At 45.9% G+C, this 66194-nt stretch overlaps 1 protein-coding gene across 1 annotated transcript; it reads left to right on the top strand.

The window, feature by feature from the left end:
• Nucleotides 1–7705: 7705 nt before the first annotated feature.
• LOC146170702 (tryptase-2-like) lies at nucleotides 7706–38020 on the top strand. Its single transcript, XM_084586839.1, has 6 exons — nucleotides 7706–7805; nucleotides 21330–21415; nucleotides 28071–28177; nucleotides 28859–29130; nucleotides 30761–30912; nucleotides 37698–38020. The coding sequence occupies exons 1-6, from the start codon at nucleotides 7706–7708 to the stop codon at nucleotides 37860–37862; spliced, it is 882 nt and encodes a 293-aa protein (XP_084442965.1). The 3' UTR covers nucleotides 37863–38020.
• Nucleotides 38021–66194: the final 28174 nt, after the last annotated feature.

The following is a 66194-nucleotide window of genomic DNA, read 5'->3' as shown; positions in this document are numbered from 1 at the left end:
TGCCAGTGGTGCGCCGCCACCTCTTTGTGCCACATAAAAGTTACACACTAATTGTAACCAGGCTTGTAGCCTCCAGCCGACCTGATCAGGAGCATAATTTTTTGTCATTTCTGACCGAATGGCTTCGCTGCTACTGAAAACGGTTTTTTCTTTCAGTTGGGTAATTTCAGAAAGAAAAATTTGCACGTGAAAGCTCCAAAATGCCGATTTCCGCTACTTGTCGCCTGTTCCACAGATGGGACCCCACATACCAGCATGGCGGTTGTTCACAACGCGGCCGCTAGATGGCGCTACATTCACAAAATGGCAGCGCCCATGTTAAAACGGTCTATAGGGGCGCCATTGAAAGCCGCATAGCGGCGGGCGTCGGAACCGGAGGCGGGCCTCATGCGGCAAGCGTAGCCGTGGTGCGCGCGTGCGACCTGCCGTTTGTGCGCGTCTCGCGGGCACTTCCGCGGTGACAGTGTGCGCAAGGGGATCGCACTTTATAATAATGGACATGTGTTCGATATCACGGCCGTCTGGAACTACAACGCCTCCATATGCGTCAAGTCTCTCCTGCAGACGAGTGTCAGCAAGGTTGCGTACGAAGTAAAGCTCATTTTGAGTGTCCCGCTTTCACTTCACTTTATTACCTTAAAGACCCCACATTGGGGGTATTACATAAGGGATGGGAGTGCAAACATTGATTGAATATGATTGCTTACATGATATTTATGAAGTGTATATTTAAACTGTTAACAAAACTTGATGGGCAGGTGATGGCATCAACATCGTAGGGAAGGCCATTCCAGTCTTTTGTAGTGCGCAGAAAGAATGATGCAGAAAAAGTGACGGTGTGCGCTGGCATGAAACTACTAGTGATGGCCGGTGCGATGAGATATGCTAGCTGGCGGCGTGATGTAGGGGGGTTGGCCGAGGGAGCTGTAAAAAAAAACAAACTTTGGAACAGATTAAGAGCAGCAATGCGACGACGATGGGCAAAAGTTGATAAACCTGATTGCCGTTTAAGTGACAATACACTGGTGTCATACGAATAAGCAGAATGAAGGAACCTCATGGCGTGATTTTGGACAGATTCTAGTGAACTGATGAGATATGCTTGTTGCAGGCTCCAGATAGCAGATGCGTATTCTAGTTTGAGTCGGATGAGCGATTGGTAGGCGAGAAGTTTAATACTTTGAGGGGCGTGCCGTAAATGGCGTTTCAAAAAAACCCATTGATCGGTTAGCTGATGAGATGATGTTCGTTACATGTGAGCGCCAGGAGAGATCCTGGTACAGGGTGACGCCTAAATACTTGTATGAGCATGCAGATTCTAGTGGAGTGTTAGCAATCGAGTAAGTGATTACACCGATGGTGAAAAGATACGAGTTTGCATTTATTAGGATTAAGCGGCATTAGCCAGTCATCGGACCAGGTATGCATTGCGTTAATGTCGTTTTGGAGCTGTGATTGGTCAGATTTGTTGGAAAGTGTGCAGTGAATAACGCAGTCATCTGCAAACAGACGAACATTGCAAACCAGGTTTGAGGGTAAGTCTTTTATATAGATAAGGAATAAGAGGGGAGCTAATAAAGAACCTTGGGGTACGCCTGCTGTTACTGCAAGAGGGTTAGAACTCTGTCCATTAACGAGAACATACTGGGAGCGGTTAGAAATGAATTCTTTGATCCATAATCAGACGTTAGGATGCAGGTTTAGCATGGTTAGTTTTAGCAGTAAACGCCTGTGGGGAAATTTATCAAATGCTTTAGCGAAGTCTAGAAAAATAGCGTCCGTTTGTAAATTTAGGTCGAGGTCGGAGTGGACGTCATTAAGAAAGATGGCCATTTGAATTTCACATGACAGACCCTTGAGAAACCCGTGCTATGAGGGATGAAAGAAGTTGTTACTGTCAAGAAAGTCCATGATTTGAGACTAGATGACGTGTTCCATGATTTTGCAAGATATGCTGGTTAATGATATCGGACGGTAATTTAAAGGAGTATCTTTATTGCCTGATTTATAGACGGGAATGACCTTCCCCACTTTCTAGTCATTCGGAATGCATCCTGTAGAAAGCCACTGTGAAAACAATAATAATAAGTACATTGCAGAAATGGTCTTAGTATTGCGAAGTATTTTGGAGTTAATTTCGTCGACGCCGGCCGATGATGAAGTTTTAAGGAGCGAGGAAATGCCAGCTTCAGAAAACACGACAGCAGGCATGTTGGACTGTATATTGATGGCGGAAGGCGCAGCTGGTGGGTGAATTTCAATAATGAATACAGATGAAAAGGCATTATTAAAAATGTCAGCGCATTCGTTGTCATCTGCTTCTTCGCCAGACTCTTTAGTAGGAGTGATGGTATATGCCGGGTGCTCACTATTACCTGTCAGAACTTTCTGGGATTGGAAGTCAACAATTTCGGGAGGTCGTTGTGAAGGAAAGAGTATTTCGCGTTGCGGATTGCGGATAGGTACGTGTGTTCGGCTGCACAGTATTTTTCCCACGCGAAACCGTCGTATTGCTTTAATTTTGCCGCTCGGAAAAGGCGTTTCTTTTTATTGTGGAGCCTTTTTATTGTTTTGGTATACCATGGTTTTTGGCGGTCCGAGTGGAAGCTTATTTTAGGGATGTATCTGTCGGTTAGTTCGATAATCTTGCTCTTAAAGAGGGACCAGTTACATTTACTGAGCGATCGTGAAAAGATACTTCAAATGTTGTGAGATATTGGCTTAATTCGAGATTAAAGGCTTCATAGTTTCCTTTGTCGTATAGCCGAATAGCTTTGGTTTGATTTGTACGGGATCACAGCTATCCGCTTGTTAGTAGGCGGCAGTGATTTACTATCTTCTTTTGAGCACAAGCGCTTAAGTAGGGTTTCGGCGACACTGATAATGAGATGTGTGGGATACCCCGCAGCTCGGAGACGAAGGATCTGTTCATTGAAGCTGGCAGCCATAAGTTCAGGACAAGATTTACTCAGGGAATTTCTTTAGCACAGTCCCGCAATACCCCTCTTTAGAAGTTTGGAATGCGCAGACCCAAATGGGAGCAGTGGCTTATTGGAGCGTGGTTCATACTTTCAGTAAATCTGTGCGTTACGGAATAAAAGCCTGATATCCAGAAATCTAACGCTGTCGTTTGCGCATCGCGTATAAGGTTACCACCACGCACCTTGCTGTGCGAGGGTATACTGTAATAACGGAGTAATTACTCATTGTTTGATGGCATGCCTTTGTGCTACAAGAGACACCGCATTTCGCATTCGTACAGATCTCGGAACTTGACTTCCACAGAAAGCACAGGTGCGGCGAGTAGTGCAGGAACGCACTTTAATCGGTATCCCTCGCGCTTGCTTGACCGCCTGTCTCGAGACTGTCGAGAAACGCTGGTGCCTCGCTACGCCCTGGTGACCGTCCCAGCCTCACAAAATTGGTCATCGCGGCCCTAACGACAACAAAGGTACTCTGTCGGCGCGCTCTAGACAAGGCTGCTCACCACTGTACTTTGCCATAAATGAACAGTTGGTAGTTAGCGCTCGCCAATCGTCTTATGTTTCCTTCTCTGTCCATTGTTGTTTATTTTTGCGCTAAATTCTTTGCGTAACACATACTAATTAAGTTATCTATTTCCGCTTTTGCCGTGAGAAAAAAATGTCGATTGATGAAACACGCTTTTTTGGCACAAAGTAATACTTTGCTACAGAACCTACCACACGAGTAGGAATAACTCCAGCTCACGGAACATTAGAGTAGGAAATGTTTCCTTGAAGCCTTGTAAACATAGTTACATGACTGGTAATTTTTTTACTGACCACATTTTGGTAATTATTGTCCAGTATTTTTGGAAATTTCTCAGCAATTAAGCAGGTTGATCTTTTAGCATGGCTGTTGACCCTTCTGGCCAACTGAGCAGAGCTGACCTTTCAAGTTGCGGCTCGAATATTATCTGAAGCACCTCAAGGATATTTGTCCGGAGAAACTGCTCAACAGCCTTTTCAAAGAATTGACAAGTATGTCGAAAGGAAGCAACAGCTCCGGTTTAGAATAATGAAGTCCACTTGTGTCTTGGCTCTCCAAAAGCTTGGAAGTTGGATCACTGGAATTACTAATCGTGACAAGCAGAGTGCAGGTGCGTTCAAGGCACGAGAGACATAGTATGCTCACATGTAGGCATCGCGTCCTCATTGTCCATAGTTTTGGACGCCCGCTGTAACAATCATTGGCTTTTGAAACTATTGTCGCTGGAGAGATGCGGGTCAAAGAAAACCAAATCCGTGACCACAAACTGCCCGCGCGATGAGTGCCCGAAAGCTTGAAAAATAAAACAGCGCTTGCTGCAGCCTCGCATCCGGCTGTAATTCAATGCGCTACTGACGCTACGCCGGCAGCGCGGAGGGCAGGCCCGTAGCGCCCTCGCACGGCGAGTGGAGGTGCGAGGCGCTTCGAAAAATTTCCCTAGGTCGTCGGCGTAATGCGGAGGCCGTAACAAAGCGCGAGCGACTGGATTTAGTCCGGCCGCTTCATCATGGAAACAGACACTTTTCGCCGCGTGGCGGCGCGTCATTCTGTTAAAAACGTGAATTCCGGGGAACGGAAGGCAGCAATGAAAGAAAGAGAAAGGTCGATTAATACATGGACAGAAAAAAGGTGGCTTCTCTCGGAACACTGCTCTATCGCGCCTGGCATCCGCGAGAGAGCAAAATCTAGCGTTATCTCTATGCCACGGGGAAGTGTCGTCTAAGGACAATTTTTCAACGCGAGTCGCGATAACCGTGTACCGAAGCCGTGATCTGACTGCTGGGCACATTCTCGACCTGTTATTGGGAAAGCACCTGTCTACGCCGCAGGAGCACGATCCAAGGAGACACCGCCGACTGTATGTGACGTCCCTACAGGGAACGCCTATGCCCTGTACGAAGAGGGTGGCGAAACTGCGGCAAATGACTGCTCGCGGTGAGCTTCATCATCGCCGATTTGTCCCCCGCAGCGGAATTTAACAGCTTTAATACGAAGATGCCCCCTCCCCCAGTGGTTGTCTTCAAGAAAACAGATTGTCGCTGCTTACGACGTCAAGAGCGCATTTAACACGTTTAGAGTCATTAATTTCTTTTCTCTTGTTTCCCTCCATGATCCGATTCAATTTTGAGGCAAAAAGCCGCGGCCTGAGTGGAGTCGTGGGTTTCCAGAGTGTAGGCCTTTGAAAACTTCATTGAAAGGATTCCATCTTTTCTTCTGCGCGCGCACGCGCACACACACACACACACACACACACACACACACACACACACACACACACACACACACACACACACACACACACACACACACACACACACACACACACACACACACACACACACACACACACACACACACACACACACACACACACACACACACACACACACACACACACATATATATATATATATAGTATCATCATCAGCCTGTCTATACCCAATGCAGGGTGAAGGCCTCTCCCATATTTCTCCACTTAACCCGGTTCTGTGCTAGCTGCATCCACTTGACCCCCGCGAACTTCTTAACCTCATCCGCCCACCTAACTTTCTGCCGCCCCCTGCTACGCTTTCCTTTTTTTGCTTTTGCTTTTGACTAATGGGCGAGGGAAATTCAAGAAGGATCTAAACAACTTTCCCGATTATCCTATTTTATTCCAATAACACTTTTCGGCCGGTGGACCGTCGGACCGTCCTTCTTCAGGGTAGAATTGAGAAACCTCTCCCTGAAGAAGGGTCGACCCCCGTGTGAAACTGTTGCTAGAATAAAATATGATAATCGGGAAAGTTGCGTGACATCCATTATATATATAGCGAAGAGGATTAACACTTCGTTTATTCTTCGTCGACGTTTCGACTGGACGAAGAATAAATGAAGTGCTAATAATCTTCGCTATTTATTTCCTCTGCAGCCAAGAACGTCTTTGTCGCAAGCACACACACACACACACACACACACACACACACACACACACACACACACACACACACACACACACACACACACACACACACACACACACACACACACACACACACACACACACACACACACACACACACACACACACACACACACACACACACACACACACACACACACACACACACACACACACACACACATATATATATATATATATATATATATATATATATATGTAAGGAGGGGGCTGAAGGTCGAATAGGGCCGGTAGGGCATAAACGTAAAGGAGATGACACACGGCAGAAAAACAGTAAACGTCAATCTGACATTTCGGCCGGGGTCCGGCCTTTGTCAAGGAATGTAGCAACCGCTACATTCCTTGATAAAGGCCGGACCCCGGCCGAAACGTCGGATTAAAGTTTACTGTTTTTCTACCGGGCGTCTTCTCCTCTCTCTCTCTCTCTCTCTCTCTCTCTCTCTCTCTCTCTATATATATATATATATATATATATATATATATATATATATATATATATATATATATATATATATATATATATATATATATATATATATATATATATATGTTCACAAGCGCCGGCTCCGCATTTCACGGGTGATCGCCACCCTTATCTTGTTTATAGCTTTCCGTACGGTAGTGGGTTTCGTGAACGACTTGCTGGTGCAATAAGCAAAGCACTTTCGGTGTACAATATATGTTGTTTATATTGCGAAATTTAGCGCCGGAGCCGCTCATCAATGCTTCTATGGGCCGAGAAAGCGTTTGCAACGTTAAACCAATAAGCCACTTTTTTGAGTCTGCGGGAAACCATGGGCTTCCAAAGTACATCTCCTCGCTTGACGTTTCCCATTGTAGTTCTCGCTACTGCGTTGACTTTAGCGACCACAAAAGAGTTGCGGTCACTGCGCAAAGACCAAACAAAACAGGAGAAATCATAGCGGAATGCAATCAAAGCTCGCCCGAATCTCGAAATACACGATTTCTGAAGTTTAGATTCCAGGAAAATTGTGACAGCTCTAACTGACACCCTCGTCAAAAACTGCACCGGTTCTTCCAAACGATGGTCAGCGATTCTTGCGAGACGAGCGCCCCGTGCCTTATACTTCGTCCTCTGAATCCTGCAACGCATCACGTGCCTGAGACTCAAGTGTACGTGCAATAATTCAAACCAGTTCAAATAAGCTTAGAGGAAGCGGCAGCGCTGCCAGTGCCTCTCCTAAACTGCGCCTTGGCTGCATTCCGCTGCCATTTTCGTGAGGACAATGCAGAAGCGACAGTTATGACCAAACTCGCTCGAGCCGGCTCAATCTCACTCTATGATCAACGGTCGCGGTCGACGACATCGCCCCAGACCGGACGTCAATTTTTCGCGTGGTGGTCCTGTGGACGTATGAAGATGCGTAAGGTATGCACAACACGTCCACGTAAGAGGAGGCGTAATTATGCGGGGACTCAATCGGCGATATCGGCGCTGCATTTATTTTCTCAACCGCGGAGGGCGAAAAGGGTGCAGAGGCGGTGTCATGGCGTCGGTCGACGACTTTGGCTCGTGGTCTGTACGTTTCCTGACTGCGCAGCTACCTTACGCGGTAACGAGGGGCATCCACGAATGAAAAAGAAAGTGGATGATAGGGAAACCATCCGGCAGCAGGCGAGCGCGAAGTGTCCATCCGGTTTTCCTGACCTCTCCCCGGGAGAGGATGGCAGCGCGTGAGTCGGTTGTTCTCCGCAGCTGACAGCAGCTCGGCGATGCGATCGGCTCAGCTCCTGTTGCTCCTTCTGACGCCGGCAGCGCTCGAGGTCTCGGACTCCTCCAGCAACCGGGGCATCGCCGTCGGCACCAACCACTGTGAGTTCCTCGACGGAATCGATCCTTGAGACTGGAAGAGCACTGAGGGAAACAGGAAAGCACCCTTTCTCCGAGATTGGCTACGGATATGGCTAGTTCGTAAACCGACGAGGTGTAAGTGGTGGTGGGAGAATTAGGAAAAGAGGCGGCTTGAATGTTTCAAGACGCCGTTGATCACCTCGCCTTTGTCTCTAAAGTGCCCCTTTGTTTATAATCAACACCTTTGCTTTCATGTCCATCACTTCAAGCTTGGAAGGGCTTTAAGTTTTTAAGGTGCTGTTGATCACCTCGCCTTTGCCTCTGAAATGCCTTTTTGTTTATAATCAACACCTTTGCTTTCATTTCCATCACTTAAAGCTTGGAAGGGAGAAAAGGCAATATTGTGTGATGCATAGCAAGCGGACATTGCATAGTGCGCAGTTCACATCCTTGGAGCTTCGGATGTTAAGCCCCACAAACCAAACCAAACATCCTTGGAGCGGGCTTCCAACGCACCCGATGCGTTGATGCTGGCCGAGAGAAACGACGTTTTTAAAGGCTTCAGTTTTTGCTAAAAAGAGGAATCTTACGTAAAGGCCCTGGTTTCAATAATCAAACACCGCTCCAGATATTTTCACTTCTAACACACACACACACACACACACACACACACACACACACACACACACACACACACACACACACACACACACACACACACACACACACACACACACACACACACACACACACACACACACACACACACACACACACACACACACACACACACACACACACACACACACACACACACACACACACACACACACACACACACACACACACACACACACAATGTTCTGGGCATGAAATTCGTGCGTGACATCAACTGTGCTGCGTCACTAATTATGTAAATACAGTGTACCTAAGTGCGCACACGCACGGCCCTGGCGAGCGTACGTTGCTTGGTGTGCCAGGCAGGAAAGTAGTGTTCGCCCGCAATGGAATGCCAAGCGCCATACAATCGGTACACAGCTGGGGGCACGCTTGAGGAGCGTCAGTGGAGGGCCGAGGCGATGCAAGCCGTGTATTCGCAGCGCAGTACGTGCCTGCGACCAACAATATGTTTATCATTTTTTTTTTCATAGTGCGACAAGTATTTTTTTTTTGTTTAGAACAGCTTCGTATCGATGATGTCCTCTTCGGCAGCTCAGGTGGCCATGAAATCATCGCTTGCCTTCTTCACCGCGATGACCGCATTTTTACGGAGACCAGGGTCGAAAGCAGAGGTTTGGTGAGGTTTTCTTCGAGATACATCCATCCCAGAATAGATAAAAGGAAAAATAAGAATAAGAGTAATGTTTATTTAACATCTTGAGGATGTTGGGTGCGCCGGCAAAAAGCCAGTAGAAAGGCTTGACGAGGCCGACGCACCCTACAGAGGCATTGCAGTGGTACATTGCATAACATCACTTTTAGAAACAAAACATAAAACAATCGATTTTTCATTATCTATACATTCGTTCAGACTGTTTATTTAATTCATGCGGGAGAGTGTAGCTCAGCATTTGGCAACCATAGTTTGTTCGGATCTTAGGTACAAGCCATTTGGGTGTCGTTCGTGTAGTGTATATTGACTCTTTGCGTTGCAATCCTGACAGCTCTATCACCAGGCAGTTGTTATTGTGAACATCGATTTCATACCGCCGCAAGAGCAAAGTTTCGTATAACTGTGGCAAGCGGATAATTCGAAGTTCATTGAAAATAAAAACAATATCCTACCAAAGCAAACATGTAAGCGAGAAGCACGTGTCGCTTTCTTTTCGGAGGAGTGTCTGTCATTGTTGCACCCAGAACGAGGTTCCTGTCATTGTTTTCGTGAGTTGGTGAGATCGACAACGGTGAGGCGCCTGAATAATAGGCCCTAATGGATGTGGGAGATGAAAAAAAAAAAAACGCGTTTTAAACTCTGGATCGCTTCTCCACCGTCATTTTGTTTCTTTCTCTTCCCGCCCGGAGTTGCCAGCGCCGTGTGGTTACAGTGTCTGTTCGGCTACTCGACAGCCGTGTCATTTGGCGGCGAACTAGACAGCCGAGCCTCAAGTGGAGACTCCGACCAGACGAGCGCGCCTCCCTGGGGGGCCCCACGACTCGGAATTGACCATTACCGACGCTAAGGCGCCATCCAGTACGTAACCCCGAGACCTCCGTGACTCCTCGATTAGGAAGACGACGTCGGCGGCGGCAATCGAGCCCCAAAGGACAAGGCCGGCTCGCTCTGGCGTTCAAGGCGAAGGTCGACGATCTCGACTGAGTGTCACTATTTTGTTCCCTCCGTTGTTTCTTTTTTACTTGATGCTGCTTTACAACTCTTGGCCGATAAACACGGCGTCCGGGATGGTTGCGAGCGCTTGTCCCGGTCCGATACCAAAGCGGCCGAATCACGCAATGCCAATGGCTGGGCGTACGACCTTGGCCGTGCTCACGCGCGCCGAAATGAAGAGTACAAGGGCGCACGATTGCGTTCCTCTTCACCGACTGCTGCGCAACGACCGCATTCCCGTCGCGCTTCCCTATACAAAATAGATAACATCGATGTCCGTGACGATAAGATGCGGGCCTACCGCCTATTGCGGTTTTCCTTTCTTTCGTCTAATTTCTTCTCCATTTGACGCTACTGCGGGCTCTGCAAAGAGCCGTGTGACTTTTATACGCGACATTCGTTAAGTACGTGTTTTACACGTAAGATTACATGCCTTGTGAAAGGTTTTCTCGGTCTCACATCGGTTGTACCGCCGCCGGGTTTGCCCTGAATCAAGTGTGCGATTAAATGGCATAATTAATTTTACTCGGCTAGTAATTTTTATAACACATAATGTGCGAATTGGCAATGTCGACAGAAAATGGTTGCAGGGCGAAATAAGAAGCATGAAGACAAAGATGAGTGGCGAACGCCCAACAATTTACTTTATTTATTTTTATTTATTACAAAATGGTTGGTCTCATTTTGAGGCCGTAACCCGATCGGGTTCACATACGTACGGAAAGGTACGGAATAAAATGAAAGCAACAGAGAATCAATTCTTTTATTATCACCAAATAAAGATGACAAGTCGCACGCGATGATAATGTTAATTGTTTTCAAAGTTGGTTGTAAACTACGACACAAATGTTTCAGCACACACCTGGTATTACAATTTCAGGAGGCCGCGTATTCCACTGACGAATAACATGCGGCAAAAACGAGTACTTGAAATGCCGCTATGGTAGTGGAATAGATGCTGTGCAAGTTTCGTTCTTGTGGCTCAAGTAGATATCCAGTCTAGTAGATATCATTTAAAATGAGGAACATAAGCCGCAGCTTTCTGGCTCGTGTGTGGATCGTAGAAAGGCCGGCGTTTCGCATAAGCAGTGTGGGTGATTAACGACGTTTGCATTTATTGAAAATAAAACGCTAGATTTTCTCTAATCTATCAGTATAACGCTTAGTGTGGGGAAGGCAGCTAACAATACTGTATTCTATCTTAGAACCGACAAGTGAAGTGTAAGCAAAACGTTTTGCTTCTGGAGAAGCAATGCGAAGGGATCCGAACGTCTTATGTACCAAGCAGAATGCACCTTTGTGGTAATGTGTGTCATCAGCCGCGGACTGTACCCACTGCAGGGCGAAGGCCTCTCCCATATTCCTTCAATTTACCCGGTCCTGCGCTAGCTGTTGCCCACTTAACCCCTGCGAACTTCTTAAATTCATCCGCCTATCTAATTTCCTCATGTTAGATATGTGTCACGTGGTTGCTATTTATTTATTACAAATAGCTACAGCGCCCGTTGGGCATTACCATAGGGAGGTTAATTAGAAGCACATAAGGTCAAAATGAAAATAGCACGAACTGCGGCAGCAAATCAGTTATGCGACTAAAGCAGAATAAGCTTGTATCCTAATCAAGGAGAATGACAACACATTCAGTACAAAGCGTGAATTATTATTTAGAAAATAAGTTACATACACGTGGATGTAACAGTAAAGCGAAATTATCGCGTAAGATTCATATAAGGTGCTCTATGATAGACAGAAAATTGGATGCACACATCATCTCTTCCCGGAGCAAAATTCATTTTGCAATAATTCCCGGAAAGAACGAAAACCTAAACACGACTTCGGTATGGCGTTACCTATTTGCAATCATCCCTTGTCGATTTCTGCGTTGTGATTGTTGGTAGGATGAAACAAGCAGCTGAATTGACGACAGAACACAAAGGTGGAAGAATCGATGAAGAGTATTTTCTAACATAACGCTTAGCTTTGTAGCTTCTCATTAGGAATGCTGCGGACCTCGTAGCAAACAAAAAGCGTCCTTCAAGTCAAGAAATAGTGTCTGAAGCCTTTCTTTGAAAGTTCTTACTATAGCATTCTTGACGTTAAGTAAGGCTGATTCCGTGGAATACTTTGTTTTATGTCCATAGAGTTTATCACTGGTTAATTATATTTACCTAAACACATCCTGACATTGATGGCTTTTTCAAAGAGCTTAGAGACGACCGACAAGACTGAAATAGGACGGTAATTAGTCAATGCAGCGCTGTTACCCCCTTTAAAAACTAGATGCTCCGCTTCCGATATTTAACCGATCTGGAAACACTCTGGTCTGAAACATACAATTCGTGGCATACGTCAAAGAAATTTACTTATTTTAGGAGGACAGATATGGTAGGCCAGTTGGTAAGACATTTGGAAACTGAAAACCGCAGCAGACACAGGGCGATACTTGCAACTGATATTTTATTCGAAACATTGAAAACTTTTATAACCAGGTGGCACAATGAGGTAAGAAAAGGTGATGAACCAAAAATAAAAAAAGACCTGCGGCAAACCAAAACAAAACCACGCGCACGTGGAAACCATCAAAAAGGCGCGTAATGTATGAATCAAGCTGTACATGACAAAATCACCAAGAAGTTGAAACTTGAAAGATAACGCCTCACGCGGAAACAATACGTTCAAACTACTGCAGGAAGCAAGTACCCAATAGCACGTGAAGAAAAAAAGGGGAAAAAAAAAGAATCCAGAAGTCACATCTGAAGAAAACCCAATTCTTTTTGGAGCTGAAGCATTCGTCCTGCAGCGCGCATATAATGGACGGCGCTTCTCTCTTTTACGCTGCCCCTTCCTCCTTTCGATTTTCTTGGTCTGACTGAATGCAACCTCGGCAACTGCGACAGTGAACAGAGCGAACCCCTCCATCTCCCCCAAGGTGCACTCCTCAACGATCATTTAGCACCTACCGTTTTGTCCAATATAAAAGCGGCCATAATTGTCTCTTCTGCTCCGCGTTTCATCATTAGTGGCTTTTTTCTTTAATGAGGCTCTGTGGAAATACTGTTAACCTTAGAAATGGATATTAGCTACTTTTTTATCTATGGACACTGCGGGCCCTTTCAGGCCCAAGCAGGAGGGCTTACAATGAAATTCCCAACATAAAATACATTTCATAGTCACTTGGAGAAACAGCTATGCAGGCAAGGGAACTCGAGGGCAATCTCTTCAGTGAATGAAGAAGAAAAGGGTGCAGCGATTAAATGACGAAAATGCGTATCACAAGGCTTCAGAAATCAAGATTTCTTTAAATCAGAAATCAAGACACATTGCAAAGGCGTCAGTGTAATGCAATTTACTGCTACGGCAGGGAAACGATTCCAAAGGGAGATAGCACTTGGGAACAATGAGTATGTGAATTTTTATGACTTATTACTATTTTAGGTATTGTTTTGGTATGATTAATTCATGCAGGAAGCATAAATGATTACTGAAGGTATGCGGACTGGGTTATTTTGAAGCGCCCCTCCTAAAGTTGAAATAGAATAGTCCTTTGTTGGGCCAGTTGGTGATTCATTAAAATGTAGTTGTAGCGCAGGCGCTGTGTTCGTCTTCCTCACTCTGTCCATATCTGTCTGCGCTACTACTGCATATTCATTGTAATAGAAATTCTGCGTTGTGACAAAGTTTGTAAACCGGCTCTTTCGCAAATCAGTGACGCTAGACTGAAGTGAATGCGATGAATTCTTGAAGTCGCTCTACCACATTTGTCAGGTGCTACTGATGGGGCGTCCAGATTACAACGGCATGTTCTAATGACGGCCGGACAAGCGTTCTATTAATTTGACTTTATTCCGAGGAAGCAAAGTTTTCCTTCTGCCTTTCAAGCTTAGGTCGACACCCAAATATTTGATTCGATTGCACTTTGCGCCTAACGGGTAGGAGAAATTTAACGTATTCTTCTTGCTGGTAAATATGATACTCGCGGTTTATGGCTGCATTATTTTCATGCCCAATTTTGAACATCACATTGAATCGATATTATCGATTCACTAAGCTTTATTTGGTCACCTAGTTTGCTTACGTTTGTATATTGGCCTCGGATGGATGAATGGATGGATGGATGGAATATAGGAGCGTCCCCTTTAAAACGGGGTGGTAGCAGTAGCTATCATACTCATTTTTCTTCCTATATTCCTCGAGCAGAGTCGCCACCTAGCGGCATAGCGGCGAACCCTACCCAGTGTGGATGCGTGTTCGCGTCGCATGGAAGCCCGCAGTGATTTGCGTGCGCGCGTGTGGTGTGTACAAGAGTGCTTTTTGATTGTTTAGCGGTTCGTGTGCGCTTTTGCTTACCTATCTGCCTCTTGTTAAAGAAATATGAACTGGCTATTATCCCACGCTCCATTAAAAAGAAAATACTTGTCCATATCGAGCATGTCACACTGGAAAGGACATCATAAGTCGCGGTCTTGGGCGCCTTTTTGACAAGCGGTGTCTTAAACGAAGCGTTGCTGTCGCTAGGTGCCGTTTCAAAGCAAAACAAGTTACTGCCGTCGATACGACTTAGTGCAAACGCTAAAAAATTGTAATTCCCGTTTCTGTTTGGAATACCGGAGCTGTTGAAACCTGCGACCGCAGACTGCTGCATAGAAAATCCAGTTTGAACAAGCCATTCTGTGCCTTCTGTATCCACGAGATAGTTGTCTGACTACATTTTTTTTTTGCTGTTAAACCTCTGTTCCGGTGTCTCCGTAGTAGGGCGCTCGACTGCTGATTTCGAGAATGGGGGGTTCGATCGATTACGGACATATCTAAAGGCGCTCTTCGGCTGTCGGATTTGCACGTTAAACATACTCACGTGGTCAACGACACGGAGGCCCTCACTACATCATCCGTCATGTAGCCGAGCTCGCATGGCGCGTTAAACCCATATATGCATTTCGTTCCGTCTTCTTTTTTTCAGTTGAAGGCTTCTGCGCATCCGTAACAGTGGTAATAAGCCCATTTCGCTTTAGAGAAATGTTCGAACGTTTGGGAAACAAATCTTTCTAACACCTGTTACACTAAATATTACATAATACACATAGATCATTGTACACTGGTAGCCCATTAGAATCTTTACAGCCCCTTTTCGTCTGTGCTGTATTTTGAGTAGACTGGTTGCTTCTGACAAGAAGAGCTTCATACGGGCTTGACCATCGATGTTTAGTTCGGGAATAAATACATATTTATAGTCACATGATAAGATGAACTGCAGTTCTTTCAGGATAGTTTTATATCCGGCCACTGTTTTGGAAGTAAACGACAGAACCGGCCCAAGTCACTGATCAACAATAATCATAATGATAAAGAAATCTTCAGCGTTCAAAATTCCTTGCCAGGACATGACAGCGACCAAGCGCTGTTTTTACGATGTCTTCGTAGCTAATGATTCGTAGCTTGCACTTTAACGTTAGTGAAAATTAATCGCTGATAGTACTAAATTTTGTTAATTGTGTAGAAGTTCTGTCACATGATGAAGTTCATTGTCATTGAAAAAATAATAATTACTCTACTAAGTTACCATTTATAAACATCACACACATCAGAAACTCTATTCTTCCCTCGGTTTCAGGAAATCATTTAGAGTCATTTCACTGTGCAACACTACCAGATTATCTGCCGCAAGAAGCATCTGCCTTGTTGTGAGCTCGGCTAGCTAATCCACTCACTGCTCTACACGTGAACAGTCAGCTTTCCTGTGCGACGAGGTTTCCTGTACAGTGTCGGCGTAATCTCATTTTTTAGGAATACTTGTGCCTGGTTGCCTATAGCCAGAGTTGATGTCCACTCAGTCAACGGCAACCCGCCGGGCTGTCAGGGCTACATTAACCAGCTTAATCCTCGAGCCAAGCACGATATAATGAGCGAGGCTGCCTCGATTTCTCGTATCTCCGTGGGCTTGACACTAAATTTGCCTGTCTCACTCGTATAAGACACGCGCACGCTGTTGAAAAGGCGATAAGATAGGTAATGTAATGTTCAGGTCCAAGTATCAGGTCTGTGGGCGCCGTATAACGCAAAAAGCGTACAAAGCGATGCCAGTAAATCTAAAAGATTGGTGGTTGCGTGCCTTGTTTTTCTAAAATCCGCGCATCTTTTTTTTTTGTTTTTTTTTTGTTTTTTTTTTTGCTGCATCGAAGAAATCCACAGATCTTCTTTCCTGAAATATTGGAACACTATAAACAGTAAATCTTTAATGCATTGCATAAGGCACGTTTCCATCGCCAACAAACCCGCCGTAAAATCGGAAGCAGACGTATGCCGCGTGCGTTTCTACGAGCGCCGCCACTATCGGAGAGACGGTGGCGCAACCTCTAGGTTGATCTCGCGGCGAATATTACACAATCATCTGCGAAGAGTCTGATGATAACTAGTAGATCGTCATAGGAAGATAAGTCATTGATGTAAATAAAGAACAGAATAGGAGAAAGCGCTGACCCCTGTGGCACACCTGGGAGTAGATCATTCGATACGCAACCATCCATGGAAAAACACTGCATCCGGCTAGTTAGACAGGAAGCAGTTCACGAAATGACGTTGCATTCAATATTTGCAGCAATTAGTTTTGTGATTTAGTTTGGTGTGGGACGATGTCAAGCGCTTCAGAGAAGTATAATACACTGCATCTATTTCGCCTCTTAAGTGCGCTACTCAAGCCGTAAGTTATTTCTGCCAACTGTCTAATTGTGGATATACCTGACCGAAATCCATACTGACTATTATGGATAATGTTAGTTTTTCCAGATGCGCAATGATGCGTTTAGATATAACATGCTCCAGAATTTTACTGCAGTGATACGGGCCTATAGTTATTAACCTGCAATTTGGACCTGGATTTATGATTACGAACTATTCTTGCATATTGACAGTCGCATTGTATCTCATTGGTATATATAGGCAACTGATTTATTTCTCTTATGTACTTCGCGAGCAACCCACTATACTCTTTAAACGTTATCGCATTTTAGTGTTTCGAGATTTTGAGAAAACTCTGCGCGCTTTCCTGTGCACGTTCATTAAATAGTTTTTTCTGTGTAATTCGGTTATCTGTACCCTCCTGTGTCTGTTTTATAGTGTAGTGCGTACATTTTTTCACAATGTACGACCAACTAGCAACCATCGCTGCTTTGCTTGCACATATTTTAGAGGTTTAGGGGAAATTACGTCATAGCCAGTGGCTTCATTATTCTTCAACTAATTGATGAATCGTGCGATTTCGGAAGGTGTAACGGCGGTTAATACGAGAGTGTTAACAAGGTCTATGGTCCTTGTAGAAGGAATGTGTACTGGGTGTACAAGTTTTATAGTGCCTATCGAAAAAGACACAAATAAGTGATTTTCCACAAGACAAAATGCCATCAAGGGCAGAATTACAGAGTGCTCTACAATTGAGGGCACTCTAAAACGCCCGCTCCTATTGGTCATCGCCTCTATTTTCAAAAGTAGCGCCAAGTGATATCGCTATTGCGTCGAGAAGGCGAAGAAACGAACGACATTCCACACCTAATTATTCCCATGGTTTTATACCATTTCTGTAGAGCGCAAACAGCCTGCCAATGACGAAGGGTGTGCGAGAATGCATTCTACTTGTCCGGCGAGTTGTTCCGAAGCCTATTTCGACTTGGAAATGCGAAATCGGGATGGTCGTGCAACTAATTTGCCGATGGATGAAGCTTGCCTGTTGACCGCTCTGCCGGTGCGGCAGTAAGCTCCCCGTGCGCTTCGATTTTCTTTTCTTTTTTTTTTTTGCCTCCGGAGGATTTCAAGGGATCGTAGGCAACCCAGGTCGGCCTCTCATAACCGACGGTGAGCGAGCGCGTGCGCCAAATGGCTAAGTAAAGTTGGCGCCCTAAGTTGCGCGTCGCAGTGTACCCAGAGGCTTACAGTACACACGAATGAAAACAAACGAGGCTGGTAGTTGCTTTTTCCTGTGCTGGTTCTAAGTGAATCATTTGTGTGTGAGACTTTCATGCGGCGAAAACCTTTGATGGCTCATGACTCCCAAGCGTGTCCTCGTGTTCGCGAGACGTTCCCGCGAGATTCCGCGGCCTACCGCTAGACTGATGTCATCACGACTTCGCATCAGGTCATGTCTAATAATAGGAACTGACGTCACTATGACGTCACATCCACTGACCCCGCCAAGCGTCCGTTCCAGGATTCTGTGCGGCGCCTTTCATTGGGAGCTTCTGTGGGGAAATGTCCTCGGACCTCTTCCACATGGTGTGGGCGTGCCTCTCAAACCCTGCCCTTGCACCTAACCCAAGCCCCACCCGGGAGTACTGGGAGGCGACCCTACTTACCTGCTCCAATCTGAAAGTCCAAAAGGCGTTGGCCAAACGAGCAATGGCGGCAGCTGAAGCCACTAGGGACTTAATCTGAAGTCCAACAGCGAAATAAGGTAGCAATAATACCTTATATCCACAAGATTTCTCATAATCTCAAGAAGATTGGTAAAAAGGCAAGTGTTCACGTGGTCTTTTCAGCCACGTCCCGCCTATCAAGACTTTGTCGCATGGTCAACAAAACGAAAAAGAGAGATAATGGCTGCACCACAAGGCACAAGAATCCCGCCGTAACATGCGCAGAAGGGGTTGTATACTCCATCCCTCCATCTTGTGGCAAGGCATACATCGGCCAAACCGGCCGATGTATTAATAAACGTTTAATGGAGCACAGCAATGATTTTTTAGGGTCATCGTCCAAAAACCTGCCAGTGCATTGTCGCACATGCGACCGAAATAGAAAATGCTCCCCTGTCTTTCAGAAAACGACTATTCTAAACCGATCCCTTAACAAGCTTACACGCGAAATAGTGGAAGCCGTTTTTATTGCTAAGCACAAGGATGAATGCGTCAGCACATCCTCAGTTTTCCTTTCGAACAAAGAAATTGCTTTTCTCTCTGATTGTGCTTGATTTTATCTTCGATTTTATTTGCACTCTTTACATGCCTTCGTTTTATACATTTTGAATTGCAGTCAGTCACATTGTTTAATTCATTGTTGGTTCTTTGTTTTGCAGTGTTAATTGGTTGGCTTTCAATTTTGTTTCAACATTTGCATGTGTCTCTCTTCTTTTTTCATGTTTAACTTACTTATTATTTATTGTCCATCTCATAATTTTCTGTGCGGTTTTTAAACCAGTTCTTATATAGAACATGTTTTCTGCGCATCCACCTTTTTTAGCCATTGTTGCTTGTTAAGGACTGGGAATATTTGTTTATTTTGCACGCACTTTCACTACGGCCACTATTATCATGTCAATCGTGTGTTAGGCATTTAGATGTATTGATTTTTTTATACTCGTGTTTGATTTTGAAGCACCGGTTTTCGCCACGTGTCTAGATTTCGTTCCTCTAGTGGGCGTTTCTCTGTGGTATATATATGACATGGCGTTAAACCAAAGGAAATACAGCGCTAAGTTTTAGACGAACCACACAGAAAGACGGACGGGACAGGCGCTATCCCGTCCGTCTTTCTGTGTGATTCGTCTAAAACTTAGCGCTGTATTTCCTTTGGTTTAACGCAATGTCACACCAACTAGCCCAGCAAGAGATACTGTTGATATATGACATGGTTGGCTGATTTTCAAAAATAAAGTTGCAGTTCAGCGCTTCTGCGTCCTACGTGTTCCTCCGTCTTCGTCCTTGTCCGGCTACGCGCTGCTATAACTATAAAAAGAGGTTTTTGCTCCTGGAGTCACCTGCATTCTTTTTACCCTTTTTAACCCATCTGTACCTGGGCCTCCACTGCACAATACCCTGTTCAAAGGCACTGGGAACATAATTTCCCACAATGCACAGTACAATTTGTTTTGTTTTACTGTTGACAAATAATCGCTTGAAGACCACGCTGAAAGAAACCGCACACTTGCTACGACTTCTCTATAAAAGCCCTTAATCCCTGAGGAAAAATCTTCGATTGAAACAATGTACTCCGGGAGCAGCCACCTCAGTCTGACTTGGCATAAAGAAAGGGTCAGTCGTGTCTCTAAAAAACAAAAAATGACTGACCACCTGTCGCAAAAACAGGTGGCCTAATCCTAGCCCACCGTCTTTACTCGTCTAAACAAGTGGTCCGGCTGGAGCGCTGCCATTCAGACTCCCATACAATTACGGCGAGAGTCATTTGCAGCTTCTGAATATTTAACCGTGAACAGTGCAACACCTGCATAGTATACCAGAGCTTGCTGATAAAGAACAAATTTTTCAAAGTGTGGCCCTGGCAAAAATATAGTTTTCATAAACTAGCGCGAAGACACGGGACGGAGCAGAAGAAAAAGTAACACAAGGCGCTGCTCCGTCCCGTGTCTTCGCGCTGGTTTATACAAACAATATGCATAACCAACTCGCCCAAACTGCCGTTATACTTTAGATAGGTTGGTCCCTCTCTACTTTTCAACTTCGTCCTTTATCTTTTTAGCCTGCCCTCTCCAATACTGTTCACTGTCATGGTAAGCCATGAGCGGAACTCCCAAGTACCTATACGGTATTTGTCGTCCAAGGCACACTGGAACACCGTTCAGGCGCAGATGGACACCTTCCATGCCAAAGTCGGAGGCATTTCGACCAGTTAACTCCACTACCGGGCACAAAATAGCCCTTGTCTGACTAATCATTCACGAAGCCTTGAAAGAAAAGGCTCTGCCTCCGTCATATGGATCGTCTCAAACTGTGCTCATTCCGAAGACTGAGCGACTATTCAGTGTCCCAATTTCTTTAGGTATTTATGCGTCGTATAACAGTAGCAGTGCTACCATCTCGCCTTCGAGCGGAATATCGCTCGCAGAGTTCTTGAAAAACCAAGCTCAAGCAGGCGCCATCTCTTAAAAAGTGAAAGGGCTGGCAGTCATTTGCAGTCAGGGAAGAGCGTTGCTGCCTTATTAAAACCTATATTTGTAATATTTTTGAGAACGAAATTATTTGTATTCCGAAATTTCTAATCAGAAAAAAATATGCTTTTTAAGCATATCTGCAACATTTATTTTTAGGTACACACAAAGTAACAAAATAAAATGCATTGAAATTGACTTTCTTGTGCAAGTACTGAAGATTGCGGTTTTTAGCGGGCTTTGGGGCTTCCTGTTGCGGGCTTTCTATTTTAAACATTGCAACACTGTTTCTAACTAGTGTAAGCTGCTGTGCTGCATGCACTCAGTGGCGGCCTCTTTGCTCATTCCGCAGCTTGCGGTGAAAGCAAGTTCCCAGATGACCCTGACTTCCGGATTGTGGGCGGCCGCGAAGCGAACAAGGACGAATGGCCCTGGCAGGTGAGTCATACCGGCGTGATGAACATCACTATAGTGCTTACAGTATATTCTAGATACTATAACATCGCTATTAACAGCGGCCTTCCGTCACCAGCGGCTGCGGAACACCTGTGAAGACCTGTGACGCAGCAGGGGGTGCTAAGAATTCCTGGCTCCGCTGGACAGGCCGCCATTGGAAACTGACCCTGGCAACGTTTAACGCTAGAACCCTAGCTAATGAAGCTAGTTTAGCAGTGCTGTTACAGCAACTAGAGGGTATGAAATGGGATGTCATAGGGCTTAGTGAGGTTAGGAGGCCGAATGAGGTATATATTGTCACGTAGAGGTGACAAGGCCGTTGACACCAAAAAAAGACACAGGCTTAATGGTACTGAAATTAACTCTTTATTGGGCTGACTTGCGCCCGCAAAAGAACTAAGCAACTCGGTGGTGGCGATAGCAACAAACGTGCTCGTTGATCGTCGGACAAAGAATGCCCATCAAACTCGTCAACGCTCAATTTAAAGGCTGCTCAGAACAATCTAGATAACGTCGCAAACAGCTTCCAGCGTAAGCCGGAACATTGTAGAAAGGCACACGAGTGGTCGAAATCTTCGAGACCGATCTCGGTGCATCTTACGCTACAACGAAAACTGATAAAGGTGCGACTCGCGACATCGAGCATTAACAAACAAAGAATGCAGAACTGATACGCGATCCAGAATCAGAGTGGTAAGGCCGTACGCCGGCGGCTGTTAAAAAACAATACAGTTTCGAACGTTTCGCGGCAATACAGTACTGAAGGATGGGCATGTACTGTGTTATCGAGGTTTACCGGAGAGGCGAGAACTAGGAGTATATTTCCTTGTCAATAAGTATATAGCGGGTAATATAGACGAATTCTGCAGTAATAATGAGAGGGTGGCAGGCATCGTAATTAGGCTTACTAAGCGGTATAAACTGAAGGTTGTACAGGCTTATGCACCTACATCTAGTTATGGTGACCAGGCGGTTGAAATTTTCTACGAAGATGTAGAATCGGCAATGCGAAAAGTAAAGACGCAGTGCAGTCGTGCCTCGTTAATATGGACCCTTTGGTTTCCGACCAAAACTGTCCATAAAGCGAGTCATCCATAATAACGAGTCATGAATAAAAACAAAAAGGATTTTATTGAGAAAAGAGAATTGTAATTAACGAATGCTTTTGTACATAACGGGGTGCACTGGACTCAAAATTCCACAGAACGCCGGCAATTTTGAGTGCATTATCCTTGTCATTGTTTTAGCAGTAAAATTTTAGTGCAGTCTGAAGCGACTCGCTTACCATGACACCCGTGATGTTGGGCTTTGTGTTGGTCGAACTTTCGAGCACGAACTCCCCACTGGGCGATGAATCAGCGTCTGATTCTCTACTCACCGCCACTTCCAAAATGGCCTCTTCACTGAGCAAAGTAGCCGCTAAGTAGCTGCTTGAGATTCTCCTGAGGCGAGAAAACAGCTGAGCTGTCGATACTAGTCCCTCGCAGCTTGGATTGACTGAGATGGCTTTTGCCGCTTGTATCCACAGATTTCTTCGCGTCTACGTTCAGCTCTGTTCTTTTGCGTTTAACTCCCGCCTTGCCAAAAGCCAGACTCAAGTTGGGGGCTACAGGCTCCTGATGCTGTGCACTTTTTTAACCTTTCTGCCTTTCCGTTCTGATTCTTTCTTTTTTTTTGCCTTGTACTGTTTCTGTAAGGAAGCAAGGGACTCAAGTTGGCAAGCTGTTATGCACAGGGCTATCGAACATCCCATCTTCTTGGCGCCGTTTTTATGTGTTCCCATAAAACAAACACTGCAAGCTGAAGTACAGTTTAGAACGACGGCTAGCCGACTACGACGGGCTCAGACCTTGTCAAGGCCGCATCGTTGACTCAAAGCGAAGCCGACATACGGACCGCCTAGTGTGCAAAGTTTGTCAGTTCGGCAGCGCAACGGGTACGGAAACCAGATGAGAGGGAAGCGCGTCCAGGACGGGACGCCCGGTCCCGGCTGCGTGTTCGTACGCCGCTTTTCTTTTGTCGCTCTACTTTGTGAGTGTGCCTTAACTCACCGAAAAGCGTTAACGGCTTCATGGAACACACATTGCGCTTTGGGAAAGAAAACTTCAGTTCCCACCGCCACTGTAGGCACTTGTCGTTCTTCCTGTCATTTCTTTCTTGCGCTTTTACCGGCCTCTCTGTTCACGTTCAGCAGAATTTATTGCAACCACATATTGCTGTTTTCCCGACTGCGGCGGCACTTCCGCTGCACCCAAAAATCTCCTGGTTCCCCCCTTTCGGGCTCTTTCTTACGCTGACCCCTCGGTTTTCTGTGTACGTTCCGCTCCGCTCTAGCCCCCCCCTCACCCCCCCCCCCCCCCCTTAGTACGGCGACACGCAGGCTTTGGTTCTTTCCAACCCCACAGGACTCGTTCAGGCATCCCGTCGTATCGGCTGTCGCGTAGGTTCGCGGGCGGCGCGCCCTTCTTTAACTTGCGTTCGAACTACTCTGCTTTTTTTCAAGCTCTTTACATATTAACTAGACAAAAATACATGGGCCCAAGTGGGGCGCGTGCATTCTTCCCCTGTCCATTGTCCGGACAGCGAGTTTCCATATTAACGAGGCATAAATACATTGAAAAGGTTTCGTCCCCAGAAAAACTGTCCATAATTCGGGTCATCCATATTAACCGGGGTCATATTAACGGGGCACGGCTGTATACTGTACTAATGGACGACCTTCAATGCCAAAGTAGGGAAAAAGCAGGCAGGAGACCAGGCAGTAGGTGACTATGGCGTTGGTTCTAGGAATAGCAGGGGAAAGTTACTAGTTGAGTTTGACGAGCGCAATAACTTAAGAATCTGAATACGTTCTTCAGCAAACGGACGAACCGGAAACGTACATAGAAAAGTCCTAACGGGGAGACTAGAAATGAAATTGACTTCAAACTGCGTTCAACCCCCGCCATTATGCAAGATGTAGAGGTAATCGGGAAAGTGCGATGCAGTGACCACAGGATGGTGAGGTCCCGAATTAGCCAAATCTGAAGAAGGAATGCAAGAGATTAGTAAGAAAGAAACCCATCAACGAATTTGCGGTGAGGGGGAGGGCAGAAGAGTTCAGGATCTTGCTACAGAAAATATATTCAGCTCTAACTGAGGATGGCGACATTACCCTAGAAGCAATGAACAATAATTTCAGAGATATCATTACTGAGTGCGCGGTAAAGTATGCGGTAGGATAGTTGGAGAGGATACCAGTAAGCTGTCTAAGTAGTAAGGACACGAAAGATTTGATTAAGAAACGCCAGAGTATGGAAGCTTCCAATCCAACAGACCAGATAGAATTGGCCGAGATAGCAAAGCTGATCAATAAGCGCATGGTGGCCGATATAAGGAAGTATAACATGGAGAAAATTGAGCATGCTGTAAAGAACGGGGGAAGCCGTAAAGCGGTAAAGAAGAAATTGGGCATAGGCAAAAACCAGAAGTATGCGATAAAGGACGAGGCGGGCAACGTCATCACGAATATGGAAAAGATAGTCAAAGTAGCCGAGGAGTTCTATACAGATCTCTACAGTAGCCAGAGTAGTCAGGATCGTAATGAGATTGGCGGTAGGGAAATATAGTCAGACGTTCCACCAGTCACGAAGGACGAGGTCAAGAAAGAATTAGAAACTATGATGAGGGGCAAATCAGCTGGAGAGGATCAGATAACTACAGATTTGTTAAAGGACGCGGGGGATATCGTGCTAGGAAAACTGACCACCCTGTATACGACGTTCCTGGTGTCATCGATGGTGCCGGAACCATAGAAAAATGCAAACATTATCCTCATTCACAAGAAAGGGGACTCTAAGGACCTTAAAAATTACAGACCAATCAGCTTACTGCCTGTTACGGATAAGGTATTTACTAAGGTAATGGCTAATAGAATCAGGACAGCCTTAGACTGCAACCAAGCAAAGGATCAAGCAGGTTTTCGGAAACGGTACGCTACTATCGATCATATCCGCACCATTATTCAGGTGATAGCAAAATGCTCGAAATATGTCCAGCCCTTATACATAGCATTCATCGATTACGAAAAAGCATTTGACTGAGTTGAAACCTCGGCGGTGATGCAGTCATTGCGAAATCAGGGGGTAGGCGAGCCGTACGTGAAAGTGCTGGAAGATATATATAGTGGCTGCACAGCAACCACAGTTCTGCATAAAGAAAGTAACAAAATGCCCATAAAAAAGGTGTTAGACAAGGAGACACAATCTCGCCAGTATTATTCACAGCTTGCTTAGAGGAAGTATTCAGAGACTTGGAATGGGAGCAGTTAGGGATAAGGGTAGATGGAGAATACCTCAGTAATCTGCGATTTGCTGATGACATTGCCTTGCTAAGCAACTCGGGACATGAACTGCAACTACTGGTTGATGATCTAGATAGGAAAAGCAGAAATGTAGGCTTGAAAATCAACATGCAGAAGACTAATGCAATGTTCAACAGCCTCGGGAAGGAACCGCAGTTTACATTAGGTAGCGAAGTGCTCGAAGTAGTAGGCGAATATGTCTACTTAGGACAGGTAGTAACCGCAGATCCGGACCATGAAAAGGAAATAACAAGAAGAATAAGATTGGGATGGAGCGCATTTGGCAAGCACTCGCAGATTATGACTAGCAGCTTACCGGTATTGCTCAAGAGGAAAGTGTAAACAGTTGCATCTTATCTGTACTCACCTAAAGGGCTGAAACGTGGAGGCTAACTAAGAGAGTTCTAGTTAAGTTGAGGACAACCCAGAGGGCTATGGAACGAAAAATGGTAGGGGTAACATTAAGAGATAGGAAGCGTGCAGAGTGGGTCAGAGAAATAATTCAAGTTACCGACACTCTAGTGGAATTTAAGAAGAAATGGGCATGGGCAGGACATGTAGTGCGAAGAGAGGATAACCGATGGTCGCTTAGGGTAACAAACTGGATTCCAAGGGAAGGAAAGCGTAGCAGGGGGCGGCAGAAAGTTAGGTGGGCGGATAAGTTTAAGAAGTTCGCAGGGGTCAAGTGGGTGCAGCTAGCACAGAACCGGGTTGATTGGAGATATTTGGGAGAGGCCTTCGCCCTGCAGTGGGTATAGTCAGGCTGATGATAACATCGCTGAAGCGCACAATAATGAACCTCTTTATGTAGTTGAGCAGGATACGTTGTTGGGAAAGTTGGCTCATGGTGATGCGAATGAAGTGCGAAAAAAGGCGATCATCCCGCCCTTTTTTCTATCGTGATTGCCTCTTTTCGTGCCCTATAGGTTCCCATCACAAGTAATTTACGAACGAGCGAAAAGTCCTTGTCCGTGAATGTGTCGCTAAGTACCTTTTGTGGTGAACAAGCATCTCAGAACGCAACACCGAAAACGCGAGAGAACCAGACATGCGCAGAGGGAAGCGGAGCTGGGGGTGGAAGATCCCTCTTCAGGGGAAGAGGTATCTTCCCATCTCTGTGCTTTATTTTGCTATCTAGGCATCCTCATTATGCGCCTTATTCGCAATCAAATTTGACGAAACCAACCAAAACTATAATTTGCAGATTATAACAGCCATCATAACTAACTACTAACTACCTACTTTGACATTCCGATACCAACTAGAAGGCCTCCTTCCTAATACAAGGATTGAACACTACTGATGCCATTTCCTAAATATAACCACTAACTAACACGTGTACTGACTCGTTCCATTTCTCATACTATTCCTCATATGTTTTATACCTCCCTGCAGGGTCACAAATGTAGCCCCTCCGCCCCCCCCCCTCCCCTCCCCCCGTACCCACCCACTCACGCTACGAACGCGGGCTTTTATTCATAAACTGCTTCTAATATCAGCTCACTATTAAACCACCTGCGAAGCCAAACCGCTACGCAAAAAAAAACAAAAAAAAACGCAGGCACGAAACTTCTCTGAGCAGCTTGTTTTCTTCAAGGCTACCGAAGATTTCGCTAGAATCTGTGCGCGACTTGGTGATGCGGATAAAGCCAGTGAAGATTCAACAACTTCTTTGCAAAAGTTACATCCTGTCTTGCTGCTATTGTAAATAGCTTTAAATTCGGCAAGCAGCTGTTCCTTCGTGGTTCAAGATGGCAGTCCATTTTAAAATCTGCGTGCTTTTTTAGCCACACGCTAACTGAACTGCCTTTTTGCTTCCCCTAATTCTTTCTGTACGGAAAAAAATGTGAAGTTCGCAATGAAATTAGTCCCTTGTAGTTGTGGGTGCACACAGTGAGGTTGCGTACGCAGTGACTCTATGCGTAATGAATGCGAATGCGCAGAATGATACGCATCTCGGGGCGCACGCTCATTACAAATCGTGTCGTACGTCCGCTGCGCTCGCACTACGGAATGCGTTGGATGAAGTGTGTATCGTTGCTGCCTTCTACTATGCGATAGCTCCCTTGAAATCGCAGCATTTCCTATTTAAGGAATTTGAGGTGCTAAGCAAGCATATCAGTAGACGTTCGTCATTGCAACAACACATTCTGAAGATTTATATCATTGTTACGTTTTCTTCAGTTTGTACTTTCTCTCGTTACCTATGGCCGCACTAAACGTTATCTCGCTTTTCCAACGCTCGCGAACATTTCCCAGAAAGTGTCGTAACCAATCATGTCAAACCCCTCGCAGGTCTCCGTGCGGCTTACGCACCCCCAGGCGGGCAAGATTGGCCACTGGTGTGGTGGAGTACTGCTCAACGACCGTTGGATACTCACAGCCGCCCACTGCATCGTTAAGTGAGTGCATATCAGACAGCTCAAGGGCGAATAGAGTGGGTATAGACTCTGAAAAACTGTGATCTCCTCTCCTGTTCGAACCATAACCATGTATATCCACGAGAGCAAGCTGCCGAGCTAGTTGGCGATGCATAATCTTAAGACGCAAAATACGGACGAAAGACAAAAAAAAAAAAAGGACACATTGGGCAGTCACGAGAGCTCATGACTATCCCATGCGTCCTTCTTTTTGCCTCTCCTCTGTATTTTGCGATCATTTCTCCACGCTATATGCTCTTTTGTGGGGATTGTTACTTACTGAATATTATGGCTACCCAAATACCGGAGTTGCAGATTGTAGATTTTATGATTTAACATCCCGAAGTCCCATGTGGTCTTTGGCACGCCGTAATGAAGGGCTTCTGTATAATTTACATCAGGTTCTTTAACGTCATCCCGGAGCACACGGTTATCTTTGCCTTTGGCTTCAGTCAAAATACGACCGCGGCGGCCAGGATCGAACTCGTGAACATGCCATCAGCAGCGAAACGCTAAGGCTGCACAGGAGTGTAAAAATGATTGTAGTTAGCCTGGAAAATTATCGCTCTGAAGATAGCCGAAGAGTTCTCATTTGTGTGCAAAGGCCCCATTGAACCCGGTTTGTGTACAACAAAAGGCTCGGTTTGTATGCGGCACGAGCAGCCCGCTGTTCGTGCTGCCGCAGCCGGTGTTCTGGAAAGTGCGGCTGGGCGAGCACCGTCAGAAGTTGACCGAGGGGAGCGAGATGACGGTGCCGGTGTCCCACGTGTACCACTACCCCTGGTATTCGGGCTACGACCAGGACATCGCGCTAATGCGGCTCGCCTACCGGGTACCCTTCAGCGAGCACGTGCAGCCCATCTGCCTGCCCGACGCCGAGGATGAGTTCCAGGGTCTCGTGTGCGCAGCCACCGGATGGGGCAAAGTGGACTATAGTGAGTGCGAGCGGCGCTGCGTTCTCGCGTGACAACTTCCAGTGGTGCTACACACTCGTGGTCTTCACAGCTTCCTGCTCCCGCCGTGGTTACGATGTGGCTGTTGTAATACTAGCATGACATTAAGTGACATTAATAAACCAAGAATTAAAGGTATGCAAATAGAATCAGACACTGTGATGACAGATAACTTCATTTTCAGCATATTATTTTACCTCTATATAACTGTAACGTAGTGTATGACCATGAAAAAAAATCAATAGAATGCCGTTTCGGAAGTTTTCGTGGACCTCGTAAAGGTGCGTTCGTTATCTATCCTAACTTGATCGGATTTCTTCGTGCGAATTAAATATCCGGCCCATATCCACTCTTCTTGGCTTCCACCTATATCAGAGGGCTGAAAAATCGGGCTCATTGCAGTTTTAACACTACTTTGGAAAACGTCAGTGCCAAGTTTCTTTGTAGTTGAACTAGCTTCAGTGTTATTCGTATCCCAAGCGCTACAGTGGCATGCAGCACACTCGCTTGCCTTCTGCACTTGTGAACAAATTAAGTGCCAAGACAGCGTCATTGCGCTCAGGGTTCCTGGGTCAGACGCTCGGAAAGAGCATGTGAGATGCGGTGGTCAAAGTCTATGCGGCAGTATTGGCGCAGTGCAGCTACATGAGTATGAATTCATAAGGATGAAAGCGCCCTCTCCAGGAACTCAAGCACCTGGCCTCAGGAGCTGCAGAGGCACTCCTCAGGCTCAAGTTCGAGAACAAATGAGAAAAGTCTCCTGTCCTTACATTCTGCGTTAACTTACGAAGTTATGTAGTTTCAGAAGCAGTTTACAAGCGAAGCGTTGGAAGTGCTAACAAGAGAGACAAATAATGACCGCAGATCCCACCACGAGGAGAGGGAAAAAATTAAGCTGACAAGAATGAGGTGGATTGCATTTGGTAGTTTTTCCTCGTTGGATAACGGCAGTTCGCCGTTGTTCCACTAGAGAAGATTACATAATTTGTTTTCCACGTACTCATCTGTAGTTCATGGAACAAAGAGTCGGTTAGGGAACAGCGGTAATATCTTAGTCGAAATGGAGGAGGAACGAGCACGGCATGTCATCACAAGGAAGTCGATGATGTTAACAGGCTGTATTCAACGTAAACAAAAGCGCAGAATGTCAGGTGAGCCACGAGGCACGCATGAAAAAAGCGGATGCAGGAAAGGTAACACAGAAATGTTTTAAGGAACAACTATCGCTATTGAGGGAAGGTATCTTTTTGTTTGCTTTATAGGGTTTAACGTCCCAAAGTTACTCAGGCTGAGAGATGCCGTGGTGGAGGGCTCCGTGGATTTCGACCACCTGATCGAGGTTCTTTAACGTCTCCATCGAAAAGCGGCCGCCGAGGTCGGGATTCGATCCCGCATCCTTGAGCATAGTAGTCAAGCGTCCTAACCACTGCGCCACCTCGTCGGGGGTGAGGCAAGTACAAAAAAGCCAAGTATAAAAGGGAAGCGCTTTCTCAGCCAAACGGGCGGGTCCGACATTTACTGGTTTTCTCATTAGTTTGTTTCTTAGTGACGCGATAATGTGCACAGCTTCATTTATTTGCATGGCTAACTCTGTTGTATTTGAATGTTGCAGATGCACGGCCATCTAACGTTTTACAGGAGGTGTTTGTCAAGATCTACGACAACAGCGTGTGCGATGCTGCCTACAGACCCAAGTTCAAGATCCCCATAAAGAAGTGGCACCTCTGCGCGGGAACTCTGATCGGAGGACGAGGAACATGCCACGTAATGCTGCTGTCGAATCCATATGGCATGTTCATTAGAGCCCGTTTTTCGACTATCTCGAAGGCGAGGAAGCCGCATTTACATACAACCACTTATATGCATCCGCACGGCGGCCTACATGCCATTGCCTTATCTTGATACACAACCGGCAGAAAAGGTATACTGGATTCAGGCTTGCTAACGGATAGTTGCCTTCGGCACTCTCATACATCAAATAGGCACGAACGAACCATCCGCCGGTCTCAGTGCCAGCAGAAGAGTTTTGACGCAGCTCGCAATCATGTCCTGCAAAATTTCGCTGCCCACAGTCACCAGACCTTCTGAGCGTGTCCTCATATTTTCCCGTTTCAATTCTTCAATCTACCAAGCGCGCAGGGAGGCTTTCGCGGGCCACCATCACATTCGATTCTGTTGCATCTAGGCGTTCGGCTTCTCAGGCCTATATTTGTGATTTACGTGTCATCCCAGTTCAGCTGCGTGTCGATTTCTGTCGTGTTTGCTTCTTGACGCGGATCAGCCTTTGTACATTTCATTATCGGGCTTAGCGATCCGTTGAGTGGCCTAGGCCTTCTCAGCTACATGCATGGCTGCATAAAGTTGCTTTTTGGCATGGTTATCTTTAGACTCAGCTCCATTTCACGGCCACGGTGGCAGCCACCGAGGATTCGGAAGCACAAACCTAACGATCGTGGTTTCTGTGACCACAGCCATGGCCTAGAGTTTGAGCGCTCGTCTCGCTTCGGGAAATAGCGCTTTCGTTCTCGGAGACTGCCGGCCTAACCAAGTGCAGTCAATTGAAAGGCAACAGGTGGTCACATGGCCTAATGCTCAGCTCTCCAGGGACCAGGTGTGCATTGCGTGGAAAAGGAAGTATATAATCAATAGCGTTGTGGTAGAGCTTTCACTTCGCATTCTGGAAGTAGCGGACTCCATCGACCCATCACAAGGTTAAACAGAGCTAAGTTCTGGGGAGCAATTTACGGAGGAACTGTTTCAGCCGAACCTTTACTTTCACGGTAAGTGATTCGTTCTGGTGTCAAAAAATAAATCGTGTCCAATATTTATTATACGTCAAAGCAGAGATTTGCAAGAAGAGAGTAACGGCAGATAGCACCTACCCAAGCCCAGCCATACCGCAATTAGGAAAAGTTGTACAGCTTCCTCAGGAAATTCGTATTCTGCCTTGTATATGCTATAGCATGGCGCTTCGTGACGCAGGAACGCCCTTTGCGAATTTCACATACCTTTTAACTATGACATGCTCGCCGCTAGCTTTACTGGAGCAGTCACGATGTAACGTACACTAGCTATGGCTGACAGAAAAATCGGTTGCTTCTGTCATCCATTGCTCTCGGCATTGCCAACAACAGGGTGAAATGACATACGAGATAAAACCCAACACAGACATGACAAGCACTAACAAATATCTGTGATGTGTCCCGAGCTATAAGAATTAACCTTCGACCGCTCAATAAGCTGTCGCAGCTATTTCAGCATTTCGCACTAATCAGAACTCCGCGTGGGTTCCACGTTCGTGTGAACATATTCAGGAACACGGAGCAACAAAAAAAAACGGGTCGTGTGTTTCTTGAAGGCTCTCTGAAGGTGGGAGGACCACAGGGGCGCGTTCTCATAGCCTGTATAACGAAATTGACAACAGAGCGGCCAGCCATTGAACGCAGGAAGGAAGTTCTTGGAACGACGTCGTACTAACCTCAAACCTGCTCAGGAAACGCAGGAATATAACGATGCGCCCGTAACGGTGCGCACACTCCCAAACACCCTTAGAATGATGAGGGGGGGGGGAGGGGAGGGGCTAGCTGTCATCATCATCATCAGCCGGATTATACCCACTGCAGGGCGAAGGCCTCTCCCATATTTCTCCCCTTAACCCGGTTCTGTGCTAGCTGCATCCACTTGACCCCTGCGAACTTCTTAATCTCATCCGCCCACCTAACTTTCTGTCGCCCCCTGCTACGCTTTCCTTCCCTTGGAATCCAGTTTGTTACCCTCAGCGACCATCGGTTATCTTCTCTTCGCACTACATGTCCTGCCCATTTCTTCTTCTTAATTTCTACTAGAATGTCGGTAACTTGAGTTATTTCTCTGACCCACTCTGCACGCTTTCTATCTCTTAATGTTAACCCTACCATTTTTCGTTCCATAGCCCTCTGGGTTGTCCTCAACTTAAGTAGAACTCTCTTGGTTAGCCTCCACGTTTCAGCCCCATAGGTGAGTACAGGCAAGATGCAACCGTTGTATACTTTCCTCTTGAGCGATACCGGTAAGCTGCTAGTCATAACCTGCGAGTGCTTGCCAAATGCGCTCCATCCCAATCTTATTCTTCTTGTTATTTCCTTTTCATGGTCCGGATCTGCGGTTACTACCTGTCCTAAGTAGACATATTCGCCTACTACTTCCAGCATTTCGCTACCTAATGTAAACTGCTGTTCCTTCTCGAGGCTGTTGAACATTACCTTAGTCTTCTGCATATTGATTTTCAAGCCTACCTTTCTACTTTTCCTGTCTAGGTCATCAATCATTATTTGCAGTTCATCCCCTGAGTTGCTTAGCAAGGCGATGTCATCAGCAAATCGCAGATTACTGAGGTATTCTCCATCTACCCTTATCCCTAACTGCTCCCATTCCAAGTCTCTGAATACTTCCTCTAAACAAGCTGTGAATAGTACTGGGGAGATTGTGTCTCCTTGCCTAACACCTTTCTTTATGGGAATTTTGTTACTTTCTTTATGCAGAACTATGGTTGCTGTGCAGCCACTATATCTTCCAGCACTTTCACGTACGGCTCGTCTACCCCCTGATTTCGCAATGCCTGCATCACTGCCGAGGTTTCAACTGAGTCAAATGCTTTTTCGTAATCAGTGAACGCTATGTATAAGGGCTGGTTATATTCCGAGTATTTTTCTATCACCTGATTGATGGTATGGATATGATCGATAGTAGAGTACCGTTTCCGAAACCCTGCTTGATCCTTTGCTTGATTGCAGTATAAGATTGTCCTGATTCTATTAGCGATTACCTTAGTAAATACCTTATACGTAACAGGCAGTAAGCTGATTGGTCTGTAATTTTTAAGGTCCTTAGAGTCCCCTTTCTTGTGAATGAGGATAATGTTTGCATTCTTCCATGATTCCGGTACCTCGATGACACCAGGCACTGCGTATACAGGGTGGCCAGTTTTTCTAGCACGATATCCCCCCCGTCCTTCAGCAAATCTGTAGTTATCTGATCCTCTCCAGCTGATTTCCCCATTTTCATAGTTTCTAGTGCTTTCTTGACCTCGTCCTTCGTCACTGGTGGAACGTCTGACTGTTTTTCCCTACCGCCAATCTCATTACGGTCCTGACTACTTTGGCTACTGTAGAGATCTGTATAGAACTCTTCGGCTACTTTGACTGTCTTTTCCATATAGTGATGACGTTGCCCGCCTTGTCCCTTATCGCATACTTCTGGTTTCTGCCTATGCCCAATTTCTTCTTTGCCGCTTTAAGGCTTCCCCCGTTCTTTACAGCATGCTCAATTTTCTCCATGTTATACTTCCTTATATCGGCCACCTTGCGCTTATTGATTAGCTTTGATATCTCGGCCAATTCGATCTGGTCTGTTGGATTGGAAGCTTTCATACTCTGGCGTTTCTTAATCAAATATTTCGTCTCCTTAGACAGCTTACCGCTATCCTCTCTAACTATCCTACCGCCTACTTCTACCGCGCACTCAGTAATGATATCTCTGAAATTATTGTTCCTTGCCTCTAGGGTAATGTCGCCATCCTCAGTTAGAGCTGAATACCTATTCTGCAGCGAGATCCTGAACTGTTCTGCCCTCCCCCTCACCGCTAATTCGTTGATGGGTTTCTTTCTTACTAATCTGTTGCGTTAGCTGTAGCTGTACTGGGGTCGCTGTACCGGTCGCAAAAGAGATGCCCTCGACTTGCGTGGCAAGCTCAGCCGCAATACAGCTATCTTGTAGTGACAGAAGGGGGCGGCCGTTTGGTGCCCAGCTGTCGCCGGTTCAAGCCAGAGTAAGGGTCGGAGTCAGAGGTAACAAACAAAACAAACTCTGTACACAGCAAGAGACGATTGAGAGGAATACACACGAACACAAAGATGTACAGACGAGAGGTTCACGGAAAACAAACGCTAAGCATGCAACTACAGAGGTATTCAATAACGCAGAGGCTTGCAATACAGAAAAATATACGAGAGAGTCGCATACACAAACACCAAACTGTTTACCGGGCACTGTTGCAGTCCGACGCCTCGAGAGTCACGATGTGGCCGCCATAAGAAGACGAGCGCCGCTCCCTCGCAGGTCCGTGGGCTTGCCAGCAGCGGGTGATCCCCGGGAGTTCAGCCTAAGCACTAACGAACACGCCGCAATCACTGACTGACTGACTACACAAGCGGCGCGGCCTTCATAAATAGGGCGCGCCGCGTCTGTCTGTTAAGGCGCGCTAAGGCTAGCGCGCACACACAGCTTCGCTGGTTAGAGCGCTCCCTTTTCCACCCGTCGAGCCGCGCGTCGTCATTGGCTAGGTCCCGTAGAATTTTCTGAAGACATCTGGCATCTTCGGGACTGATGAATCACTGTCATCTCCGGGTGATGAGAAAGAGGGTGATGGCGATACGTAAAAAGCTACGCGCTCTCTCGCGCGGGGAAGGAGGCTTTTCTCGAACATTGTAGATCCTTCGATGCGGTGCCGCGCGGGCCTCGCGCCGTGCCGGCTTGGTAAAAATGTGCGCCGATTTCGTGACACCCACACAGTGCCCGACGCAGGACGTAACTCCGGCATTACGTGCCGCGAAAGCAGTCCTAGAATTTTCGGAATACCAGAGATGTGTGACATGCAATTTTCATGATGAGTAGCATAACGCTGACTCCCACCTTATTTTTTTTTTTTTGGAAATATACTCATGTGCACACAACTTTATCATGTGATACTAAGTAAAGGACACTTATGTACGCACCCATTGAAAGGAAAATAAGAAAATTTACCATCACCGGACTAAACCACGCCAAAAATAAATCGCTCTTTTCTCCCTTGAACTGAAAGACAAGATTAGGAATAATCAAGGAACGAGACCTTTTAATCGACAAGCATAACAGGAAGCTGAGTTGCACACTGCGATTGTCTTTTTCGTATGAAGTAGGCCTCCATGAGTTTTGTTGTTCTATCCCGGTGTCGAAGTAAAGTATTGTCACGTAGTGGCGACAAGGCCGTACACGCCAAAAGAAAACACAGGCGTGATGGCACTGAAATAACTCTTTATTGGGACTGACTTGCGCCCGCAAAAGAACTAAGCAACTCGGCGGCGGCGATAGAAACAAACGTGCTCGTCGGTCGTCGGACAAAGAATGCCCGTCACACTCGTCAACGCTCAGTTTAAAGGCTGCTCAGAACAATCTAGATAACTTCGCAAACAGCTACCAGCACAGGCTGGAACATTGTAGAAAGACACACCAGTGGCCGGAATCTTCGGGAAAGATCTTGGTGCATCTTGCGCTACAACGAAACTGATAAAGGTGCGTCTCGTGACATCGAGCATTAACAAAGAATACGGAACTGATACGCGATCCAGAATCCGAGTGATAAGGCCGCATGCCGGCGGCTATTATAAAACAACAAATACAGTTTTGAAGGTTTCGCGGCAATATTTGTCTTAGGAACTAAAGGGAGACAGACCATTCTTTTCGCCTCCTTTTTTTTCCATACTTTCTTTATTCTCAACAGTGATCTTTCAAAAGGGTATAGTTAGGAGGAATTCATATGTTTTATCAGATGAATGTTTAAGCATCTGCCGGTTGGTTCTATTATAATTTATTGCATGAGAGCAGTATTTCGTATACTACAGCGCACCCCCTTTTCACAGTCCTTGATATATGTTATACCATGCAATAATATAAGCTAAATTATATCAACCAGGTCATGAATTTTTCTGATCGCACGGCTGAGCCTACTCAACTTGTAAATACGCAGAAAAAAGGACGCCGACCTGGAAACGCCCTGCTACGTTTTTGAAATTGTAGGCTACTGTGCATATATAAAAACGGCCCCTCTCCTATCTGATTTAATTTTTTTAGGATTCACAGTCTCCTTCCTTATCAGTTGAAAAAGCTTTTCGCACGTTGCGAGATGACAGATTATGGAAATCCCGCATTTATGAGCCTGCGAACCTATAGCAGCACAATATCTGATCTGTTGTGATGACACATGTTTTGTATTCCTAAGCGGATACAAGAATATGCGATTCCGTTTATTAAAGCCTTAGAGTTCTCCTATGAATAGCTTACCAGGGTTGTTTGAGACCTTGGCAAGTACAACCTACAAACATGGTCATTTAAAAAGAATAACTCCCAACCTAAAAACTGCCCATCACTATCTTAGGAGACTTCACAACTTATGGAATGTTTGGACGGGACATATACAATATGAAATACGCATATAGGGCTCAACGGACTCCGAATGGCCGTAAATTACTTATATGGAACTATATTGAAATGATATGGAAGCAATAAGAACGCATGAAGGCAAATACGCAAAATTCGACATTATCGGCTCGTATGAAAATTTCAGCAGAACTGTGCAGGAGAGTTTATGTGAATGCATTTAGCTTCAGGTTTATGGCTGCTGCATATACCTTTCTCTAAGGCGCAACGGGATGACAGGGCATTCGCTATGCTTATCTAAGTTACGTGCGGCAAAACACGTGGTAGCTACTTGGCATCCGGGGATTGGTGCCGACACTTTCTTTTTAATATCGCAGGGTGACTCCGGAGGACCCCTTCAGTGTAAACTGTTCGGCCGCTGGCACCTGACAGGAATCACATCGTTCGGCTCCGGATGCGCCAAGAAAGGGTTCCCTGATGTGTACTCGAAGGTGGCCCACTACGTGGACTGGATAAAGGAGGTCATGCAGCGCCCACACTAGCGTCGCCATCGAGCGCGTGGACGGCGTGCGTGCAAACTGTGTGTAGCAAAGCGACGTCCTCCAGTGAGACCAGCTATCGCCAAATTGCTAGTGGCTGTCTCAAGATGGCAGTCGTCCGGCCTGATGGAGCGATGTACTCAGGAAAGCAGGAGATACCTGACAGTACCTTTCGGTCCTGGAAGCGCAGTATTGACGAGCGGCCAAAAATGGAAGGGCATCACACAGCGAACTAAGCATTTTGTTTTGATCACTGTGCCAGGAAGAACGCCCTTCAGGAACTAGTGATTTCTGTCCTAATTCCTTTCAAAAAGGTGTTTCCCGCGCTTATGGTATTTCAATGTGTCTTCCAAACATCGGTCGTGCTTTTGAATGTTATTTTAGATGCAATGCTCTTGGTCTTTCACTAAAGCAGTGTGTTCGGCGATCTTGTTAGTTTTCATAAGTTTAAAGCGTCCCTGCCCTTGATTGAGCAGACAACAAATAAAGGGCGGAAGACAGCGTATAGGCGCCAATGATACAGTCACAAAATGTACAAAAAATCTACAAAAGCGTTCCATAGCAATTTGTACAGCAAATATTTTGAAAAGGACGTGTTTTAGTTCGGACGACGCCACTGGGGTATCAATGATACAGCAGTGAATATTCATGTTCCTCAAAATACTTGGATAATTTCGATCGCTGCAGCTTTCACGATAGCTTTACAAAATAAAAACCAATAAGCCTAAATAGCGTATTTTCGTGACCTGTATTTAATTGTTTGACGTTTTGCGCCTCGCGAAAACTCTGTTGTCGGTGAGGGTAGCCGATCTGTGATCAGAACGACGTAACTTATCGACACAGGCAAATTTGTTTGATAAGTGGGTCACAGGGTTTAGGCATACAATGGGGATGTAGGAGAAAGTATGCTGACTGAGGTCTGCTATGTATCCGTCAAATTTGCTGATGTACGAGCAACTTTTTATAATCCTCTTGTCGCCGTCGTGTTCGGGGCTCCGCCGCTTGTCCCCGAGAAAACGTGCACGTGCAGAAACTGTCGCTGTGTGCGTCAAGTGTCCTACCACATATTTCCGATGAACCTTCGCCGTAAACCCAGTTGTGAAACGTTAGAAGCTGTATGTCACGCCCCTTATGTCGGACACATGAGGAAAGCGGTAACCTTCTTCGAATTCCGCGCACGGATATTTTCTACGTGGAGAAGAATGCAATCATGGAGGAGGAATTAGTAGGCATGTTTGTTGGCGCTTGGCTTTGAAGTTGAAGAAGATAGCCTAAAATTGGCGCAATACAAAAAAAAAAAAAGAAAAGAGGACAATTCACACTGGTGTGTTGTCCGGTATTCTTGGTGTTTATCTGATGTAACGTAACGTTCAATAGGGGGTTGTTGACTGTAGATGAGAAGGTTTAACGCACTAATACAAAAACTACAAAAAGGTTAACTGGACAAATAAGGGTAACGAAGGCAAGTGTGAAATGCCATTTATGGTACATTAAGAAACAAGGCACACTTATACAGTGGATGTGCCTGCTCAAGCCAATGCACACAAGCAAACCTATTCGAGTAATCTGCGTTACACTCCATGATGCTGAAAACACCCCATTCATTTTCAAGTATTGTTGACGCCTTGTAGCTTACAGTCCCTTTCCTCTCCACCTGGAATCACCTAGCCGCTGGAAGAAAAACTTGAACTCTAAGGCAAATAGAAAAGCAGCAACAATTAGTGTGCCGTTTAAAATATCCCGCTTTCATAGAGCAAGTTTTTCGTAAGCGATCTTGATAGCTGCCTTCGTGTGAGCTCATCAGCAACATAAGTAAAGGATCAGTCTCTTACTGTGCACGATAGCCCCTTTGTTTTCAGGAAGAATAATGAGCTCGTGTGCTCGACAGGAAAGACCGAGGGTTTTGAGAGTCTCGAGGCGGACAAAAACAAGTGCGTAAGCACATATATTCGTCAGACTAAACAAATGATGCCTTGACTCTGTCGACAAAATGATGGACAAGTTTCAAAGAAAAAGGAAAAATAGCGCTCGCGTGTAACTCAGCGCCGTTGAAATATATTTAATGCTGCGCAGGACCATGAACAGGATAAATGAAACAAGGGCTGCTGAAACAAGTGGAGAGGTGAACACTTTTTTTGTGACATAGTATCAAGGGTCGAGAATGTCTTGAGCCAGGGTCACCAAGCCCAACTAGTGTGTAAGCTGTTTCTAGGCTGGCCAAGCCTACACATTGAGGGAGAAGGGTGTGGTGTGGAAAATTAGGGGACTGAATACATTACGTCCTACATTACGTATGATATCTTATGTAAATGTGTGACATTTGTATGACGTGTATCCGATAAATCTTTTCAGTGGAACGTTTTCTTAATATACCAAAGTTGGCAATGCGCGCTTGTCGTGCATTATTCGTGTTTCATTTTGTAGTTTCCCCAGTGGCGGCGCATTAAATATTTTGGATGTTTCGTCAAGTTTGCGCTGTTTCATGCAACTCTTATTAACTGCGTGATTTAATTCCCAATTCTTTTCGGTAAACGGAACAGGAGCAGACTTTAGCAAGGTCGGCGGATGTGTTAGGTGTCCTCGGTGATAGTGGGCATTGCCGCTAAACTTTTGTGCGCAAAGGAAATGGGTGCACCGTGCACCCGTGATACACGCATGGTGTTATCCATTCATGAAGATGCGTATCGAATAGCCTCAAGCTGTTTAGTAGCCGCGAGGGAGTCGGTGGAGAGGACCACTATTATGATGGTGGGGGCGAGTGGACAAGAATTATTCACATAGGAAATTCTTTTAAGTCGCAATGCCATTGGGGTACGTGCCGCGCTATATATATTGCAAGGGTCGATGGGAGGAAGGTCGTGATGACAGAATGGACTGTCTCTGGGAACCCTGAGTGTGGGAAGCGAGGCTGATACAGATGGAACAAGAGCTGAGAGGTTGGCATGGGAGCATACAGTACGGCCAGGGAGCGACGAAGCTGAATGGACTGTATCGAGAATTGTTTTGGGGGCCTCGCACTGGTCGATGAATTCACTTAGTATATTAAGTTGGGAGGACGAGTATGCATATAAAAGGGAATGCATCTTTTAGGGCGCGCATATCCTTGCGATTTGCAACTTCAAGAGACGTCCCTCATGTTAGGTTTGTGCTGATATACTATACGCGGTGGTTGGACGCCCCATGGGCCGGTGGGCTTGCATAGTAGGTCCGCCAAACGGTGATGCAGCATATGAGATCGAGCGTGGCGTTAAGTGATTTTCAGAAGTCTGTCAGCCATGAGGTATCGGGATGCAACACGATGACTCCAACTCCGCATGGTGTATCTATCTGCATGTGTTTTGTTTTGCGCTTGTGCAGCCTATCCAGCATAAACCGCCAGCGTTGAAACTTGTACAGCCTTTTTCTCCATGATCCAGCCATTTACGTTCATATAAATGTATCCTTTGTCGGCATATGTAAATATTAATCAACGCGGCACCAGGAACTGTCTGGCTCTCGGGAACAGAGGTAAATAATGAGGACAAAAAGCAGAGCTATTTGCCCATCGGAGTGGGGCCTGCCCAGTTGTCATCATTGCCAAATGAATTTTATTAGAAAGAAGTCGCGGTGTTAATTTTACACGGTCTGAAAGATTTTTCATTGCAATAAAGCATTTTACAGACAAGGAAAGGTTTCAGTGTGCAAAAGACTCCTCCTCTATAGTTTCATTGAGTGCGTTTATATCTCTCCAGGTTCCTGTTTATCGGAAACAAGCTCGACAGTAAAGAAGCGCCGACGTCTGCCGTGCCTCGAAGTTCATGCTAGTCCAGGCTTTGAAGATTGCAGAAATAAACATACACTCGCTGAAATGTTTTAAAAAAACATTTTTGACATTTATACGTGCATTACCTCAACCCATTGGTGACATGTAGCCGCATCTGGTTGCAAGTAATTCTTCGCTTATCTGGAAAGAGCAAAAGAAAAAAAAATGATCGAAACCAAGAGAAAAAGAAAAATAAGGCGCCACCGCATGGCAGATAGGTTTGTTTGGCATGATACCGCAAGTAGGACACTTTAAGTTGGGCAGTGACTTTACTTACGCCACGGCAATGCGAGTAACGAACGCATCTGGGCGCGTCATACCAACGCTACAGATGATGCGTTGACAGCATGGCGGCATGTTGGTCGCCCACTTTCATGCGGCCGATACTTAAATAATGGGCTTCATTTTGCGCTTACACACATCAACCGACAAACAACCTTGTTGTCTTTAGCAACGCTGAAATTTGGGCTTGTTGGTTCATACCTCGGAGCAATAACGCAAAAAGACAAGGAACAAAGAACAAGTAGATACACACAGCGCTAACTTCTAGCAAGTTTATTGGAACAAATAACCAACCATTTATAGAAGGAACATTGCCGTGCCATCCAAAAGCATGCGATAATCAACATGAACGTAGGTAGGCAATCTCTTTTTTTAGGAGTCTGACGCAAGAAGTGCTTATACAAGCACTTTATAGTATGGCTATTTCTTGCGCTTCAATAATTTTACATGTGCGCTGGTCCTTATTTTGCCAACTGTCTCTGTCTCTTTGGCTCTTTTAAAAGCAAAATACCAAAATTATTCTACTCGCGCTCATTTCACATGGACTGGGCCAAAAACTAGAACCAATTATGGTCGCCAAATGTTGCGCTATAAACAACCTGCAATGAAGTTTGCTGTGTCGATCGCCGCGCCGTAACACACATCCTAGCGAGAACAGCAAATACTTCTGAGGCGGCTTTTTAGGGCATTTTCACGCCACCTGTATGAGCTCACAGGGATCAAATTGCACGCTCTGTCGAAGCTTTGCGTGGCCTGTGTCAGATAACTCGGCTGCATCGTGAGCGCCTGGCCGTTATCTGCCACACGCGTATCTATAATGCTGCTGTACAGCTCGGTCGTTTATCGCGAACCAAGCGGCTAACAGCAGCGTTTTTGAGTCACGCTGCGGGACAGTTGCAGCGCTACCTATGGAAGTTGCCTCTTCCTTATTTGCTAAACAATGGTGAACTGATGTATACAAAACACTTATCAACAATGTTGCATCACTGTGATTTCTACTTGTTTTTTTTTTGTGTTTGTGTTATTGGTAATTTAAGTGTTTCACGTCCTGCTTTATACCCTCTTCATATACACCTAGCTGCTATTACTGTATTGTAAAGACGGTTACTTCATTTTGTAACTAATGCTTGTTTGTGCATACTGCTGTCAACTCTTTGTAGGGTGCGTTGACCTCAGTCAAGCCTTTTTCTGGCTTTTTATCGGCGCACCCAACATCTTCACGGTGTTGAATAAAATTGAATTGAATTGAACCTAAAACACTTGTCGCGTGATGGTATGCAGTTTGTACATGTGTTGCAATGTCTGACAAGTTCACGTCTTATTAGTTTTTATTACTGACAATATGATTATGCTCACAGAGGCGGTCCTTAAGGCAGCGACCTGTTTGTACTACATACTGACGTCCGCATGAGAGCACAATCTGGCACACCACACCTACCTTGCAATCAACAAACGGAGTTTTATGTTTTTTAGTACCTTGATTGGAGACAGGACGAACACCTTTGTTTATCTTGCATAGGCTGTTTAACTTTTCAGGGCGGAAACAACCACTGACAAATCCATCCATTTTGTAATGCGCTTTACACTGTGAGAAATGGTAAGCAATTATCGAATTAATGGCGAATTTTTCTTTTGCTTCAAAGGCACCCGCGCACGAGAATGCAGCTCTGCGTTCAGCTTTTTGAGCCAACTTTCCGCAACTGAAATCAGAGATGGTGACATGCGATCGCCTTCTGCACTATTGTTCCAGACTTAGATGATACATCAAGTGCGGACAAGATTTTCGAGGGGAATTTTGAAGGCAAAGGTTCGCTATCGCTCTTTTGAGCAGATTATAGTGGGCAGAATTGAAGGGCAAGAGAGGCTTGTTATTGCGAGGTTCGTATGCCCAGTAGGCATGACCTGAGTTAAAGGGGATGCTACTGCTAAGAAATCTCAGCTTGTCATTGGAAGGCCGGTAAAATGTTAAAACATGCGGTTTCAAACTCGTCTGAGTATAGTTAATGTTAAAACATGCGGTTTCAAACTTCGTCTGAGTATAGTCAATGTGATAAAAGCCTAGGATTCAAAGGAATCATGGTCACTGTCAATAAAAATCTAGAAATCGCCAACATATCTACACTGTAAAAAATGTGAGTGAAAATATAGGTATTTTGAAAGAAAATTTCTGTCCCCGTGCACAGAATATTTGTTCTACTTCATTGACCGAAATATTTTCACGAAAAAAAAAAACAACAACTAACTTTCTGTTTTCCAGCCGAAACCTTGATTGGAAGGCAAATAATTCGATATATTTTTGTCGTCTGTTGTATTTTCTACCTCAAACGGATGTTTACTTGAATAGTAGGTAAATTCTAAATAGAAAGCGAAATGCTAAAACAACCCCGAAGGCGCTGTCCAACGATCGGCTGCGTAACAATTTCGATTCGAAAGAAGGTAACTAGTGGCGTCACATTGAGGTCCGTTGTTGGTTGGCTCCCTGCTACACTGGCATCGGTTATGCAGTTTTCCACTTGCACCGTTTCGATGGCTAGACAGCGGCTGCTGCGCGGCAAACTTTATGGGTGCCATCGAGTATTGAGAGATATTGGTGTGATGGAGTTGTCAAGGCTTTCGCCTTAAGAATGGTGTTCATTGAAGAAATGGCGCAATTTTATGGTTGCAACAGGCAGAAAAACATGCGAAATGAACGTCGAGAAAAAAAAGATATATTTGCATCCTTTTAACTGCAACAAAAACACAGAAACAGAAAGCCGTATAACATAAAATTTCTGTCATTTTACCAAACATTTGTATTTGTTGCAAAGAGAAAAAAACTGTAAAATAACAGAAAAAAATTAAAAACAGAAAACATAGCAGAAAAGAAAAATTCTGGCAGGGCAGCTGCCAGAAAATTTCTGTATTTTTCAATATTTTTTTTTTTTTACAGTGTAAAAACTTTCGCCACCTTGTCTAATCTTTCCTTAACGGACTTGTCAAGTTCGGCTGAAAAGAGGTTACTTAAAGGGACACTACAGCACTTTTTGCAAAACTTGGGCTTTCAGGAAAACCCCACTGCTTTTCATGCTGCGAACTCGACTATCAGATTCAAATTAGGCAGAAAAAAGCAGAAATAGCCTTTTTCCAGCAGAAATACGCAGCCCGCACGACGGGGCTCACCGCGGGTCCCGCCGCCGCCTCTGATTGGCCCAGACGTCGCATGACGACATCGTGAGGACCGGGTAAGCTGCCGATGCGGCTCCTTCGCTACGCTGTGTGGTGATTGCCGCTCTCTGTGGCTTTGTGAATGTCATTATGGCACGACATTTCCACACGAATGACAATCGGGATTTTCACCGCATGTATCCGTACCAGATGCGCCCATAAACGATGCAGCACTTCCATTGTGAAGAGCATGGATTTGGCATGAAAGCTTGCTTTGGTTAGAGTAATGCATTTTGAAAAGTGGTGTGTGTCATTATGAGCAGAAGCTATACTGCGTCTCACGAGATGTGTGCAGCCCTGCGAAAGGCAGAGGCACCCCGGTCCAATCAGGATCAAGCGCAATACAATAGGCAATTGTGCTCCTACGCGCCTCTCGTTCCCCAAACTGGCGGGGGGGGGGGGGGGGGGCAGTAGAAGCACAATTGTAAGGGCTTCTCTGCCTTTCGCAGTGCTTAGATATCTTGTGATACGAAGTATACATGACCCTCCGCGCGCATATTCCTGGAAAGAAAGGGCAGCGAACGATCAACTACTACCTCCATCTCAGGCCTCCAGTCCCGCCGGTTAAAGTCATTGTGAATAAAAGGGACCCATGGCTTGTACCAAATCCTGATTTGAGTGCCAGTAGTCCTACCTTGGGGACGAAGAATTTTATAGAATGGGCGAAGCAGTACACCGCTGTCACCAGACAAATGAACAATAAGCGAAGCATGGTTGCCGAGCTGTGCAACGCATGCCAGGCATTGAGAATGCGGCTTGAGTCATTTAGCAGACATAGAGCGCCTTCTATCGTAAGCTTCTATACGTTTCGTGAATTGACGGGTGACGTTTGTTAAAAGCCAAACGTAAAATCTGCCGCACCCATTTGTGAAATGTGTTTTCTTACAAGAGACTCGTCGTTTTCATTTAGAACTTCGCCAAACAAGACAGGACTATGTAAAATGTTGAGGCAGCAACAGGTGCAAAATCACAAGGCCAGATATGAAAAACTTCAATGATTGCTTTGCTAGGACGCATCGAAGGAAACCTCGCTCTGTGCGCTTCTTACCTGAATGCGCCTATAATCAGCTGAACAGTACACGCCTTATCTTCTAATAACGTTCCCGTAAGGGATCCACGAACATATCAGGCAAGTGCCAAGCTAGAAACGGTCGCGCAAAGCCTTCACAACCTAGCTGCGACACTACAGTTTGCTCTTCTTATTCATTTGCTCGTTCGCAAAGACTATCAGCGTGTGCTGCTGATGAGATGTCCATTTTTAGCACAGAAGCCGTTGCGCGGAGCTTTTGCGAAAAAGAAAAAAGAAAAAAACGAGACACTTGAATACAACCATGCGCTGATGCTGTCTGCCCGTCCAATCGCGAGATTGCACGCCATGAACGGATCGCAATTAACGCTGAACGCAACACCTGAATAGTCCGGAATTAATGGAACTATGAAGTACAAGCCTTTCCTCCTTTTTCTCCCTTTAATAACCGCTCTTCTAGGAAATGGTGACTGGCCCGAGTCATTTGTGCAAGGAAATAGAAGGAACCCTTTTTGACAAAGCCCTATACAAATCGCCTTAGGAACAAACTGCATGTAGTCACAGTTACGAAAATGCTTCGAGTAGAATGTTTCCTTTGGTCGGCTTGAATTTATCTCTCTTCTCAGCAGCACCACTTTGCGCCGCGAGCTTTTGACAGAATGGAAGACTACATCGTCACGTCCACAGATGTTCGTGCATCCGAGCAAAAGCAGAGCTGTGTTGTATCAGGTGCACAACACTAAGTTGACGTGTTTTGAACATCCGCAACGCACGCGAGGCGAGGAACAGCGCATGCCTAAAGCTCCCTTCGTTAATTCTGAATGCCTGCTGCTCCTCACAGTCACATCACGACGGACGGAGAAGCGAGGTTTCTCTCTCCGCTTTCCTCCTCTGTAGCAGTCGCGCGGAGATCGGGAAATTTGAACTGCGCGCTTTCAGTCAGCGATTGCGCAGGCGCTTTATGCATAATCGAAAAAATAACTCCATAGACATGATTAAAAAATTATCTAATTCAACAATCTATAGTATTGGCACATTTAAAAACCGCTGTAGTGTCCCTTTAAGATGGGGCCAATGCAGGAGCCGATACAAATCCTTTCTTTTTCAAGATGAGGCTTATCATTTCACAAGATAAATGTGGAGCTCAGATAAAAGGATAAATGGTGTAAAAACTGTTAGCGTTAACACCTGCTGAGTTTTGAAAAGCCACGTTTCCAAACTGGTTAATGCAATCTTCAACATATTTAAGTAGCTGATCATGAGTCAGGGAGATGTACAATTCTTTGATATCGACCAAAAGAGCGCGAAGGCTATCACATATTTTCCGACTGCAAAAAATCAAGGACTTCACTAAAATTTTTTTTTTTACTTAAAACGGGTCTTGTATCAGGCTGAGCTTACATTGCAAGATCCATGACACCTGTCTTTCCCACGAATCCTGTTCAGACACGATAGCTTTAAAAGGCCTCTCCGGCTTATGAGGTTTTGCAGTGAAAAATACTTGAATTAAGTGTTGTTTAGCGTCTGAAATGCTCTTAGACTACACAAGTTGAACGTATTACATAGTTTAATGCTTGCCTCTTAAATTTAGCTACCTGAATGCCTTCATGGCAAGCAAACACTGAAGACACAAAACTATCAGCTTTTGACTTAAAGAGTTCACAGGTTAAATTCGCAAAACCACCTTCTTTATCGGCAGAGATCACAGGCTGCTCTCCTTGAGGAAGGTCCGTACTCGCTTTTCCGGTTGTCTGGATGGGGCTGACATGGAACGCCTTCCGAGATGCAGCTCACTGGGGGGTGCGATATATGCTGTGCACTAAGGAGAGCAGTTTTGATGGCGAGCGTTTGGGCTCAGCCCTAGAAAGAGGAGACGAGAGGTAAGCAGTCTATGTAATATTACAGCAACGGCGCCCTCTCAAGTAGTTTCCACAAGCTTTTACAATTTGTCTACGCATGTAGCCTTTTCATTGCAAAAAAAGGCAGTTTTGTGTAACCATAATGTTTATGAATAGTCGACGAAAGGTTTGCACACAGCGTCGAAATAAACAATTATCCTCATTGCGTGTCTTTTTCATTAGCTTCACTGCACATATATGGATGTTAGACTTATCTTTGTTGCAAACATATGGCTACGGGTGCTCTCAGAAACGCGCATTTCGAGATGGACGCCACTGGGATGAACACGGATCAAATGATTGTTCCAGCGAAACGTTTTAGACACCAAAAGTCGATGTTGCATTTCTCTTGGAGGCGAGGTACCGTTTCACAAGCTAGACGGAATTTCGTTTTCACGTCGAGTAGCGTGCGCAGACAACATAAAAAGTCTAAAAAGTAAGTTATTTTATCCTTTCATTTCGCCCATTAACTTGCAGAGAGGGTTTCAATATCAGGAATGGAAGAGTTTTGCGGACGAGAAGAATTCCTTCAGGGCATCTTGTCTCTTTATTCGTCAAGTGAAAGAGGGGTGCCTTTTCGCGAAGCGAATTGCCTTGCTGCGCGCGAAAAGACAGCCGCTGCGTGGGGCGCCTTTCTGCAAGATATTAATCGAGGCTGCACACGGGACTCCTTTGTTAACCTCTACACGCCCGATAAGTGTTCCGTGCGAAAATAGCCATTCATTTTCGCCGAGATCGCAAATGTTTGTCCTGTATCACGTAGGTGTTTTGAGCTCGCGCCGATCACAGAAGAGCTGTTCAACGGAATGCTTGCAGCTCCTGTCAGCAACGAGGAGCGGGTCTCAAGCTCAGGCACGCTGTCGAGCTGGGCGGAATAGACCTTGCCCTTAATTCTCGCAGCCAGAGGCAGTGTCAGCCACGTGGATGACGATCGCGCCCATCTTAACACACTCTTCAGCAACCCAGGATGCAGTAGACTGCTGGCCAATCTTTGTATTCCTAATGTTGCGTGCTCGGAATGAAAATATAGGTTCTGGTGGTGTCTACACTGCAGAAATAATGTGTTCTTTACAACTCATGCAAGAGTTATGCGGTCTGACGAGAACACATGTAAAGGTGTCGAAGGAAGTTTTCTGAACGAAGATTCTATTGGAGGCCTAAATTTCCTTACTGCCGGAACAAGTGGCCCGACAGCGAGAAGTACAATGTGAGAGTTGCACATGTTATTCTACACTAAACAACAAAATTGTTGCTCCGTGCGCGTACTGCCAAGTAGATTTTTTGTGCCTCAACAGTTATGAAGGTATTTGGAATACCTACCTTTGTGCATGATATGTTTGTGGGATGCATCAGGTTTAAGCTAATTATAGCAGGACCAATGTTCAATTGCCAACTACACCTCGCGCATGGCGTCGTGTTCTTGTACTGCTTGGTAGTGCTAAGGATACCTTCAAAATTTTGCCAAAGCCAGACAGTCTTCTTCCATATTCATTCCACCTTCTATTCCACATGGAAAAGAAAAAGAGGACAGCAAGCTATGATTTCATGATAAACAGATGAGCCAAAACAAGATCATGAAATAAAAGGAATAGAAAATTGAATATGCCAGCTAGCTCTGGAAAGGAGTACGCTGGAGTGGGAGCGAGAGCGCAAAGTTGTAGAATTTAGTGATAGATTGGAAGAACGGAGGACACGCGCAGAGGAAAAATTGGCTATGGTTTAGCTTCGATTCAACTTAATGTGAAGCGATAGCTGAATTCGCTCATTGTTGTTGATGTCTGTGTTGACGCACAAGCAGCGGCGGCAGCGCCGACGGCCATCTGTGCTGCTCGTCTCACGCCTTGCAGCATCGCTAGCGCCGTTTCTCAAGATGTCCCTCAAGTTGTTCCGGCGTTTCCGCCACTCTTCTGGATTTAGTCCCTTCTCTTCTCCTCCGCAAACTTTCAGAGCGCAATGCAATGCCCTCCGGATCGTCAGGTACCGCCAACCGACGATCGTAATGGGCCCTGTTGCTCTTCCTCCGAGTCCATAGCGCGGCTCAGGCTGAGGTGCGCAGTGCGCCTTCTAGATTCACGTCAGCGATCATGTGTCTCACCACGCAGCTGCTCACACGTTAAGCTACTTCGCATGTGAGTTGACCTTTGGTTGGAACATAGCGGTTTTGGTTTATGTTCCAACTTGACCTCGAAGCTGTTGGAAGGTCATCGGAAGCCCAGGATCACTTTGGCTTTACATCGCGTAGTGAAGCTTCAAAAGGACGAGAGAGAACATCCAGAACATCAGAGCCTTGCTGGGCGCTAGGACGCTCTGTTGGAAGTCATACAGAGCCTAATTACAAAATAAGTCAGTCAATCATTTTATTCTTCACTATACAAACAAATCATATCCGTACCATCAATCAGGTGATAGAAAAATGCTCGGAATATAACCAGCCCTTATACATAGCATTCATTGATTACGAAAAAGCATTTGACTCAGTTGAAACATCGGCGGTTATTCAGGCATTGCGAAATCAGGGGGTAGACGAGCCGTACGTGAAAGTGCTGGAAGATATATACAGTGGCTGCACAACAACCATAGTTCTGCATAAAGAAAGTGACAAAATTCACATAAAGAAAGGTGTTAGGCAAGGAGACACAATCTCCCCAGTACTATTCACAGCTTGCTTAGAGGAAGTATTCAGAGACTTGGAATGGGAGCAGTTAGGGATAAGGGTAGATGGAGAATACCTCAGTAATCTGCGATTTGCTGATGACATTGCCTTGCTAAGCAACTCGGGGGATGAACTGCAAATAATGATTGATGACCTAGACAGGAAAAGTAGAAAGGTAGGCTTGAAGATCAATATGCAGAAGACTAAGGTAATGTTCAACAGCCTCGGGAAGGAACAGCAGTTTACATTAGGTAGCGAAGTACTAGAAGTAGTAGGCGAATATGTCTACTTAGCACAGGTAGTAACCGCAGATTTAGACCATGAAAGAAAGGAAATAACAAGAAGAATAAGATTGGGATGGAGCGCATTTGGCAAGCACTCGCAGATTATGTCTAGCAGCTTACCGGTATCGCTAAGGAGGAAAGTATATAACAGTTGCATCTTACCTGTACTCACCTATGGCGCTGAAACGTGGAGGCTAACCAAGAGAGTTATACTTAAGTTGAGAACAACCCAGAGGGCTATGGAACGAAAAATGGTAGGGGTAACATTAAGAGATAGGAAGCGTGCAGAGTGGGCCAGAGAAGTAACTGAAGTTACCGACATTCTAGTGGAAATTAAGAAGAAATGGACATGGGCAGGACATGTAGTGCGAAGAGAGGATAACCGATGGTCGCTTAGGGTAACAAACTGGATTCCAAGGGAAGGAAAGCGTAGCAGGGGGCGGCAGAAAGTTAGGTGGGCGGATGAGATTAAGAAGTTCGCAGGGGTCAAGTGGATGCAGCTAGCACAGAACCGGGTTAAGTGGAGAAATATGGGAGAGGCCTTCGCCCTGCAGTGGGTATAGTCAGGCTGATGATGATGATGGTGATGATACAAACAAATACATAGCGAGAATGGGGAGGGGGAGGGCCGCTGACAGTGACATGACTTCACCATCATTTATTATTCCCTTAAAGATCCCTATCAGGGACATTATATAAAGGGGGGGGGGGGAGACAACGGTGAGAAAGTGTCATACATTGGCATAAAAACTGAGGAAAAGAATACAAAAATGCATAACATTTACAAATTTGAAAAAAGAAAAAAAAATAACATTTACAAATTTGAAAAAAGAAAAAAAAACGTTAAGGGAAGAAGAAAAGTCAGGCAACCGATACTGTGTACACAAAATACAGATAACCATGTAGCAAGGCATAACAAAATAATGATACGTAGTAAAATCAACTATAGTAAAAAAAAGAGGCAAAAAGATGAATTACAGAAAATTAGACGTTGACACGACAGTGCACGTAAATCGGATCGCTAATAATGGACCGCAAGCAAAACTGTCTATTGCAGGTCGAAACTGCCTAAATTTGGAATTGCATAAATAAAGTACCTGCCTAAATTTGGAGGGATTAGACTGGGTAACAATGCTTTCGGGAAGTATGTTCTATTCCTCTATGGCGATGGGGAGGAAGGATTTGCTGAAGGCGTTTGTGGAACCATGCAAACGTTGTATGCTACGGGATTTAAATAAACGGCGAGATCAGCGGAAAGGAGCACGTAATAAGTTTTCTCGGAGTGCAGGACAGTTGAAATATAATTTATTTAGAAGACAAATGATCGCAAGTTTCCGACGAAGCGCTAAGGGCTGGAGGCCGAGAGATGATTCAAGTCGGTAACGCAGTGTCGAGTTGAATACTGGGAAGTTATGAAGCGAGCTAGCTGAATACTGGGAAGATGAAGCGGGCTGCACGATTCTGGATGGCTTCGAGCGACTGGATTAAGTAGGCCTGGTGGTGGTTCCATATTGCTGAAGCATATTCTTTTTCGGGCGGATGTATGTTTCGTAAGCTAGTTGTCTAACGGATGGAGGGGACATAGCCAGTGTTCTTCGGATGAATCCAAGTGTTCTGGAGGTGCTAGCACAATGTTTCGTGATATGGTTCACCCAAGTTAAATTGTTCGTTATTTTAACACCGAGGTACCTGTACGAGTTTGTTTGTGATAATGCTGAGGAGTTTAGGGAGTGCGGGAAGTGAATAATTGATGTGCATGAATTTACATTTTGAAATATTGTCACGTAGTGGTGACGAGGCCGTACACGCCAAAAGAAGACGCAGACGTGATGGTACTGAAATAACTCTTTATTGGGTTACCAAGATACTTTGTTGGGCGAGTTGGTACTTATTCATTATTAATATAACCAGCGCGAACACGAAAACAAGGGACAAGAAACACGAAAGCCACAGTACATGCGCTGTACTGTGGCTTTATTGGGGCTGACTTGCGCCCGCAAAAGAACTAAGCAACTCGGCGGCGGCGATAGCAACAAACGTGCTCGTCGATCGTCGAACAAGGAATGCCCGTCACACTCCTCAACGCTCAATTTAAAGGCTGCTCAGCACAATCTAGATAACGTCGCAAACAGCTACCAGCACAATCTGGAACACTGTAGAAAGACACACGAGTGGCCGAAATCTTCAGGACAGATCTCGGTGCATCTTGCGCTACAACGAAACTGATAAAGGTGTGACTCGCGACATCGAGCATGTTGCATTTGGGTTGGCGAGTGCCGGGGTAGCGTACCGCTGCGGCGCGCGGCCCCTCGGTAGCGTTGGCCTGGCGGCTCCGTGGACGGCGGACGGCATCAAAGGTGCCAGCAAAGACGAGGCGTCTTCTAACGAAACAACCTTTACTGCAACATCATGAAGAAACGGGCAGTGAAGCTGACCCGGAGAGATTACAGACACTCTCACACAGCTGGTGTCTAGCGTCGTGCCAACGGCGCGTCAAAGTAGTCTCTATCTCAGCGGAGTCGGCCGCTGCATTTTATAGTTTTTCCAGTTCACAGGGAAAGGGTAAACCCTCACAGGAAAGGGAGAGCCAAACATGTTGGTTCACGACGAATGACTCAATCGCAGGTGTTCCGACCTCATCTCCTCCACCTCCTGCATACAGGAGAGGGCGACGCACTTTCCCTCGATCTCCAGGCTTGGCCAGCTTGTGCACACACACGCACGCACACACATTTGGCGCGTGGCAGGAACACGCTGAGACTTGTCGGCGGGAGGAAGCGTTGCGCGGCCGATGAACGGCGCCGAAATGGCCGATCCGCTCGCGGTTCTGCCTGTTGCTATGCGGTGGCCGCGTCAGCTGTCCCACTTCTCGGGGGAGAAACGTAACAGACTGCCCCGCCGGGGGAGGGAGATCCCGAAGGGCAGGGGACTGCATCCGCTGTCCGGAGGGATCGGGATGTTGCTGCTAGCCGGGGTCGTCCGACTCAGCTTCTCTTGAGCTCAAACGGTCTGAAGAAGTCCTTGGCAAGTCCGGTTTCCAAGGCACTCTGCAACTTGTCTTCAGGAGAGATTTCTGGCAACCCACAACGTCACAACCACGCCAAAAACTCAACCGGTCAGCCAGCAAGCACGGCACAAACTTCACTAAGTTTTGCCAGACTATTTCCCTCTTATGCCCCCATCTACATTAAAGGGCAGCTCAGCAGCACTTGGAACGCGTCCACAAATTTGAAAATGGCGCTTTCAAAAACGTCACTTCAAACAAAGATAATACAATGCAATATGTTCAAAATCCTATGTCAGGAAGACAAACACCAACAAGTGAAAACTGAGGCTTCTTCTCACGTTATGGGCTCCGACTTAAGCCATCGGCATTACTGTTGAGATCACCCCTTTCACTAAAACTTCGGCTGTCCGTTTCACGGAACAACCGTACCTTCCTGTTTCTGGGCAAAGAAACGCATGAGCGTGAGTCGCTCACTTTTCTAAACAACCTATCCCTCTCCTTACGCTTTGCGCACCAGTCACGTGATTTCTCGGCACGGGCGCATTTGTGCCTTTGGGATAGTCGCTTTCTTTTTCGCGGTGGCTTACACTTGCTCCATTCTTTCTCGCGCCTCCACTTTCGTTTTTTTCTACGGCAGCTCTGAAACACAGGCTTTCTGCTTTCTTTTTGCAATCTTTGGAGTTTGCTCTCCTTACGATGGCAGCAATCTTTCTCGCGCCTGCCTTTCCGCGTTTTTCGTCGGCAGCACGGGAATACTAGCCTTCTGCTTTCTTTCTGCAATCGTTTGCTCTCCTTACAATGGCAGCATTCTTTCTCGCGCCTGCCTTTCCGCGTTTTTCGGTGGCAGCACTTGAATACTCTAGTCCTACTTTCTTTCGGCGCGAGCTCTGGCAAGCTAGCGGTAACCGGAGCTAGTAGGACACCGGTGTCGTCAAAGTGGTCAAAGTGCGGCGCCGCGTCTACATCACGGCCAGCAGCGCATGACTCACTTTCAGTCAAATCCGAACAACAACCGCTTACGCCAGCCCTCAAGCTAGGCATTTCCTCTGGCAGCGCCGCGGCTGCATCGCTTGACTCACTTTCATTCAAATCCGAACAACCGCTCATGCCAGCCCTCAAGCTAGGCATTTCCTCTGGCGGCTCGCCACTCACGTTACACGGATCCTCCGATGAGCCGCATCGCTCAGCGTTAACCGGCGCACGATCAAGCTCCTTCGACAGCTGGGGCGCTTCGGATTGCGTGAGGGTCATGTGTGCCACGTCCGCGTTCGCACTGGGGTTGCTTTCGCGAATACAACCTAGCGTGGTTTCGGAGCACGAACTATTCTGACTCTGCTCTGGTCGTTCGCTGTCGCCTTCGCAAGTCTCGCTCTCTACAGCGGACGCGCACTCCTCGTGGGTCTGCCCTGGCTGATCACAACTCGTGGGCTGCGCAGTTTCCCTGATCGGCACTTCGTTTTTCTGCGTGCCCTGCTCTACGACACAGCTGATTTTCTCATTTCCTAGCTGATTTCCATCTCCGCCACGCTCTAGACCAGCTTCTGCATTTAACTCGAGAGGCGGTTCAGCTATTATCAGTTCCCCACACTCATTTGATGGAACTGTATCTCCTACAGCTACTTGGGTCGGCAAGCAGTTCACCTCGCTGGACAGCGTCCCTGCGGATTTCACGCCGTTGGAGCCGGCGCTAACCTTCTCAGCTAGTGGCTCGACCAAGGTAACAGGATACTCTTCTGTTCCAGGCTCGGTCGGCTCGCTACTGCGGTCACATTGCTCGGCCGCTTCCACAAGCTGTTTCTCACACTCCGGTGCAAGTTCGATTTGCTCCGGAACTTCCGCACTGTCTAGCCATTCGCTTACAGCGGCTTTCAACTGATACGCCAAATCAAAGTACGACTTGTCACAATGTTTCTCGCTCTCATACCTCTTCCGAAGATCATGAGGCGTTATCTGATATCGTATCAGCAATGATTCTTTTAGTTCGTCATAATGTTTCAAGCGGTCGCCAACCAAGCGCTCGATTTCTTCCGACGCTTCAGCGGAGAGAAGAGCTACCAACTTCTGCGCCCAACTATCTCGCTCGAAGCGTTTCCTTCTACAGACACTCTCGAAGTCTGCCAAATAATCTGCCATATCCTCGGCGATGAGGAACGGTGGCGTACCGTCTCGCGGTATCGAACCGTTACGCTGAATGGCACTGAAAGCGTCAAACTTTTCCACGCTCATTCGATGTGCTGAAATCTCCAGCTGCATCAGTTTCCTTACGCGGGCGTCCTCTTTCTCGTGACGTTCCCTACGTTCACGATCCTCTTTCTCGTGACGTTCGTCTATGATCTCAAGGCATTCCAAAAGCTCGTCGTCTTCAGCTTCTAACGCAAGAATAGCCTTTAACACTTCTAGTTTTCTGAGTTTGTCTGACAAATCCAGACCCAACTCCTCCGCAAGCTCCAGCAATTTCGGTTTGCGCAACGACTTCAAATCCAAACCCATGGCTGTTCCGAATGCTGCCTTCTCTACTGCCCACTATTGCCTTGCTGCACTTAACCCAGCAACAACGACAATACAATTACCAGCTCTGTTCTCTACTTAACAAAAGCCTGGCAAAACTCAGTAGAAGAAAGTCCCGCACTCACCAAACCTCGCAGCCAAGAATCCAACGCAGTCGTTCCGCTGCAGGCAACCAGTCATCACACAGGGCTCGTTGCACTGCTCCCGCCTTTCCGCTGAGCTGCTTTGATTCACGAGTCACGCCTCGGACATCTCCGCTCTTCCCACCAGATGTTGCACCACGGTCAGGCCTGGCTCGTTTCACCGACCACGGTCACTGCTTGGTCGTCCTCGTCTCTCCGCTTTCCGCTGTTCACCAGTTGTTGGACGACGGTATCGCCTGTCTCGTCCCTCCAACCGCGGTTACGGCTTGGTCGTCGTCGTCCCACCGCTGTTCACCAATTGTTACATTTGGGTCAGCGCCCCTCGGTAGCGTTGGCCTGGCGGCTCCGTGGACGGCGGACGGCATCAAAGGTGTCAGCAAAGACGAGGCGTCTTTTAACGAAACAACCTTTACTGCAACATCATGAAGAAACGGGCAGTGAAGCTGACCCAGAGAGATTACAGACACTCTCACACAGCTGGTGTCTAGCGTCGTGCCAACGGCGCGTCAAAGTAGTCTCTATCTCAGCGGAGTCGGCCGCTGCATTTTAGTTTTTCCAGTTCACAGGGAAAGGGTAAACCCTCACAGGAAAGGGAGAGCCAAACATGTTGGTTCACGACGAATGACTCAATCGCAGGTGTTCCGACCTCATCTCCTCCACCTCCTGCATACAGGAGAGGGCGACGCACTTTCCCTCGATCTCCAGGCTTGGCCAGCTTGTGCACACACACGCACGCACACACATTTGGCGCGTGGCAGGAACACGCTGAGACTTGTCGGCGGGAGGAAGCGTTGCGCGGCCGATGAACGGCGCCGAAATGGCCGATCCGCTCGCGGTTCTGCCTGTTGCTATGCGGTGGCCGCGTCAGCTGTCCCACTTCTCGGGGGAGAAACGTAACAAGCATTAACAAACAAAGAATACAGAACTGATACGAAATCCAGAATCAGAGTATAGGCCGTGTGGCGGCGGCTGTTAAAAAACAACCAATACAGTTTTGAAGGTTTCGCGGCAATATTCAGCTGCATGAGCCAGTCGGAGCACCATTTCTGGATTTTATTGAGGTCGGCTTGTAAAAGTTCCTGGTCGGTATTGTTGGAAATGCGGCGATAAATTACGCAATCATCCGCAAAAATGCGGACGGATGACGAAATATCATGTGGCAGGTCGTTGATAAAAACGAGGAAAAGAAGCGGAGCGAGAACGGAACCCTGCGGTACTCCGGAGATAACATCAGCAGTTTCGGATGCATGACCGCCAATGGCGGTGAACTGGGTTTAAACTTTGCATTCTAAATTCCAATTCAGTAACATATAAACAAGTGGGCGATGAAAATTCAAGCAGGCTGAACGTTTAACTAAGGCGAACAACTCCAGAAGGTCCCTCTTTCTCAGTGACGTCACGCCAGTGTGCCCATGTATACCTGACCGCGCCATAGGAAAAGGGAGGACTTTAGAGAAAGCGGCACCGTAATTGGAAAGCTGCGGAGTAATTTCGACCACCTGGGGATCTTTAACGTGCACTGACATCGCACAGCACATCGAAACCTCTCCGTTTCGTCTAAATGGCCGCCCGTTGGCTGACGCTTTAAACAGCTTTTTTGTGCAGCAAGGCAATGAGTGTGGTAAATCTACTAAGAACGACACATGTGGGGCGGAACGTTTTCTTTCTCGGTCCGAAATAAGCGATTCGCTCTTTATCTCTCCAACTGACTACTGTATCTTCCCGCCGGGGTGGAGCAGTGGTTAACGGCGCTCGACTACTGTTCCTAAGGGCGCGGGATCGAATCCCGGCCTCGGTGGCAGCTTTTCGGTGGAGGCGAAAAGCAAGGCGCTCGTGTGCTGTGCGATGTCAGTGCACGTTAAAGAACCCCAGGTGGTCGAAATTTCCGGAGTCCTCCACTACGGCGTCTTTCATAGCCTAAGTTGCTTTGGGACGTTAAACCCCACAAAACCAAAACCAAACCTTCTGTATCAGGGCTATTAAAAATAGTAAATCTGAGGACGTATGTGGCATGCAGGTCCTCCCTGTGAAGTATGTGCTTGACACAATTTGTCCCGTTATCACCTATACATATAACCTAATCTTATCTACAGGGGTGTTTCCGCAGGCAATGCAGACTGCAAGTGTAGTAACTGTATTCAAATCTGGAGATTAGAGACCTTTTACTAAATATCGGCCAATCTCAATATTACCTGTATTTTCAAAAGGCATAGAAAGAATATTGCACATCAGAATTCTATCGTTTCTGTCCCGTCATAATCTTCTTCTTGATTACCAGCATGGCTTCAGGAAGCATAGATCAACCGAAACGGCCCTCTTAACACAGAAGGAAATCATAATTGAAGCATTTAACAAGAAACAGATATTGTTGGGCATTTATGTTGATTTTTCAAAGGCATTTGATCTTGTCAACCGCACTATCCTTCTTCTAAAGTTGCGCAGATATGGCATTCGTGGAATACTCCATGCGCTACTTAAATCTTATCTTAACAATAGATTACAATATTGATACGTGGCAAGTTAGTCACAATATGTCACATATATGTCACAGTATGTTGAATTAAATTATATTAAATCCTCATTACACTCAGTTCACGTCGGCGTACCACAGGGTAGTATTGTTGGACAACTTATATTCCTCATTTACATTAATGATATAGCGCACTGTACACAGGACGTAAAGTTTAATTCCTATGCGGACGATACCACAATTTTCGTAACCGGCAGCACTGCGGCCGATGTAGAGGAACGCGCTAATATGACACTTCAGGACTTGAACGTATGGGTCAAAGCAAATCACTTAAAAATAAATACTAGGAAAACAAAAGAATGTTATACACGCCTAAAGGGAAGGAATTATCATATGACATAAGCATACGCTTAGGAACGGAAGCAGTTGAAATTGTTCGCTCTATCAAAGTACTCGGAGTAATATTTTCAAGACACCTTACATGAAACGACCACACAGATTATGTACAATCTAAGGTTGCATCAGCCATTGGCGCCATTGCCAGACTGAGATTCATGCTACCTCCTAAAATAAATCTTGTTATATACCACGCTAGTGCTGTCAATATTGCAATACTGTAGCTTAGTCTGGTGTACCACAGGGATAACCAACCTATCTAAATTACTTTTATTACTTTTTTTGCAGAAAGGAGCATTACGGTATGTTGCTGGTGTGCCTTATTACCATCCATCCAAAGAACTTTTTCGGAAGTATAATGTTCTGTCAGTGTTCTCCTTCTTTGATTACAGGATCATATTAAGCTATAAATATTTATACAACTCAAATGACAGTGTTGTTATAGCTCTTGCAAAGTTAAAAGAAAATGTCCCAGAGCGACAGACGCGACACAAAGAAAAATATATTATTCCAATACCGTGTACGTATTCTTACACTCAGTCGTTGTCCTACACTGTACCGAGACTATCAGATAAATTACATGCTGCTGGATTTGATCCAGTCAAGGAAAGTAATCGCCAAATTTACCGTTTTTGCCGTGAGCTCCTGTAATGATCTAGATATTGTATGAGGCAATTCTCACCTTGTATTGTTTTACTTTAGAACTGTGAACTGAAGGGTGTTTCCTTTTTCTATTTTTTTTTGCTTTGTGCTGAATTGAGTGTCTTATTTTGTTATGTACAAAAGTTATGTTACATATAATGTTATGTATAGATTTGCTGTACAGGTTGTAGACCAACTAGCCTCCTCTCTGTTGTCCTGCCAATTATTGTAAGGGGGCCAGGGACCCGTCAAGCTGTTTCCACAGCTTTTACATGGTTCCTCCTTCCCCTACAGGAAAGAAAAATAAACCTGACTTGACTTGACTTGTCTCCACCAAAACTCATCCTCCGACGGTCGAGTTCGAACCCGAGTACTCTGGTGAAGCAGTCAGGCATCAACCATTGCGCCATGGCGGCGCGGCTAAGGACGCTTGGCTGCCATAAATGAGTTTGTAGCAAGTTAGGGTTGTGAACACTTTGCACATTTTTTTTTCCAGCCAGCGGCCGGAAAAGTGCTTCTTCCTTTCGAAGTCAAGGAATATAAATTCGGCAATGACTTTACCGAATTCCCATGACATTGCCTGCCGGACACCATTCATAGCTAGTTGTATGCCTCCTGGCCAGGTGTTGTTAAGCAACCGTCATACGCCTTCGTTTAAAAGTGGTGGAAACGTGTATGCTGGATCACCATAAATAATCAGTCCTTCATTGTTCATCAGTATTTTCAGCATCTTCAGCCGGGCATGGAATCTACTCCTTGTGAGCATTCCTGCACAAAAGAAAAAAAAAAAAAGAAAAGGCAATCAGTCCCCTCTTGCCCGCTATGAAGCTATGTAGGCCAGAATGCACATTGAATTAAATTACAAATATTCTCACCATAAGCCAAGCTATTTTTTCAATGACTTCAGCAACTTCATATGATTCAAGATTCAAGAACCTCCGCTAATGTTCTTTATTTAGAACTTTCTTCGCGACCAAGAGCACATAGTCTGCATCATATCCTCACATGTAACAAAACTCTTATTAACAAGGGGGTTTTACAGGGTTCTATTCCAGGGCCTGCATTGTTTCTGCTCTACATAAAAACTTAGCACCCGGTTTTAGTCATTGCAATACTACAATATAAGCAGATGACTTTACCATATGATATCCGCGCAACACGACATGATGTCATTGCAACCACCCAATGTATAACCTACAAACTGATCTTAATTTTCTTGAGCATAGTTAGTGGTAAATTACCAGCTGGCCCTGAATGTTCATACGATTTGCTTTCAGATTTTCCATCCCACTCAAAAGCCATTGCCCGTCACACCATTAATACACTTATTTCACTGGCATCTCGTCACAACGCCGAGCTTCGTTTCTAGGTGTTATTATTCATCCAGACCTAACATTGCATTATCATGCAGCGGAAACTTGCGAGAAAATATAATATGTGTACGCTCGCTAATTAAAGCACGAAACGTTTTTCTAGTCCCCAATTTAGTATCCATTTACTACGCATTCGTCCACATCCGCTAAAACTATGTCATCTCATCCTGGTATAACGCCTATCATATTAGTCTGTGGCCCTTAATAAAATTGCATAAGCAAGCCATACGCATGATAACATCTTCCCCTAGATTGTCACCCTCGACCATACTTCTCCCGTATTTAAGCATCCTACCCTCTCGGCCCCTTATTTTTGTAATATCGGTATTTCATTGTTTAGAGCTTTTTATCACCAACTCTCGCTAAGTATCTTTTCTCTCGACAAGATCACAGAAAACACCTTCGAATGGATCGCTCTAGGAAATTACGTTCTACTACCGAAGGCCAAAACACACTACGGGGAGTGCCTTCCATCTTTTTTCATATCATTTAGAACTTTTTGAATTTGGACATTAGGCAACACTTCAAGTTTAAACTAATACACTCCAACAAAGTTCAAATTGAGTTTTTTCTTAATTTGTGATTTTAATGTCCTATACTTATGCATCGCGGTATCCGCGAGTATTTTATTTTACCTTATCTCCATGTATTTAAATCTGTCGCTAATACACTTGTGCCTTGCTATTTATTTTCTGTGTTGGTTATCAATATACCAGTAATTTGTGCACATTTATAATATTCTTGGATACCTTATAAAATTTATTTTCACGTCAGGTTCCACCTCCGCTCATCTACAAAGAGGCTTCTCGCTGTATATTTTTGTAAACTGATTTGTTTCCATAACGACCTTTAAATTTCAACTTCTATGAAAAGGCGCCACGACTAAGCATGGCATCCATAATAAGGTATTAGGGCCTCTAGTTCCTCATTTAGTGAATATTTCTATGCCTACAAAAACGACCAAGGAGGCAGTGGCACGTGCCGGAGCGCTTGCACTACGCCCGCTGGTCAATAAAGCATAATTCATCATCGTGTCATCTTGCCGTTTTCTTTCTATCCTGTCTCCTTGTTTCATCGCCTATCACGTAACAATCTATCTAGTCTGTTGTCACATAGCGCTGACAGTGCCATTGGCGAAAAATGAGGAGGCTTGAAGTTCACTGGAACACATTATTTGGGCTAGCCTGTGCCTGCAAAAGAACTAAGCAATCGGTGACGGCGATGGCAACAAACGTGCTCGGTGGGCGTTGATCTACGAATGACCGTTTCGCGCGTCAGCGCTCATTCTGAAGGCTACGAAGAAAGATCGAGATAAAACTGCAAACGGTGACTAGCACGACCTAGCACATTGCAGAAATATACGCGAGTGGTCGGAATCTTCCAGAAACATCTCGGAGCATCTTATGCGACAAACAAACTGATAAAGCTGCGTCTCGCGACAGCGAACATCCTCAAACAAGGAGCCCATAATTGATACGCGTGCCAGAATCAGAGTGATAAAGTCACATGCCGGCGGCTGACCAAAAATTAAATACAGATTTGAATAGTTTGAGGCCTTACCCCCCCCCCCCCCCCCCCTCAAAAAAGGCATCGAGCCTATCTTTACAAAATAAACAAAGAAAGCTATACAAAACACTAAATATTAAAATAACATTCAGTTCAGTTCAGGCGTTCAGTCGTGTCCGACTCTTCGTGACCCTATGGACCATGTCACGCCACGCTTTCCGGTCTCTCACTATCTTCTTAACATCACATAGCTTCATCCGCAATGCCTCGAGAATGCCATCTAACCATCGCGTTCGCTGCCTACCCCTTCTCCGGCGACCCTCAACCTTTCCCAACATCAAATCTTTCTCCAGCGACTCCTCTCTTCTCATCAGATGACCAAAGTAGCTGAGCTTTAACTTTAGAATTTGACCCTCCAATGAGCAGTCAGGGTTTATGGTCGACAATATCGACTGATTTGATCTTCTGGCAGTCCAAGAAACTCTTAAGAGTCTTCGCCAGCACCACAATTCAAACGCGTCAATTCTTCGGCGGTCAGCCTTTTTCACAGTCCAACTCTCGCATCCATACATCACAACTGGAAAGACCATAGCACGGGTTATACGGATCTTGGTTGGCAGACTAATGTCTCTGCTCTTTACTAGGCGGTCAAGGCTAACCATTGCTCTCTTTCCCAGAAGCAAGCGTCTCCTAATTTCATGGCTGCAGTCTCCTTCCGAGGTAATCTTGGCGCCCAAGAACAGAAAATCTGTCACAGCTTCCACTACTTGTCCATTGATGCTCCAGGACTTGATAGGGCAAGACGCCATGATCTTCGTCTTTTTAATGTTCAGTTTAAGCCCAAACTTCTCACTGTCTTCTTGTACGCGCATCAGAAGTTTCTTGAGTTCCACTTCACTTTCTGCCATTAAAGTGGTATCATCCGCATATCTAAGGTTGTTGATACGTTTACCAGCAATCTTCACTCCAGCTGAAGACTCGTCCAGACCGGCCTTCCTCATGATGCACTCTGCATATAAGTTAAATAGGCAGGGCGACAGTATGCAGCCTTGCCTCACCCCTTTCTCAATCGGAAACCAATCAGTAAGACCATGCCCAGTTCTGACTGTGGCCTCTTGCCCTTCATAAAGGTTCCTGAGGAGACAGATGAGGTGAATTGGAACTCCCATCTCTTGGAGAGCTTGCCACAATCTGCTGTGATCTACGCAGTCAAACGCTTTCGCATAATCAATAAAGCAGAAGTAAATGGGTTTCTGGAACTCTCTTGCTTTTTCCATGATCCAGCGAAGGTTGGCAATTTGGTCTCTAGTTCCTCTGCCCTTGCGAAACCCAGCTTGCACGTCCGGAAGCTCCCGATCCACATACTGCTGCAGCCTACCTTGCAGGATTTTTAACATCACCTTGCTAGCATGCGAAATAAGCGCGATCGTGCGGTAGTTGGAGCAATCTTTGGCACTGCCTTTCTTTGGAATGGGGATGTAAACTGACCTCCTCCAATCCTGTGGCCACTGCAGGGTTGTCCAAATCTTTTGACATAATGTATGCAGTGTGTTAACAGCGTCGTGGTTGAGGTTTTGCAGCAAAATAACATTAACAAGCGTAATAAGGCTTCAGGCGCACAACATGGAAAACTTGTGGGCGCTCCCAGTGCCCACAAGTTTTGCCCGACAAGGATGTTGTCGGGCCGTCGGGGATGAACTCGTAGTCGAGCTGTCCGATGCGTCGAAGGATTCAGTATGGTCAGAAGTACCGCCGCAAGAGCTTTTCACTCAGTCCGCGGCGGTGTATCGGCGTCCAAGCCCACACTTGGTCTCCCGGCCTGTACTATATGCGTCACGTCGTCGCAAGTTGTACCGCCGGCGTCGGTGTGTTGCTGGTCTTTGATGCGCAGCCGGGCGAGTCGTCGGGCTTCCTTTGCACACTGCAGGTAGGCGGCGACGTTGGGGTTGTCTCCTGTCACGTGCGGCAGCATCGCGTCGATCACGGGCTCCCTGCCGTGCACAAGCTTGAGCGGCATCAGTCTGGTTGTCTCCTGGATGGCCGTGTTATACGCGAAGACCACGTACGGCAGGATGGCGTCTCAGGTCTTGTTTGGCGTCTACGTACTTACATAGCAAGCATGTTCGCAATAGTTTTATTCAGACTTTCTGTAAGGCCGTTTGTCTGTGGGTGGTAGGCGGTCATCCTTCGGTGGCTTGTCTGGCTGTACTTCAGGATGGCTTGAGGGAGCTCTGCCGTAAAGGCTGTTCCCCTGTCCGTGATAAGCACTTCTGGGGCGCCGTGTCGGAGGAGAACTTGGTCGACGAAAAACTTGGCGACTTCCACTGCGGAAACGTTAGACAGGGTTTTTTTTTTTTTTTTTTGCAGTGGTCACGATGATCCACTTGTTTTCCTTCGATGAAGTTGGGAAGGATCCGAGGATGTACATCCCTATTTGTTGAAAGGACTTAGTTGGGGGTGGAATCGAGCTCAGTATACCAGCAGGTCTCGTAGGACGTGTCTTGCGTCGCTTACACTCACGGCACGTTTTGACGTAATGGGCGACATCGGCAACTAACCGTGGTCAATAATACCTCTGCCGGATTCGGTGCAACTTGCGTGCAAGGCCGAGATGTCCTGCCGTTGGCTCATCGTGACACGCTTGTAGAATTTCCTCTCTGAGGTTTGTAAGCACAGCAAGGAGGTGTTAAGTCCTGTTTGATGCAAAGTTTTCCAGAAGGACGTCATTTTGTAACGCGAAGGACGACAGCTGACGCTTGAACACAGTGGGAGGGGAATCGATCTTTCTTCCAAGTAATCGGCAAGCGGTTCCAGCTCAGGGTCTGATCGCTGTTGTTTTGCGATACTGCTGGCGCTTAGGAAATATCATCAAGCCGGCTGACAACGGCGGTGCTTTGGTGGTAATGAATAAAAGTGTCCATGTCGTAGAGGCACACAGGCAAGACCAGCAGATGGTTCCTTTTATCAGCTTTTATACGGTGACCTCAGAGACCAGTTCAAATATATTCTGAAAAATACATTACAAGACGGGGGCAGAGTCCTAGTCAAGAAATCATGCCTTTTGTCGCTGCCATCCGCAGGAAGCAGGGATTTCCTGCAAATAAAAAATTGACTGACTGACTGATAAGACCTTTATAAGG

This window comes from Amblyomma maculatum, unplaced genomic scaffold (assembly GCF_055883805.1).
Source record: "Amblyomma maculatum isolate TAMU_Amacu unplaced genomic scaffold, ASM5588380v1 scaffold_65, whole genome shotgun sequence".
NCBI lineage: Eukaryota > Metazoa > Arthropoda > Arachnida > Ixodida > Ixodidae > Amblyomma > Amblyomma maculatum.
This window is presented reverse-complemented; position numbering and strand designations above follow the sequence as displayed.

Bases quoted from the DNA above. Each gene is read 5' to 3' on its own strand.
- LOC146170702 (XM_084586839.1), top strand. From the start codon at position 7,706: ATGCGATCGGCTCAGCTCCTGTTGCTCCTTCTGACGCCGGCAGCGCTC. The intron at 21,416-28,070 runs GTGAGTCATACC...AACCCCTCGCAG, and splicing joins AGGACGAATGGCCCTGGCAG to GTCTCCGTGCGGCTTACGCA. The intron at 28,178-28,858 runs GTGAGTGCATAT...CGGCACGAGCAG, and splicing joins GCCGCCCACTGCATCGTTAA to CCCGCTGTTCGTGCTGCCGC.